The sequence below is a fragment of the Triticum dicoccoides genome, chromosome 3A, assembly GCF_002162155.2.
Source record: "Triticum dicoccoides isolate Atlit2015 ecotype Zavitan chromosome 3A, WEW_v2.0, whole genome shotgun sequence".
NCBI classification, from domain to species: Eukaryota; Viridiplantae; Streptophyta; class Magnoliopsida; order Poales; family Poaceae; genus Triticum; species Triticum dicoccoides.
The window spans coordinates 527106701-527178789 of NC_041384.1; the positions used below are offsets into that span (position 1 = coordinate 527106701).

Sequence of the window (72089 nt, forward strand, 5' to 3'; positions counted from 1 at the left end):
TCAATAATCTAGATTACACAGTAATGATTCTAACACCCTTGGAGCCTTGGTGTTGATCATGTTTTGCTCGTGGAAGAGGCTTAGTCAACGGGTCTGCAACATTCAGATCCATATGTATCTTGCAAATTTCTATGTCTCCCACCTGGACTAGATCCCGGATGGAATTGAAGCGTCTCTTGATGTGCTTGGTTCTCTTGTGAAATCTGGATTCCTTCACCAAGGCAATTGCACCAGTATTGCCAAAAAAGATTTTCATTGGACCCGATGCACAAGGTATGACACCTAGATCGGATATGAACTCCTTCATCCAGACTCCTTCATTTGCTGCTTCCGAAGTAGCTATGTACTCCGCTTCACACGTAGATCCCGCCACGACGCTTTGTTTAGAACTGCACCAACTGACAGCTCAACCATTCAATATAAACATGTATCCGGTTTGCGACTTAGAATCGTCTGGATCAGTGTCAAAGCTTGCATCAACGTAACCATTTATGATGAGCTCTTTGTCACCTCCATAAACGAGAAACATACCCTTAGTCCTTTTCAGGTATTTTAGGACGTTCTTGACCGCTGTCCAGTGATCCACTCCTAGATTACTTTGGTACCTCCCTGCTAGACTTATACTAAGGCACACATCAGGTCTGGTACATAGCATTGCATACATGATAGAGCCTATGGTTGAAGCATAGGGAAAATCTTTCATCTTCTCTCTATCTTCTGCATTGGTCGGGCATTGAGTCTTACTCAACTTCACACCTTGTAACACAGGCAAGAACCCTTTCTTTGCATGATCCATTTTGAACTTCTTCAAAACTTTGTCGAGGTATGTGCTTTGTGAAAGTCCAATTAAGCGTCTTGATCTATCTCTATAGATCTTGATGACCAATAGATAAGCAGCTTCACCGAGGTCTTTCATTGAAAAACTCTTATTCAAGTATCCCTTTATGCAATCCAGAAATTCTATATCATTTCCAATCAACAATATGTCATCCACATATAATATCAGAAATGCCACAGAGCTCCCACTCACTTTCTTGTAAATACAGGCTTCTCCAAAATTCTATATAAATCCAAATGCTTTGATCACACTATCAAAGCGTTTATTCCAACTCCAAGAGGCTTGCACCAGTCCATAAATGGATCGCTGGAGCTTGCATACTTTGTTAGCTCCCTTTGGATCGACAAAACCTTCTGGTTGCATCATATACAACTCTTATTCTAGAAATCCATTCAGGAATGCAGCTTTTACATCCATTTGCCAAATTTCATAATAATAAAATGCGGCAATTGCTAACATGATTCGGACAGACTTAAGCATCGCTACGGGTGAGAAGGTCTCATCGTAGTCAATCCCTTGAACTTGTCAAAAACCTTTCGCAACAAGTCGAGCTTTATAGACAGTAACATTACCGCCAGCGTCAGTCTTCTTCTTGAAGATCCATTTATTCTCAATGGCTTGCCGATCAACGGGCAAGTCAACCAAAGTCTACACTTTGTTCTCATACATGGATCCCATCTCAGATTTCACGGCTTCAAGCCATTTTGTGGAATCTGGGCTCGCCATCGCTTCTTCTGAAGGAAATATGCCCTAGAGGCCATAATAAAGTTATTATTTATTTCCTTATATCATGATAAATGTTTATTATTCATGCTAGAATTGTATTAACCGGAAACATAATACATGTGTGAATACATAGACAAACATAGTGTCACTAGTATGCCTCTACTTGACTAGCTCATTGATCGAAGATGGTTAAGTTTCCTAGCCATAGACATGAGTTGTCATTTGATTAACGGGATCACATCATTAGGAGAATGATGTGATTGACTTGACCCATTTCGTTAGCTTAGCACTTGATCGTTTAGTTTGATGCTATTGCTTTCTTCATGACTTATACATGTTCCTATGACTATGAGATTATGCAACTCCCGTTTACCGGAGGAACACTTTGTGTGCTACCAAACGTCACAACATAACTGGGTGATTATAAATGTGCTCTGCAAGTGTCTCCGAAGGTACTTGTTGGGTTGGCATATTTCGAGATTAGGATTTGTCACTCCGATTGTCGGAGAGGTATCTCTAGGCCATCTCGGTAATGCACATCACATAAGCCTTGCAAGCATTGCAACTAATAAGTTAGCTACGGGATGATGTATTACAAAACAAGTAAATAGACTTGCCGGTAATGAGATTGAACTAGGTATTGAGATACCGACGATCAAATCTCGGGCAAGTAACATACCGATGACAAAGGGAACAACGTATGTTGTTATGCGGTCTGACCGATAAAAGATCTTCGTAGAATATGTAGGAGCCAATATGAGCATCCAGGTTCCGCTATTGGTTATTGACCGGAGACGTGTCTCGGTCATGTCTACATTATTCTCGAACCCGTAGGGTCCGCATGCTTAACGTTACGATGACAGTTTCATTATGATTTTATATATTTTGATGTACTGAAGATTGTTCGGAGTCTCGGATATGATCACGGACATGAAGAGGAGTCTCGAAATGGTCGAGACATAAAGATCGATATATTGGACAGCTATATTCGGACACCAGAAGTGTTTCGGGTGATTTCGGAGAAAACCGGAGTGCCGGAAGGGTTACCGGGACCCCTCGGGGAAGTATTGGGCCTTAGTGGGCCTGAGGGGAGAGAGAGGGCAGCAGCCCAGGAGGTGGCGCGCCCCCTCCCATGGGGAGTCCGAATTGGACTAGGGGAGGGGGCGCGGCCCCTCTTTCCCTCTCCCTCTCCCTCTCTTTCCTTCCCCCTTCTCTCTTCCTAGTTGGACTAGGAAAGGGGAGTCCTACTCCTACTAGGAGGAGGACGCCCCCCTCCTTGGCGCGCCCCAAGGGCCGGCCGGCCTCTCCCCCTTGCTCCTTTATATACAGGGGCAGGGGGCACCTCTAGACACACAAGTTGATCTTCGTGATCGTTCTCTTAGCCGTGTGCAGTGCCCCCCTCCACCATAATCCTCGGTAATATTGTAGCGGTGCTTAGGCGAAGCCCTGCGACGGTAGAACATCAAGATCGTCACCACGCCGTCGTGCTAATGGAACTCTTCCCCGACACTTTGCTGGATCGGAGTCCAGGGATCATCATCGAGCTGAACGTGTGCTAGAACTCGGAGGTGCCGTAGTTTCGGTGCTTGATCGGTCGGGCGTGAAGACGTACGACTACATCAACCACGTTGTGCTAAGGCTTCCGCTTACGGTCTACGAGGGTACGTAGACAACACTATCCTCTCTCGTTGTTATGCATCACCATGATCTTGCGTGTGCGTAGGAAATTTTTTGAAATTACTACGTTCCCCAAGAGTGGTATCAGAGTCAGGTTTTATGCGTTGATGTTATGCACGAGTAGAACACAAGTGAGTTGTGGGCGATATAAGTCATACTGCTTACCAGCATGTCATACTTTGGTTCGGCGGTATTGTTGGATGAAGCGGCCCGGACCAACATTACGCGTACGCTTACGCGAGACTGGTTCTACCGACGTGCTTCGCACACAGGTGGCTGGCGGGTGTCAGTTTCTCCAACTTTAGTTGAACCGAGTGTGGCTACGCCCGGTCCTTGCGAAGGTTAAAACAGCACCAACTTGACAAACTATCGTTGTGGTTTTTGATGCGTAGGTAAGAACGGTTCTTGCTAAAGCCCGTAGCAGCCACGTAAAACTTGCAACAACAAAGTAGAGGACGTCTAACTTGTTTTTGCAGGGCATGTTGTGATGTCATATGGTCAAGACATGATGCTAAATTTTATTGTATGAGATGATCATGTTTTGTAGCCGAGTTATCGGCAACTGGCAGGAGCCATATGGTTGTCGCTTTATTGTATGCAATGTAATTGCGCTGTAATGCTTTACTTTATCACTAAACGGTAGCGATAGTCGTGGAAGCATAAGTTTTGGCGAGACGACAATGATGCTACGATGGTGATCAAGGTGTTGCGCCGGTGACGATGGTGATCATGATGGTGCTTCGAAGATGGAGATCACAAGCACAAGATGATGATGGCCATATCATATCACTTATATTGATTGCATGTGATGTTTATCTTTTATGCATCTTATCTTGCTTTGATTGACAGTAGCATTATAAGATGATCCCTCACTAAATTATCAAAGTATAAGTGTTCTCCCTGAGTATGCACCGTTGCGAAAGTTCTTCGTGCTGAGACACCACGTGATGATCAGGTGTGATAGGCTCTACGTTCAAATACAACGGCTGCAAAACAGTTGCACACGCAGAATACTCAGGTTTAACTTGACGAGCCTAGCATATAACAGATATGGCCTCGGAACACGGAGATCGAAAGGTCAAGCGTGAATCATATAGTAGATATGATCAACATATTGATGTTCACCATTGATACTACTCCATCTCACGTGATGATCGGACATGGTTTAGTTGATTTGGATCACGTGATCACTTAGAGGATTAGAGGGATATCTTTCTAAGTGGGAGTTCTTAAGTAATATGATTAATTGAACTTAAATTTATCATGAACTTAGTACCTAATAGTATCTTGCTTGTCTATGTTTGATTGTAGATAGATGGCTCGTGTTGTTGTTCCGTTGAATTTTAATGCGTTCCTTGAGAAAGCAAAGTTGAAAGATGATGGTAGCAATTACACGGACTGGGTCCGTAACTTGAGGATTATCCTCATTGCTGCACAGAAGAATTACGTCCTGGAAGCACCGCTAAGTGCCAAGCCTGCTGCAGGAGCAACACCAGATGTTATGAACGTCTGGCAGAGCAAAGCTGATGACTACTCGATAGTTCTGTGTGCCATGCTTTACGGCTTAGAACCGGGTCTTCAACGACATTTTGAACGTCATGGACCATATGAGATGTTCCGGGAGTTGAAGTTAATATTTCAAGCAAATGCCCGGATTGAGAGATATGAAGTCTCCAATAAGTTCTATGGCTGCAAGATGGAGGAGAATAGTTCTGTCAGTGAACATATACTCAAAATGTCTGGGTATCATAATCACTTGACTCAACTGGGGGTTAATCTTCCTGTTGATAGTGTCATTGACAGAGTTCTCCAATCACTGCCACCAAGCTACAAAAGCTTCGTGAAGAACTATAATATGCAAGGGATGAATAAGACTATTCCTGAGCTCTTCGCAATGCTAAAAGTCGCGGAGGTAGAAATCAAGAAGGAGCATCAAGTGTTGATGGTTAATAAGACCACCAGTTTCAAGAATAAAGGGCAAAGGAAAGAAGAAAGGGAACTTCAAGAAGAACAGCAAACAAGTTGCTGCTCAAGAGAAGAAACCCAAGTCTGGACCTAAGCCTGAAACTGAGTGCTTCTACTTCAAGTAGACTGGTCACTGGAAGCAGAACTGCCCCAAGTATTTGACGGATAAGAAGGATGGCAAAGTGAACAAAGGTATATGTGATATACATGTTATTGATGTGTACCTTACTAATGCTCGCAGTAGCACCTGGGTATTTGATACTGGTTCTGTTGCTAACATTTGCAACTCGAAACAGGGGCTATGGATCAAGCGAAGATTGGCTAAGGATGAGGTGACGATGCGCGTAGGAAATGGTTCCAAAGTCGATGTGATCGCGGTCGGCATGCTACCTCTACATCTACCTTCGGGATTAGTATTAGACCTAAATAATTGTTATTTGGTGCCAGCGTTGAGCATGAACATTATATCTGGATCTTGTTTGATGCGAGACGGTTATTCATTAATATCAGAGAATAATGATTGTTCTATTTATATGAGTAATATCTTTTATGGTCATGCACCCTTGAAGAGTGGTCTATTTTTGATGAATCTCGATAGTAGTGATACACATATTCATAATGTTGAAATCAAAAGATGCAGAGTTGATAATGATAGTGCAACTTATTTGTGGCACTGCCATTTAGGTCATATCAGTGTAAAGCGCATGAAGAAACTCCATACTGATGGACTTTTGGAACCACTTGATTATGAATCACTTGGTACTTGCGAACCGTGCCTCATGGGTAAGATGACTAAAACGCCATTCTCAGGTACTATGGAGAGAGCAACGGATTTGTTGGAAATCATACATACAGATGTATGTGGTCCAATGAATGTTGAGGCTCGTGGCGGATATCGTTATTTTCTCACCTTCACAGATGATTTAAGCAGATATGGGTATATCTACTTAATGAAACATAAGTCTGAAACATTTGAAAAGTTTAAAGAATTTCAGAGTGAAGTTGAAAATCATCGTAACAAGAAAATAAAGTTTCTACGATCTGATCGTGGAGGAGAATATTAGAGTTACGAGTTTGGTCTACATTTGAAACAATGCGGAATAGTTTCGCAACTCACGCCACCCGAAACACCACAGCGTAATGGTGTGTCCGAACGTCATAATCGTACTTTATTAGATATGGTGCGATCTATGATGTCTCTTACTGATTTACTGTTATCGTTTTAGGGTTATGCTTTAGAGACGGCTGCATTCACGTTAAATAGGACACCATAGAAATCCATTGAGATGACGCCTTATGAACTTTGGTTTGGCAAGAAACCAAAGTTGTTGTTTCTAAAAGTTTGGGGCTGCGATGCTTATGTGAAAAAGCTTCAACCTGATAAGCTCGAACCCAGATCAGAGAAATGTGTCTTCATAGGATACCCAAAGGAGACTGTTGGGTACACCTTCTATCACAGATCCGAAGGCAAGACTTTTGTTGCTAAATTCGTAGTTTTTCTAGAGAAGGAGTTTCTCTCGAAAGAAGTGAGTGGGAGAAAAGTAGAACTTGATGAGGTAACTATACCCGCTCCCTTATTGGAAAGTAGTACATCACAGAAACCGGTTTCTGTGACACTTACACCAATTAGTGAGGAAGCTAATGATAATGATTATGAAACTTCAGATCAAGTTACTACCGAACCTCGTAGATCAACCAGAGTAAGATCCGCACCAGAGTGGTACGGTAATCCTATTCTGGAAGTCATGCTACTAGATCATGCTGAACCTACGAACTATGAAGAAGCGATGGTGAGCCCAGATTCCGCAAAATGGCTAAAAGCCATGAAATCTGAGATGGGATCCATGTATGAGAACAAAGTATGGACTTTGGTTGACTTGCCCGTTGATCGGCAAGCAATTGAGAATAAATGGATCTCCAAGAAGAAGACTAACACTGACGGTAATGTTACTGTCTATAAAGCTCGACTTATTGCAAAAGGTTTTCGACAAGTTCAAGGGATTGACTACGATGAGACCTTCTCACCCGTAGCGATGCTTAAGTCTGTCTGAATCATGTTAGCAATTGCCGCATTTCATGATTATGAAATTTGGCAAATGAATGTCAAAACTGCATTCCTGAATGGATTTCTGGAAGAAGAGTTGTATATGATGCAACCAGAAGGTTTTGTCGATCCAAAGGGAGCTAACAAAGTGTCCAAGCTCCAGCGATCCATTTATGGACTGGTGCAAGCCTCTCGGAGTTGGAATAAACGCTTTGATAGTGTGATCAAAGCATTTGGTTTTATACAGACTTTTGGAGAAGCCTGTATTTACAAGAAAGTGAGTGGGAGCTCTGTAGCATTTCTGATATTATATGTGGATGACATATTACTGATTGGAAATAATATAGAATTTCTGGATAGCATAAAGGGATACTTGAATAAGAGTTTTTCAATGAAAGACCTTGGTGAAGCTGCTTACATATTGGGCATTAAGATCTATAGAGATAGATCAAGACGCTTAATTGGACTTTCACAAAGCACATACCTTGACAAGGTTTTGAAGAAGTTCAAAATGGATCAAGCAAAGAAAGTGTTCTTGCCTATGTTACAAGGTGTGAAGTTGAGTAAGACTCAATGTCCAACCACCGCAGAAGATAGAGAGAAAATGAAAGATGTTCCCTATGCTTCAGCCATAGGCTCTATCATGTATGCAATGCTGTGTACCAGACCTGATGTGTGCCTTGGTATAAGTCTAGCAGGGAGGTACCAAAGTAATCCAGGAGTGGATCACTGGACAGCGGTCAAGAACATCCTAAAATACCTGAAAAGGACTAAGGATATGTTTCTCGTATGGAGGTGACAAAGAGCTAATCATAAATGGTTACGTTGATGCAAGCTTTGACACTGATCCGAATGATTCTAAATCGCAAACCGGATACGTATTTTTACTAAACGGAGGAGCTGTCAATTGGTGCAGTTCAAAACAAAGCATCGTGGCGGGATCTACATGTGAAGCAGAGTACATAGCTGCTTTGGAAGCAGCAAATGAAGGAGTCTGGATGAAGGAGTTCATATCCGGTCTAGGTGTCATACCTAGTGCATCGGGTCCAATGAAAATCTTTTGTGACAATACAGGTGCAATAGCCTTGGCAAAGGAATCCAGATTTCACAAGAGAACCAAGCACATCGAGAGACACTTCAATTCCATTCGGGATTTAGTCCAAGTGGGAGACATAGAAATTTGCAAGATACATACGGATCTGAATGTTGTAGACCCGCTGACTAAGCCTCTTCCATGAGCAAAACATGATCAGCACCAAGGCTCCATGGGTGTTAGAATCATTACTGTGTAATCTAGATTATTGACTCTAGTGCAAGTGGGAGACTGAAGGAAATATGCCCTAGAGGCAATAATAAAGTTATTATTTATTTCCTTATATCGTGATAAATGTTTATTATTCATGCTAGAATTGTATTAACCGGAAACATAATACATGTGTGAATACATAGACAAACATAGTGTCACTAGTATGCCTCTACTTGACTAGCTCGTTGATCGAAGATGGTTAAGTTTCCTAGCCATAGACATGAGTTGTCATTTGATTAACGGGATCACATCATTAGGAGAATGATGTGATTTACTTGACCCATTTCGTTAGCTTAGCACTTGATCGTTTAGTTTGATGCTATTGCTTTCTTCATGACTTATACATGTTCCTATGACTATGAGATTATGCAACTCCCGTTTACCGGAGGAACACTTTGTGTGCTACCAAACATCACAACATAACTGGGTGATTATAAAGGTGCTCTACAGGTGTCTCCGAAGGTACTTATTGGGTTGGCATATTTCGAGATTAGGATTTGTCACTCCGATTGTCGGAGAGGTATCTCTAGGCCCTCTCGGTAATGCACATCACATAAGCCTTGCAAGCATTGCAACTAATAAGTTAGCTGCGGGATGATGTATTACGGAACGAGTAAAGAGACTTGCCGGTAACGAGATTGAACTAGGTATTGAGATACCGACGATCAAATCTCGGGCAAGTAACATACCGATGACAAAGGGAACAACGTATGTTGTTATGCGGTCTGACCGATAAAAGATCTTCGTAGAATATGTAGGAGGCAATATGAGCATCCAGGTTCCGCTATTGGTTATTGACTGGAGACGTGTCTCGGTCATGTCTACATTATTCTCGAACCCGTAGGGTCTGCACGCTTAACGTTACGATGACAGTTTCATTATGAGTTTATATATTTTGATGTACCGAAGATTGTTCGGAGTCTCGGATATGATCACGAACATGACGAGGAGTTTCGAAATGGTCGAGACATAAAGACCGATATATTGGACGGCTATATTCGGACACTGGAAGTGTTTCGGGTGATTTCGGAGAAAACCGGAGTGCCGGAAGGGTTATCGGAACCCCCCGGGGAATTATTGGGCCTTAGTGGGCCTGAGGGGAGAGAGAGGGCAGCAGCCCAGGAGGTGGCGCGCCCCCTCCCATGGGGAGTCCGAATTGGACTAGGGGAGGGGGGCGCGGCCCCTCTTTCCCTCTCCCTCTCCCTCTCTTTCATTCCCCCTTCTCTCTTCCTAGTTGGACTAGGAAAGGGGAGTCCTACTCCTACTAGGAGGACGACTCCCCCCTCCTTGGCGCGCCCCAAGGGCCGGCCGGCCTCTCCCCCTTGCTCCTTTATATACAGGGGAAGGGGGCACCTCTAGACACACAAGTTGATCTTCGTGATCATTCTCTTAGCCGTGTGCGGTGCCCCCCTCCACCATAATCCTCGATAATATTGTAGCGGTGCTTAGGCGAAGCCCTGCGATGGTAGAACATCAAGATCGTCACCACGTCGTCGTGCTGACGGAACTCTTCCCCGACACTTTGCTAGATCGGAGTCCGGGGATCGTCATCGAGCTGAACGTGTGCTAGAACTCGGAGGTGCCATAGTTTCGGTGCTTGATCGGTCGGGCCGTGAAGACGTACGACTACATCAACCGCGTTGTGCTAACGCTTCCGCTTCCAGTCTACGAGGGTACGTAGACAACACTCTCCCCTCTCGTTGCTATGCATCACCATGATCTTGCGTGTGCATAGGAAATTTTTTGAAATTACTACGTTCCCCAACATCTTCATAGTTCGTAGGTTCATCATGGTCTAGTAACATGACTTCCAGAACAGGATTACCGTACCACTCTGGTGCGGACCTTACTCTGGTTGATCTACGAGGTTCAGTAATAACTTGATCTGAAGTTTCATGATCATCATCATTAACTTCCTCACTAATTGGTGTAGGCGTCATAGAAACCGGTTTCTGTGATGAACTACTTTCCAATAAGGGAGCAGGTACAGTTACCTCATCAAGTTCTACTTTCCTCTCACTCACTTCTTTCGAGAGAAACTCCTTCTCTAGAAAGGATCCATTCTTAGCAACGAATGTCTTGCCTTCGGATCTGTGATAGAAGGTGTACCCAGCAGTCTCCTTTGGGTATCCTATGAAGACACATTTCTCCGATTTGGGTTCAAGCTTATTAGGTTGAAGCTTTTTCACATAAGCATCGTAGCCCCAAACTTTAAGAAATGACAACTTTGGTTTCTTGCCAAACCACAGTTCATAAGGCGTCGTCTCAACGGATTTTGATGGTGTCCTATTTAACGTGAATGCAACCGTCTCTAAGGCATAACCCCAAAACGATAGCGGTAAATCAGTAAGAGACATCATAGATCGCACCATATCTAGTAAAGTACGATTACGATGTTCGGACACACCATTACGCTGTGGTGTTCCGGGTGGCGTGAGTTGCAAAACTATTCCGCATTTTTTCAAATGTAGACCAAACTCGTAACTCAAAAATTCTCCTCCACGATCTAATCGTAGCAACTTTATTTTCTTGTTACGATGATTTTCAACTTCACTCTGAAATTCTTTGAACTTTTCAAATGTTTCAGACTTATGTTTCATTAAGTAGATATACCCATATCTACTCAAATCATCTGTGAAGGTGATAAAATAACGATATCCGCCACGAGCTTCAATATTCATTGGACCACATACATCTGTATGTATGATTTCCAACAAATCTGTTGCTCTCTCCATAGTTCCGGAGAACAGTGTTTTAGTCATCTTACCCATGAGGCACGGTTCGCAAGTACCAAGTGATTCATAATCAAGTGGTTCCAAAAGTCCATCAGTGTGGAGTTTCTTCATGCGCTTTACACCGATATGACCTAAATGGCAGTGCCACAAATAAGTTGCACTATCATTATCAACTCTGCATCTTTTGGCTTCAACATTATGAATATGTGTATCACTATTATCGAGATTCATCAAAATAGACCACTCTTCAATGGTGCATGATCATAAAAGATATTACTGATATAAATAGAACAACCATTATTCTCTAATTTAAATGAATAATCGTCTCGCATCAAACAAGATCCAGATATAATGTTCATGCTGAACGCTGGCACCAAATAACAATTATTTAGGTCTAATACTAATCCCGAAGGTAGATGTAGAGGTAGCGTGCCGATGGCGATCACATCGACTTTGAACCGTTTCCCACGCGCATCGTCACCTCGTCCTTGGCCAGTGTTCGCTTAATCTGTAGTCCCTATTTCGAGTTGCAAATATTAGCAACAGAACCAGTATCAAATACCCAGGTGCTACTGCGAGCTCTGGTAAGGTACACATCAATAACATGTATATCACATATACCTTTGTTCACCTTGCCATCCTTCTTATCCGCCAAATACTTGGGGCAGTTCCGCTTCCAGTGACCAGTCTGCTTGCAGTAGAAGCACTCAGTCTGAGGCTTAGGTCCAGACTTGGGTTTCTTCTCTTGAGCAGCAACTTGTTTGTTGTTCTTCTTGAAGTTCCCCTTCTTCTTCCCTTTGCCCATTTTCTTGAAACTGGTGGTCTTATTGACCATCAACACTTGATGCTCTTTCTTGATTTCTACCTCCGCAGCCTTTAGCATTGTGAATAGTTCGGGAATCGTCTTATCCATCCCTTGCATGTTATAGTTCATCACGAAGCTCTTGTAGCTTGGTGGCAGTGATGGAAGAACTCTGTCAATGACACTATCAACAGGAAGATTAACTCCCAGTTGAGTCAAGTGATTATGATACCCAGACATTTTGAGTATATGTTGACTGACAAAACTATTCTCCTCCATCTTGCAGCTATAGAACTTATTGGAGACTTCATATCTCTCAATCCGGGCATTTGCTTGAAATATTAACTTCAACTCCTGGAACATCTCATATGCTCCATGACGTTCAAAACGTCGTTGAAGTCCCGGTTCTAAGCCGTAAAGCATGGCACACTGAACTATCGAGTAGTCATCAACTTTACTCTGCCAAACATTCTTAACGTTGTCAGCAGCATCTGCAGCAGGCCAGGCACCCAGCGGTGCTTCCAGGACGTAATTCTTCTGTGTAGCAATGAGGACAATCCTCAAGTTACGGATCTAGACTGTGTAATTGCTACCATCATCTTTCAACTTTGCTTTCTCAAGGAACGCATTAAAATTCAATGGAACAACAGCACGGGCCATCTATCTAAAATTAACATAGACAAGCAAGATACTATCAGGTACTAAGTTCATGATAAATTTAAGTTCAATTAATCATCTTACTTAAGAACTCCCACTTAGATAGACATCCCTCTAATCCTCTGAGTGATCACGTGATCCATATCAACTAAACCATAACCGATCATCATGTGAAATGGAGTAGCTTTCAATGGTGAACATCACTATGTTGATCATATCTACTATATGATTCACGCTCGACCTTTCGGTCTCAGTGTTCTGAGGCCATATCTGCATATGCTAGGCTCGTCAAGTTTAACATGAGTATTCTGCGTGTGCAAAACTGGCTTGCACCCGTTGTAGATGGACGTAGAGCTTATCACACCCGATCATCACGTGGTGTCTGGGCACGACGAACTTTGGCAATGGTGCATACTCAGGGAGTACACTTTTATCTTGAAATTTAGTGAGAGATCATCTTATAATGCTACCGTTAATCAAAGCAAGATAAGATGCATAAAAGATAAACATCACATGTAATCAATATAAGTGATATGGTATGGTCATCACCATCTCATGCTTTGTGATCTCCATCTTCGAAGCACCGTCATGATCACCATCGTCACCGGCGTGACACCTTGATCTCCATCGTAGCATCGTTGTCGTCTCGCCAATCTTATGCTTCTACGACTATCGCTATCGCTTAGTGATAAAGTAAAGCATTACAGGGCGATTGCATTGCATACAATAAAGCAACAACCATATGGCTCCTGCCAGTTGCCGCTAACTCGGTTACAAAACATGATCATCTCGTACAATAAAATTTAGCATCATGTCTTGACCATATCACATCACAACATGCCCGGCCAAAACAAGTTAGACGTCCTCTACTTTGTTGTTGCAAGTTTTATGTGGCTCCTACTGGGCTTAGCAAGAACCGTTCTTACCTACGCATCAAAACCACAACGATAGTTCGTCAAGCTGGTGTTGTTTTAACCTTCGCAAGGACCGGGCGTAGCCACACTCGGTTCAACTAAAGTTGGAGAAACTGACACCCACCAGCCACCTGTGTGCAAAGCACGTCGGTAGAACCAGTCTCGCGTAAGCGTGTGCGTAATGTCGGTCCGGGCCGCTTCATCCAACAATACCGCCGAACCAAAGTATGACATGCTGGTAAGCAGTATGACTTATATCGCCCACAACTCACTTGTGTTCTACTCGTGCATATGACATCTACGCATAAAACCTGGCTCGGATGCCACTGTTGGGGAACGTAGTAATTTCAAAAAAATTCCTACGCACACGCAGGATCAAGGTGATGCATAGCAACGAGAGGGGAGAGTGTTGTCTACATACCCTTGTAGACCGTTCGCGAAAGCGTTATATCAACGCAATTGATGTAGTCGTACGTCTTCACGATCCGACCGATCCAAGTACCGAAAGCACGACACCTCCGAGTTCTACACACGTTCGGCTCGGTGACGTCTTCGCCTTCTTGATCCAGCAAGAGGGGCAAAGTGGTAGATGAGTTCTAGCAGCACGACGGCATGGTGACGGTGTTGATGAAGAACAATCTTCGTAGGGCTTCGCCTAAGCACTACGAAAACTATGATAGAGGATAAACTAGAGGGGACGGGGTTGCCGGCACACGGCTTGGTGTTTCTTGATGTGTCTTGGGTGCTAGCCCTACCCCTCTATTTATATGTTGAGCCTTGGGGTCGAAACTCGGAGTAAAAGCCTCCACAAAGTCGGTTTCACCCGAAAGGCAAGAGTCCTTCTCGGACTCCAGGGCCAGACGCTAGGGTTCCCAGCGTCTGGACCCAGACGCTAGGGACCCTGCCGTCTGGCCCCCGGACTCCGCAAAACTTCCTTTTGCGCTTTCCAAAAACCTTGTGGGCTTTCCCCTTTGGCCCAAATAAAGTGTTCTCGTACCCAAACATTTCGGGAAACATCCGGAACCCCTTCCAGTGAATTTCGGAACCCTTCCGGAGTCTAAACACTATTATCCCATATATCAATCTTTATCTCCGGACCATTCCGGAATTCCTCGTCATGTCCGTGATCTTATCCGGAACCCCGAACAACATTCGGTCACCAACATACATAACTCATAGTACTATATCGTCAACGAACGTTAAGCGTGCGGACCCTACGGGTTCGAGAACTATGTAGACATGACCGAGACACCTCTCTGGTCAATAACCAATAGCGGGACCTGGATTCCCATATTGGCTCCTACATATTCTACGAAGATCTTTATCGGTCAGACCGCATAACAACATACGGTGTTCCCTTTGTCATCGGTATGTTACTTGCCCGAGATTCGATCGTCGGTATCTCAATACCTAGTTCAATCTCGTTACCGACAAGTATCTTTACTCGTTCTGTAATACATCATCCCGCAACTAACTCATTAGTTGCAATGCTTGCAAGGCTTATAGTGATGTGCATTACCGAGTGGGCCCAGAGATACCTCTCCGACAATCGGAGTGACAAATCCTAATCTCGAAATACGCCAACCAATAAGTACCTTCGGAGACACCTGTAGAGCACCTTTATAATCACCCAGTTACATTGTGACGTTTGGTGGCACACAAAGTGTTCCTCTGGTAAACGGGAGTTGCATAATCTCATAGTCATAGGAACATGTATAAGTCATGAAGAAAGCAATAGCAACAAACTAAACGATCAAGTGCTAAGCTAACAGAATGGGTCAAGTCAATCACATCATTCTCCTAATGATGTGATCCCGTTAATCAAATGACAACTCATGTCTATGGTTAGGAAACTTAACCATCTTTGATCAACGATCTAGTCAAGTAGAGGCATACTAGTGACACTCTGTTTGTCTATGTATTCACACAAGTATTATGTTTCCGGTTAATACAATTCTATCATGAATAATAAACATTTATCATGATATAAGGAAATAAATAATAACTTTATTATTGCCTCTAGGGCATATTTCCTTCAACTATCATATTACTTTGCTACTAAATACTTTGTTGCAGATATTAAGTTATCCAGGTGTGGTTGAATTGACAACTCAGCTGCTAATACATGAGAATATTCTTTGGCTCCCTTTGTGTCGAATCAATAAATTTGGGTTGAATACTCTACCCTCGAAAACTGTTGCGATCCCCTATACTTGTGGGTTATCAACCGTCGCCAGTCAAAATGATTTACACTTGTCTCTTCACCTTTACCGCCTTTAAATATTGTGGTTCATCATAGTTAATTGCTGCCTAATCCTGTAATTACTGAACATATTGTACTGTCAATTTTATTTATGGATTCGTTGTTGAACCATTGTGCTAAGAATTTCAATTGCACGTTTCATATTTCAAAATTTCCAATTCAAATAATAAATTACAGGAAAAAATAAAAATATACAGGAGCTAATAAAATAATGTGCACATGGTTAGAAAGAAAACAACGTGTGCGATGTAAAAAGAGAACAGACGGTCATGGAACTTTGCAAACGGTTCTGGCAGTAAAAGTGCTTGTGATGGATAGCCCAATGCCACACGGTTTTGTACATCAAATCGTGTGTGATGTAGTTCATAAAAGCAAATAGTTAACTAAGGCAGAGTGTTGTGTGATAGTTACACCTTTCACACACGAGCGTATACATAAAACTATGTGAGATGTACATACGAACGGAAACTTTTTCCCTTGATTGACTGTGTGGGATGTACATAAGAACGGAAACGTATTCCTTGGATTGATTGTGTGTGATATACATATGAACGGAAATGTTTTTCTAGGATTCACCGTGTGGGATGTACATACGAAAGGAAATGATTAGGTTTCGATGCCTGGCCCGATCGCACACGAGTCCCAGGAGGGCCTATCCCCGACGATTTCTAGGTCGTGTGGGAAGGACCCCCCTATCGCCCACACTCACTTGGCAATGGTTCCAAATGCCGTCACGGAAAGGGGTTAAAAACCGTTTGTATAGCACCGACACGTACCAGTGATCACCCTTTCCTCTTCAAGGGAAAAACCAACGCAAGCTCAAGAAGTAGCAGTCATGGATCCCCAGGCCCCTATATTGAGTCGGCATGCATATTGTTGCCCGATTTACTTTGCAACAGCCATCAGAGAGCTCCTCATCTTGCTCCTAGAGGAATCGTCGCCGGCATTTGTCGACGTTGGTGAAAAACTTCTTCGGGTGCATAGGACATTAAGGGCAAACGCGCATGGGAAACACAGTGAGGACGCATCGTACAAGAACTTTCCTACCGGCGATGGACATGAGACGTCCCTTCCACCCTGCTAGCCTAGATCAAATTTTATCGAGGATGAATTGAAGGTGGACTATCCGAACCCTAGCTAAAGTAAGAGGGATCCCGAGATATCTAAGAGGGAAAGCAACGGTTGTGGCCCCAAAAACCTGCAAGACTTCGGGCATGTCGACTTCATCATAGTGAATTGGAGCCACCGAGGATTTACTAGGATTAACCCTAAGCCAAGTGGCATTTCTGAAGTCATAAGGAATTTGCAAGAGCGTGTCTACTTCCTGACGTCCAGGGTTTGCAAAAATCATTGCATCATTTCATACAAGCATGTCCTTAGCTTGTTTTCCATGCCTGGTAGTGGGGAAAGCATTCCCAGCTCTGCCGCATACTCCAGGAGGCGATGGAGGGGGTCGATGGCTATGATGAAGAACAAAGGGTATAGGGGATCCTCCACTCTAAGTCCACGTCGATGAGTGGTCTCAGGCCCGAGAAAGCCATTTAGGAGGAAAAACAACGAAGATGAGACGAGAAGCAACATGATCCAATATCTCCATCTAGGGCTAAAACCAAGCTTTGACAGTAGCTCTAAAAGGTACTCCTAGGAGATGTTGTCGAAGGCCTTAGCTATGTCTAACTTCAGAAGGAGTGTCAATGTTTTCTTCTGTAGTTTTGCACATATAAAAACTATCTTGGATGCATTTGGATTTTGGGAAAGTCGATTGAGCTGGGGAGTTGATCTGGTTTATGGCATAGGAAAGCCATATTGGTTGCACCTTAGTGATCAGTTTGGCTACAGAGTCCACTAGGACGATGGGGTGAAAGTCAACCATGGATGCCGCTCCATCCTTCTTTGGGAGCAGAGCAACGAGTGCCTTGTTCCGAGGTTCAAAATCTCCACTAGTAAGCCGATGAAATTGATCGAAAACATCCAGGATATCATGCTTTACCAATAGCCAACATACTCTAAATAAAATGCCACTAAAACCATCGGGCCGGGTGCCTTTTCAGTGGTGACATCTTGATTGCTTCCCAAATTTCTTCTTCGGTGAAGGGGTTGTCCAAACTCCATCCATGCACTGAAGGAAGCTGAAGTTCTTGCTAGTTTATCATACGCGTGCGATGAACCTTTGATCCTAGTAGGCTGTCAAAATGCTTATGGATGCATTTTCAGTGTGTGAAGTGGCCACTCCATCCTCTGTTGTAAGCGCCATGGTGAAATTCTTTCTCCATCGCAGAAACAGTGCGTCTAGCTACACAAGTACGGGCTCCGCCTTGACTTTGGGTGGGCCTGGGGTGTTGGAGTCCTACGTGCCTGGGGTTCGGACTCCTGCAAAGCCCCTGGCTTGCTTATGATTTGCGGTAAAACGGCGGTCCAGACTTCTTCATGGACTGACGGGAGACGGTGCTGGATCATCCGGGTAGCTGCGTCCGGACAGATACAGGCAGTTTTGGGATCGGTGTTGGAGGTGAATGCAGACTCCTATTAAAAAATGAGCAACTTTTCAATGATGAACATAGACGCATTACATCAGTTCTGTATTATCTTGTCATGCTAGAGCATGGTTGTATAATAATAGTTGACTGGATGGAATTTTCAGATTCAACAAAAAAGCAGCAGCTTTGAACTGATGTTTGTATAATAAAATAATAATTAATAGTTATTTATTGCCCTCTGGTTGATATCACTGTGTGCTCATATCAACATTAACCACAAATATGCTCTTCTGTTTTGCAGCAGCTGTCCATGTCAAGTGTCTTGATTGCCTTGCTATATGCTCTGTTGGTGGTGGTTTAGCTTCTTTGTGATGCAGGAAGCCTTGGCCTTGTACAATGCAAGGTGCTAAGAGAAATAAACCAGACTTTTCTTAAGCATTGGTGGTTATTTGTACATGATAGACGCTTAATTAGGCGTCTTTCCTTTAGAAATAGGCACCGATGCTTTAGAAAAATCTGGTTTATTTTTTAAAACATCCCCCTAAGCACCAACATTGTACAAGGCCTTACAATCTAGAGGTTACAGTTCAGAATTTTGATAGACGCGCTGATGGTTCAGGTTTGCAAATAGGTAAGAGTGGCCGAATGGTGATCTTGGAGAGACGGACAAGTTGGTCGGGAGAGGAAACAAGGAAAGAGTCAAATAAGATAATACTATTACCTCCGTCTCGGTGAATAAGTCATTTGCGTAGTTCTAGGTCATCGATTTGAGGAATTAAATATGTGTTATATGTCATGAAAAATATATCACTAGATTTCTACACGGATATAGTTTCTAAATATATATTTTTGTCACATATAATACATATTTAGATAGTTAAATTATCAACCTAGAACTACGCAACTTATACACCGAAACGGAGGTAATAGTGATTATTAGTTCATCTATGCGCCTATGGACATAAAATTATGAATTTTGAAGTTTTTGGGCCTGAAAGCTTGGATCAAATTAAGGTAATGTGTCATGTGGATGACTGCAAAGTCCTATAACCATGAACCTATACCTGGGCATATATCGGGCCGGGCTGAAAAAAGCCCGGTGCTGAAAACCTAGGCCCGAGCCCGGCCCAGCCTGACCGTCGGGCCTAATAAATCGGGCCCAAGCCCGGCCTGAGCCCGAAAAAGCCTGACAAGACCCGGTCAGTCCGGCCCGACTACAGCTGAAATCTGTTTTTTCGCAAGCCCAAGCCCAGCCTGATCTGCTCGTCGGGCTCAATTTTCAGGCCTGAGCCCAGCCCGATGGCATGCACAGGCCCAGCCCGGGATTTTCGGACCGGGTAGGGTAGGCCAATCCGGGCCAGGTATACATGGACCGAATCTGATATCCATAGTGCGTTGGTTTTGTAGCCTACGCCTAGCCCGTTCTGCAGTCTGAGCCTCCTTTGGTTTGTAGGAATTTCATAGGAATTCTAGAGGATAGGATTCTTATAAGATTTTTTTCCTTTAGAGCCCTTTGGTTCATAGGAATGGATTCCTATTCCTACATAGGATTGGTTCCTATCCTCCACATTTCATAGGAAAATAAAAATGAGCGTAGACTCGATGGAAAAATTCCTTTGGTGTGAACCAAATGACATCTCGTTTTCTATTCCTACTCATAGGATTTGAGTTACATGTCATCTCATTTCTTATAAATTTCTTATTTCTATGATGATCCTATCCTATGAACCAAAAGAGGCCTAGGAATCTATTTCTGAACTGGTTCGCCGTCGGCTCCAAGTTGAGTCATGTCAGCACAGAAGCAGGTTTATGATCTCTGGCATGGACAAGTGGTGCCTGTATAGTAGAGCGTGTCTGCCATGGACCTATCCGGAAAAGAAGGAATATACAGTGGTGGTTGTTTGTCAGTGGGTGATGTTCTATACGAACGTGCTTTTTTTTAATGAATTCATGTGAAATAAATCTTAAAAGTTGTGCTACTGGGCATGCCTTGAATCGAAAGTTCAAAACTACAGTAGTAGTATAAATCTTGTCTTCTCTTCTGCGTTGACAGTTTCAGGCTCTGCAGCCAACACAAATCATTTTCGAGTTTCAGTTTCTACGAGAGCCAGGATCCAGAGGAGGTTTGCCAGCCGATCAAGCGTACGAATAGGCCCTGCACTCCAGGGCCAAGTCCGGCCTCCACCACTGGTGGATCCCGTGCGCCGACTTGAAGTCCGGCGACGGGCCGCGGTTCACCGTCAGGACGGCCGAAGGGAACAGGTGCAGCGGCTCGCAGCCGCCCGGCTTGCCGATGCCCAGCAGCAGGTCCTTGACCGAGTGCCTCGTCGCCAGCCTCCCGACGGCGCCCGCGCCGATGTCCTCCATCTTCTTGCGGTGGTCGAAGTACCCCACGTACTCCGCGCTGATGGGGTCCGCCGGGTTCACCAGCACGTTCGGCACCCACCGCGCCAGGGCCGCGAAGGCTTTGTCGCTGCTGCCGCCGCCCTTGTGCAGGACGGTGGCCACGCCGGCCGTGACGAAGCTCTTGGCGATGCGGATGCCCTGCTTCACCTTCTTGTGCGGGATCCTCTCCACCGGCGCCGACAGGAACGGCGCGTTGAAGAGGAATGTGGTGAGGACGACGCCCGCCCGGGCCATGGTCTTTCCGGCGAGGGTTGAGATGGCGGACCCCAGCGAGTGGCCGGCCAGCCAGACGCGGCCGTGCCTCGCGACGTCGTGGATGGTCTGCATCGCGACGCGGAAGCGGGAGGTGTGCTCGATGCCGCTCCGGACGAGCAGGAGGTCGAGCTCGAGGTCCCTGGACGCGGAGGCCTTCTTGGTGACGGTCCCTCGGAAGGCGACGACGTAGTGCGGCGCGCTGGCGGCCGCCGCGGGGTCCATGAGGTGGTACGGCGGCTGGAACGCGTACACCGCGCCGAAGATGGAGGAGTCGGCGGCGTCCACGAGCGCCTGCCGCAGCTCGAAGTTGAAGAATTTCCACCACGCCGGCGCGCGGGCGTCGGGGCCCTGGCGGTTCCACTGCCGGTCGCGCTCCAGGACGTACACGCCTTGCACGAGGCTCGCCATGGCCGATCGCTGGTGGTGTGGGCAGTTCCTGACCGGAGCAAATCATCAAATGGCAAAGGTGATCAGATCAGCGGCATTTGCCAATGCAGGCTCCTCTGTTCTTCTGTTCCCGGAATCTTTTGCTCATAAACCATAGCAAAATCATGATGCCGTTATTATTCCTAGTTGATTTCAACGATGAAAATTGTCAACAACTTACCAATTCACGTATGTCAAATAGGTAGGTCCTGAAACCTCAAAGATGTCCTTCTGTGACGGCACTTTGCCCATCCTTGCCCCAATGGATCAGATTAGCCAGAAGGTTGCTCTGCACACGAAAATGAAATATGCATACTAAACGTGAGACAGCATCAATCTTACAAAGATATAACTGTCAGAGACTATTCAGGTTCCCAACCATGATACTCTTGGAATATAGACAGTGGACAAGTTCAGAGGAGAATATAAGCAAAGCATCCCAAGGTACATTTTCAGATTTATTCGGAACACAAAATGAAGCCACTCGATCCCATAAACCCACATTCCACAAGAACTCGTGATCAACACTGCACCCGTGATATGAGAGTGTGAATCATGAATCCAGAAAAGGGAGGCAGAAGATTACCAGATAAATTTCTTCTTCAATATCATATCATGCTCGGCGCGGCGGCATCCTCTCCCTCGTTGCCTTCTCTGGACTCTGAATGGGATTCATACTCTTATTTGGGCAACAAACCAGAGCATCTAACTGATTGGCAAAAAAATTATTCGGGCTGACCAAGTGCTGGAGAAGTTAAGAAATGGTGCTTGAAGAGGCGAAAGAGAAGACTTTGAGGTTAGGAGCACGAAATCTTCCCTCTTGTACAGCTGGGCGCACCACAAGTGGCTTAAATAACAAGACGCGCACCCCTTCCCGGATGCAGATTTGTGCAATATTACTTGATATGCATCTTCTTTCCATGATACACCAGCCGGGTAATGCTTGGATGCCAATTTTGGAGTGCCTCTTTAAATGCAGATTTGCACATTTCCTTCCCTGTGTACTACAACTAATGATTGGATGCAAGTTTGGATTGCTTCTTTAAATGCTTAATAAAAGAGGGGATCCGGCTTGCCTGCTCCCTCCCCATGCTTCCATCCGTGCTCCCACTTCATCCTACGGTTGTCCTTTTCCTTTTTTCCTTTCTAATCTAATCATCTCCCCCCTGATTTTAAGGGGGTGGGGTCGGGCCTTATTTTGTTCCAATCAAATCATGCCACGTATGCGGGAGCACGGATGGGCACACACGCGGGGAGCAGGCAAGTCTCATCCTAAAAGAGGGAGATAGATATGGTGCCGAAAAAGCCGATAATTGCTGACTTGGAAAATTGACAAATCAGAAAAAGGGTATGCATTCTCTTTACATTGTACTGGATGATGTCTCTTACTCAGCTCATTTTAAGAGCAACTCTAGCAGAGTCACCATATTACCAGCCTACATAACGCACAGTCGTCATAATGTGGTCTTCATATTTTCCCTGCAAGTAGGACCCATCTATCATTGGGTCATATGTTCTTTCTAGCCTACTTGCAATAATTTAGATCAAATAATGAGCATCATTCAACATATTATTACAAACCATTAAGCAACAAATAATCCGATCAAATAAATTGTTCAAGTAGAAATAAATAAATTTTAAAGCAATTTAAACGCACTATCTACCAGCAGCTACCAATGATGCTCAACAGCTAATGATGGGGGCTCGGTCTTCAATCCTCCGGCATGCCTCAAGAAATGCTTGAATGCAGCTCGTGTGCCTGCGAGGCTTGATGATTGTGCCAATATCTTCATAGTCAATGGAGCCTAGCATATCCCTCTCATCCTTTATGATCATGTTGTGTAGGATCACATGAGATGTCATGATATTTGCCAAGGCATCCTCGTTCTAGAAACGAGTAGGCCCCATGACAATTGAAAACATTGATTGCAGCACTCCAAATGCCCTCACAATGTCTTCCATTGAGCTTCTTGCGCCTTGGCGAAATGCTTATGTCTCCTGCTCTACGATTATAAATTACCTCCACAAATGCTGACTCTGATGGACAGATGTCGTCAGTTAGATAGTAGACTTGGTCATACTAATGGCAATTCATTGTGAAGTTGTGGAGTGGAGAAGTATCAATAGCTAGCCCTTGCAACCAGATGAGATCTGTAAGACATTGATGTCACTGTGAAATCCAGGCAACCCAATGTAGCATCGCCAGATCCACATAACTTCACAGGCAACACTTTCCAAAAATTATGGTTTGAACCTTGCAGTGCCCGATGGATTGGTCGTGCCAAGCTGCAAGGCAATTCTTTCACTTACAGTGCATGCATTCAACAGTCCCTAGCATCCTAGGTCAGCCTTTTCTTCATGCATAACTAGAATCTGAGTCGTGTCCTCGGCATTGGGTGCTCGTAGATATTTGTGATACATAAACCCGGACCACAGTTTCAGCAACACTTTCATGCACTTGATGATTATATTGTATCTTGGGCCACTCGAAGAGTGAATCACATGAATCTGTAGGAGAGCCATATGAAAACCCCAGAAGTCTCACGATCACTTTTTGAAAAGGGGAAAACCCAGGAGATCGACAACATCTGCTCGTTGTTGGAAGGCGTGCATGCCATCAGCAATTCGACGGAACAACCATTCGGTCATGTGGAAGCGTCACCGGAACACATGTGGTGGGAAGGTGGAAACCGACTCAAAGTAGTCGAGCATGAGTGGATCATGGCCAACAAATCTGTTCGGGCAAAATGTCGCATAATCAACATGTGATCCCGGGTGATTCCTCTTTGTTTCAGTTGATGTTATCCACTCGGCAACCAACAAATACCACATGGTCTTCTTCAACGTCCATGATTTCACTCTCGGACTCATAGCTTGAATTTAACGACGAATCATCGAGAAAACATTAGCTCCACCACCGGATCCATCTACACATAACGTGAATCCTATGTCATCTGCACGAATCTATGAATCTTGCTAAACTAAATTTATGAGGAAAGGGTGGGGAAATTTACCTCCGGGCAAGTCGTCGAGCACCTTGAGGTCACATGGCCGAAGGGGTGGCATGGTCGGGCGGCGGGAAGAAGGCGCGGGGTTGCGGCGAAACATGGGAGGTATGAGAATGGTTCAATGGAGGCGGCACGGGCCAAATCATGGCGGTCCAGTCTTTCGAGGTGGCATAAAGCGAAGGCAACACTGGGATGTGGTGGCAGCGCAAGGGAGCACGCATCTTGAAATTTTCGTGGCGCTAATATTTGGTTGGATGGAGGGCACACTGTATCGCCTCGCTCAACCTTAAATATGGAGGCTCGTGTGATGGATTTGGCGCGCCCTCCAAATATTATGACGGTCGAGGGTGGCATGGTGACTCTACCAGAGTGGCCTTTTTGGCCAAAATTGCCATAATGACCACTATTACACCAACTGAGTCGATATGGTAACTCTGCTAGATTGCTCGTACTAACTTTTAATCACATTGGTTTGTTATGTCTTATGTGTATACACTAACTGAAAGCATCTCCCAAAATACTTCCGCCCACCTCACTCGGGTGGCTCAGGTGAAACCCTAGCCATGTCATCCCCATCTCCTCCCTCATCTCTCTCCTTGTTTCCACTCGGCGAGGTTGACGGGCAAAGCCTGTGCAACGAGCGGTGGTGGTCGGCTTGTCTCCTAACTCGGAGGGGGGTGTCCTCGAGCGCGCCATGTCAGCTCTGCTAAGCGGTAACATGATGTATAGAGTCTGACACCTATCCGGTTCTGGAAGGTTGAAAGGAGAATTGTGACAAGCTTTGAATGGAAGCCCCGGTAAAGGGCGGCAGTAACTCTAACTGTCCTAATGTAGTGAAATCCTTTGTCACATAAGTAGTGACATGCACGAATGGTGTAACGATTGCCCCGCTGTCTCCGACATGGCCCTGGTGAAATTGAATTCTCCGTGAAGACACGAAGACCAACGGCTAGACGGTAAGACCCCGTACACCTTGATTATAGCTTCGACTCTAGCGAAAAAAGAGTATTGCGAGGCTCAGACTCCATGGTAGCGACTCCAGGCAGCTTTAGCGATGGACGCACTGTTGTGGCTGCAATGGAAGCACGGTGGCCGGTGGCAGCCAACTCGTGCATCCTTGCCTAAATATGGCCGCTAGAGGAGAACGTCCCTAGCCAAGGTGACGACTGACGACCCCCCATTGCAGATTGCAGTGGCGAGGATGAGTGCCGCCCTGCATATGGATCGATCTGGCTTGGAAACAGGGGCGTAGCTATGTACAGCTAGCCGGTGTCACTGGCACCGGGTACAATATGCACTTGCTTAATATAATCCATTGATTTAGTGTGTAGGTCATTAATTGTTTGACATGTAGGCATGTGTTCTTCCATGTGGACACTGGGTAATTTTTAGTCTGGATCCACCCCTGTTGGAAAGGGGGCATGCACTAGATTGTGAGCTCGATGGTTCTGCAATGGTTGTTGTGTGTCGTGTGCCCACCACGTAGGCAGATGGATTTCATGTGCATGGATGACTCGAGCTTCAATGTGAGCAGCCAGACCCACGACACAAGTTTGGCGGCTCCTTGACAGTCATGGCTGTGATAGGTAGGAAGACGTCCCACCCATCTGCTAGTGCCACTACCTTCTCTCGTCGTCACCGGTGGTGGTGGGACGCTCCTTCTCGAGGCGGTCGGCTAAGTGGCTCTGCGGGACATGTGCTTCTTTGGTGCATGGTTGTGATGCATGTTATGAGAGGCATGTGGCCTCTTCCAATGGACAATACGGTGGTTCTACATGGAGTACTGACTTGTGCAGCTTTCGGAAGGTCCGACTTCGGGGTGGTGTTTGGAACACCGCTTTTCATACGTATGGTGAAATCTCTTGTTATGTCCTTCATTGGTTGGACTAAGCAATGATGAACTCGCATCGTTACATCGTTGAACACACACGTAGTCTCCATGTTGCTCGAGGTCCAAATCCTTGATTGTTTGGTCTTGGCATTCATGATACAAATCATTGTCCTGGCTATCTTCGACCAGACGTGACAACAATAGTGTGTGGGTGTTATCTCTTCTTGAAGGTGTTCCTACGGAAGAAGTCGACTTAGTTGTAGGTGTTTTCTTCATATCTTATAATGGTTCTGTCATAGTTGTCTATGTCATGTACTCTGATTGTTGATGACTTTGACATTGTTACCTTGCATTAACTTCAATAAAATATGGATATGTGCATCTGATGATGTAGAGATCGGGAGGTTTATCCTTCCTTTTAGTAGAAAAAAAGATACACTAATTACTAGGGATAGCACTAAGAAATAACTCATTGTATAGTATGTTTTTATTGTCATCTCCGGATAAGAAGTTTGGCGTCTCCTTTATGTAAGTTTTGGAGTATTGAGTATGACACTTGCAATGTTTATGTTGCGGCCGGTCAAATGAAGAAGGAAAAGAAATTAAGTTTGTTGTTTTCAACAGGAATTGTTTTTAAAAAGAAACTAGAGTGAGTTAAGATATTCATCCGCAACTCCTTTGGCCGTCTCTTGCACGTCGTTTGGGCATTTGTGATATGTAGGCCGTGGGTGATGGAGAACACGTCTTGGCTCTCCCCATTTCCCCTCTCATCCTTGTCAATTTGTCATCTCTGTCCCTATTACTGTTTCCCTTTCCTTTCTTCTCCTTATTGAAACATATTCCTTACTGTAAAATCATGAGGATTTACAACTTTGAATGCTTTAAAGTTCAGTGGTACGTTATACAGTATGAACTATTAAGCTCCTAATTCCTTCCAAGGGGTTGGCCACATAAAAAAATCACGAATATGCAAAGCTTGCATATCTTTTATTGATAGAAAAGGTTGAAATAAGAACACAGGTACAACACATGACACAACCAAAGATGACGAAAACATGGTGCTCGAAGAAGAGAAACGTGGGATGCTTGACCCAAAACACAAGCTACAACACGGCGCCAAACTACCCGACCAAGAGAAACAACCCAAACCGAAATGATGCCCGAGTCTCGAAAACCATCACTGGGTACGCCATGAGCAACCAAGATGACGTCTTCATGAAGAGAAACGACACCATGACATCACCGTCGTTCGATCTGAGGAGTCAGACCTGGGGTTTCCCCCGTTGTTCGAAGAGGGGCATGAAGAAAGGGTGTGGCAATGCCTCCCAAAAGGACACGGCACCCTCAGGTGTCGCCACTGTCGCCACGGCCTATCTCTACTCTTTCTTATAAAAAAACCGAGTTAGTGATGATGGTGTGCCTGCCATCTTACAATATAGACCGTTCGATCTATATCTGACGGATAGAAAGCAAACTATGACAATTTTGCAAAAAGATACCCGCACCTCTCTCCATATTTGCAGATAAGCCCTTCCCTCGTTCATCCTTATCTCCCACAACCTCATTGTTGAGCAATTAAAAAAAGAAAACCTCTGAAACAATCTGGCATGATAGCCGCACGGGTTTTTGCACTCCTCCTCACCTTATCTCTTCTCTTTCTTGAGATATCATTAGTTTTTACACATGAGATTACTTCCGCATGGGTCAATCATAACATGTGTTTTATAAAAGAAATGCATCTTGACGTTCCGTGCAATGCATGGGCATCTTGCTAGTTTCCAAACAATTCTAAAACGACAGGATCCGAAGACGAGGAACATGTCAGCGAGATGGAACCGCAACATCCAGACGGGGAGGTACGCCCGCAGCCGAGGGGTTGGCAACGGACACCGCCGGGCGTGTGAGACAAAGGAGGGGCGAGGCAAGCAGGACTGGAGGCAATGGTTGACGGTCAGGGTTGAGGAGGCGACGACCGGGCGTAGAGGGCCCATACACGGGATGCGACGACAGCCGGCAACATCGAAGAGCCAAGATCCGGAGATACACAGTTCTGGACCGACGAGACCGAAGCCGTCAAGACGCCGGCGAGTTAAGAAAGCCGGAAAAGGGTGCAACTTTCATAGCACCCGGGCTGGAGCCGCAACCAGAAGGACGCTGGCAGGCCATGGACAATGGAGTACGCAGGTCTAGACCCTCCAGGACGGACGAGGATCCCCTGCCGTGGCCAAGCCTACCTTTGAGTCACTGACACACGGGTCCCACAAAGCATGGGGCCCACCTGTCAGTGACTCAAAGGCAGGGTATGGCAGGGATTGCAAAGTCAGAGGATCCACGTCCAGGACTGGAGCAGCACCGAGGACCCCCAAATCCGCGCGCCCAGAGCAGGGCCCACCTGCAGCACAAACAGGCGGAGCAGGGCCCACCTGCAGCACAAACAGGCGGAGCAGGGCCCACCTGCAGCACAAACAGGCAGAGCTGGCCAATGACATGCTAAACCCTTGTTTTCTTTGAGTAGTTCTTGACAGAAAAGTGCGATAGGTGTTAATTTGTAAAAAATATCGCATAGTCTGAATCCAACTGAAGTGTCTATGAGCACTTAAGTTGACAGAAACCATGGTTTCAGATTTCAGAGCACATAAGCGATCTGAACATAAGAAGACAAACATCTTAATTTCATATTTGAATAAACATTGCTTTTTCTACACTGTTACAATAATCACACAAAATTCGCTGTAGGCCTAGAAACTCCTTGAGCCTATCAAATCATAAAGGTATTTTTTTTTCTTTGTCCTTGATGGCTGAACATTATCTCTACTATATCACGAAGAGGCCACTGCAGCTGTTGCTGGAAGAGGAACATCCACTAACCTCTCAAGCATATCCAGTTGATCATAAGGTGCTATCTGCAAAGCATCAGATGCATATGCATTTTAGGTCTTACGTGTATACCATTTTTCAGAAATATGTTAGTGTCATCTAGATGTATCCCATAACTTTGCTGTACTCTTAAATTATCATAAACATTGACAGGAGATGAATCTAATTTCGTGTGTCATATACCTGACTAAATCCATCAGGCCAAGTTATAGAAACAGCATAGTTGCCCATCGGCCGTATCTCTTCAGGCTCGATGTCTTCAGGTACATCGCCGTACTGTACTTTCTGCTCTCCGGTCCATTCGTCCTGCAGAGAAGAACTACTTAGTATCTAAACTAATAAGCCATGAAATAGAGAGCTATGGAGACAGCCGGCGTGAAGGCTTCTGTACAGACCGTCTCTACATGGCAGACCTCCAGATCTACAATCTTGGGCGCTGTAGAGTAGCTGTACAGTTTTTCGGTTTTTGTTCCTCGTTTGGTTTTGTAGGGTTGTAGTTTTTGTTTAGTTCTCTTTTTATTTAGTTCCCTTTATTTGCTGGTTTGGCTCTAAGACTTGCGCCATCTCAGTGCCTTTTTCTAATACAAATTGTTACACATTTAGGAGTACATGAAAAGAAAACCATAAAATAGTTTTCTGAAATGAGAAGAGAAAAATGACGTGCATGACTTAGTTTCCCAAAAAGAGAACTGTATTAAGCTTTTGGTCTCTGTGAATGATGAACTGTAAATATATATCCAACGCATCATAAGGAAAGGGCATACACACCACACTTTGAGCAGATCGGTCATTCCGTCTGACTGTTGCTGGGTGCAAGAAGAACTCCTCATCTGAATCTGGTACTTTCACTCTGATTGCTCTAATTGATCTATCGTAGGACACTGCTGTTGAAACTGAAAATAAACAACAACAATTTTAACACAACATTAGCAAGAAGTATGTTTTATAGTGCAACACATGCAAACACAAGGTTGCACCAATACTTCTATATGCTTTCTTTTTCATGTCAAGTTAGTGCACATATGTTATATTCTGTTACTTCCGATTACCTTTAATAATTTAGATTATAGTTTGGAGCTTTTAATTTACCTTGTTGTCTGATTTTAGCACATTGTTGAACAACACATACTCCAAGATTCTGAAATATCTTGGAAACATCCCCTTGGGGATCAGCCACTACTTCCGGAATGCCAGTATCTCCAGAAGATGAAAGCTGTAAAATTACCAAACTATAATTTCCACTCATGTTTAGCCAAGTGCAAGCAGGATCTTTTTCTTTTTCGTTTTGGACTTACAGTTGGCCGTATAGGCAAATCAAAGAGGTTAGGTATTCCAAACTGCTGCACAACCTGAAAGAGTAATTGCATTGTCGAACAAACTCAATAGCTATCCAAGAGAAATGTGCTACAAATTATTAATTAATATGTATTTGTCTTGCCTGAGCCCCAGAACCTTTTCCAAATGGGTAATAGCGCTTTTCGTCAGCATCAAAGTAGCACATGTTCTCAACAACTGCAACACATGGAACCTTGGCAACAGAAGAGGTACAGAGACAAGTCAATGGAAGAATACTTATCAAATTAGACTATTCATGCATCATGTTGTGCAAGATTACACACCTTAAGCTTAGAGAACATCCGAACACCCTTAGCAACATCAATAAAAGCCAGCTTCTGAGGGGTAGTAACAATCACAGCTGCAGTCAACGGAGCTACCTGGTGTTTCGGGCGTGTTATACTTCGAGATGCTTTCAGTATGATCCTAATTCACTAGGATATATAATATGCATAGCGAAGTTGCTAGAGAAGCACCTGACAGAGTGTTAAGTGTATATCGCCTGTTCCGGGAGGCATATCAATGACAAGATAGTCAAGTTCGCCCCTTCATGCAATAAACAACAGTTTCAAGTTCTTTTTATTTAAAGGTAATTAAAAAAGCTGTTTGGTATATACGTAGTAGCTGGAAGTAATGGCTATTAAATATGTCATGTGTTTCCTCAAAAAAAATATTAATATGTCATGTGCATCTGATGCTTTAGACAGGAACTGTTGTCTTTGCATACCAGTCAGTCGTGGTCAGCAACTGATTAATGACTCCTGAAACCATTGGACCACGCATGATCGCTCTTCCTTGTCCAGCAAAGCCAAAAGACACCAATTTGACTCCCAAGTATTCAGTCGGAAGAATACTTTTGCTTTCTGGGTTCTAAAGGTAAGTCTGTTTACCATTATTAGTGCAAACACTAAATTCCATGTTAACATAAAGATCCAACCATCAGGCTTACCACCACTAGCAGCCGGTTCACTGGAGAAACCATATTTGGTAAGCTTGGACCAAAGACATCGGCATCGAAAATCCCAACCCTGGCCCCCATACCAGCTAAGGTATAAGCGAGATTTACTGCGACGGTAGATTTTCCAACTCCTCCCTGGAGACGTGAAAATGGTCACTAAAAGGAGTTTTTTAAGGTATCGTTCGATGTGTGCAGGAGTACCAAGTCTTGCCTTGCAACTTGAGACTGCTATGATGTTTGAAATTTTCTTCAGTCCTTCTGGGAGGTCCCCTGCATAAACTGGCTGTGCAGGTTGTGCAGACATTGTAACATTGACCTTCTTGACCCATGGAAGTGCTGCAACGACCTCATTTGCCTTTTCTTCAAACTGTACAGCACAAGTTCAGAGTTTTAGGCAAAGCCATTCCTTGGAAGGGATAATACAGATGCAATGTTATCAGACAAAAATCATATGAACGTCATTGCACAGCACTTTTAAATAGCAGATATACGGTTCAAGTGCAGATCTACCAATGCATAGCAATTGAAGCATAGCTGACATAAGTGGTCGTTAAGATGTTGGCGCTGACTTATGCCATGAAATGGTCAGACAGCGAATAATCAGATAACTGAACACGAGAACTGCCTCACCATGTCCTTGACTGGGCATGCAGGGGTTGTCAGCTCCACACGAAACGAGACCTGAAGACAGTGAAACTAATTGGTAAATCCCAGGCAATGCCGGCTAATCTCTGTCGCATCTCATTCGATCAAGAAGTGCCCTTTTACCTCCTCTAAGGTCTCGCTGATCTCCAAATCCTTGATGAACCCACACGAGACGATGTCCGTGCCGAAATCAGGATCGATAATCTGGGAGAGCGCGATGAGCACGTCCCTCTTGGCATCTTCCAGTGAAGCGACCACCGCACCTGCTGGGGGATTATACAGACACCAGAGCATACACACACAAGTTACACACACATATATATCTTCAGTTAGCAGGGCAGTAAGCCCAGCAACAGGCACAGGCCAGTGCATAAATTCAGAGTCGCCAGGAATTCTGCGACTGCTGCTGCTAATTCTACTATGGCTGCGATGGCGAAACATGCAAAAGCTCGGGAGGATTTGAAGTTACCGCCGGACGACGCGGCTCTCGCGCAAGGCCGGCGCCGGCCCACGCGCGGCGACAAGGGGGGGCGGGCATGCGACTGGATAGTGGCCGCCGCGGCAGGAGGAGCCTTCGCTGGCAGGGCACCTGCTGCATGTGGATGTATGCTTCATGAGAGCTGAGACATCATCCATCGATCCATTCACGGGGGACAAGGGCGGCCTCACCTCTTGGGGTTGGAGTCGGGGAGACGAGATGAGGAGCGGGCGGCACGACGAAGGAGGCCGGCGCGGTGTGGAGGGTCCGCATTGCCGCCATCTCCGCCGGCGAGGAAGTGTCGATGGGATGGATGATGAGGGCGGAACGGGGGAGGGAGTGGCCGTCTTTGGGCCGCTGGTTGTGTGGATTTGGTTTGCCTCGTGGCTTAAAGATCAGTAGCAGCGCAAGCAAGAGCTGCCCTCGTAGTGACACGGCCACTGATGAGTGGCTCCCACATGATACTCTCCCCGTCTACTGTTTGGGAGCACACGATGGTATTTTAGAGTGTCACGTGAGATAAATATTAGGGAAACACTAAAAATCTGACGTCTGATTTTTAGAGATTCAAGATGAATGATGTCCTATCTGTCGGATTGATCTGCATGAATCGCCGCGCAGATCCATCACCCACGTCAGATTCTGAACATGTTCGGTCCGTATCGGATCGTGATAAACATACAGCCCAGCCACTCCCCTTTCTTTTCACCATTGCCCTCAGTCGCCATTTCATTTCACAAATTGTGCAGTCGTTGTTCATTGTTGTTCTCCTCTCCTCGATGAGGCGCAAAGTTCGGTAGAGGAAAAGCGGTTGCCGAAGGAGGAGGGGGAGCAGCCGCCACCGGCCGCATTTGTGAGCGACGGTGTCTTCCCACTGCCTCTACTTCTCGCGACGACCTAGCATTATACCTTGAGAGAGAGAAAAAGAGAAAAAAGAAAGACATCAAAACAAGATGTATCAGAAAGGCATAAAATGAGAGAGAAGAAGCAACATCATTATTCATTTTAGAGTACACATGTAGAGTGCTTTAAAGTAGTATCACTTCATTGCATTTCATTGTCGAGAGTTCATGAGTCTTATTTACATACTAGTGGGGAACTTCATGTTATAGAACTTGACTTGTACATTTCAATGATGAGCCTCCTCAAATAAGCTCTAGGTCTTGATGAGTAAGTAAGTTGGATGCACATCCATTAAACCACAAGAGAGCTTTCATTCATACACTAGATGACCCATTGCGCCATTGCCGCAATGACCAACTGCAACCAGGAAGTTAAGCAAACTATGGGCAATACGTTCAATAAATGTTCATTTTATGAATTATCCTCACATATGAGAACACAAAGAAGAAATGGACAAGATAAATAGTGATAACCACCTCTGGATAATAGGAAGTGCCTGTTCATACTAGCCGCACTTAGACACGACCTTGGTATCGAAGAGGTCAGACATGAACACAGTTTTGGATGAGAGAAATCACTCTTGTGGGGTAGTTTGTTAAGGACCACTAGATGAACGCATGTTGAGCAAGCAACACCAAACTAGACGAACCAAGATCCATCACAACCACCTAACCAGCAACCTAAATGATCCATTTGCACCTAGCAAATGTGAACAATTTTAAGCATGTTTCTCGTTAATTGTGTGCAATTGATTATATTTGTATTTTCCTTGTATTTAGTAATGACAAACAGCAACGATCGTTGCTCATTTGCTTCTTGACCGGCCAAGGCACCCCAACAGTTGGGTCAGTAGAAAACCCGACCACACCCCCCATGACAAATGACTTGCATCGGGCACGGCAATGAGTATGGTCATACTGTGTTATTTCACTTCCATATTTTGCTGAGGTAACACGTTCAAGAGACTCATACGACCGCATGTTCTCATACCATGCATACCCAGCAAGGTTCCACATAGTTTTGCGAACCTTCCATTTTTTATTCCCTATTCTTACTTCCTACTATCTATTTTCTTCTTTTCCTTTTTATTTTTTTCCAATTTGCAATTTTATAATTTCATGAACATTTCTTGAATTCACAAATATAGTGGAATATCATGAACTTTTTAAATTTTAAATTTTATTTGAATTTATGAACATTATTTGATTTTACAAAACAAAATCAATGATTTTTTTGAATCACGCGATTTTTTTAAAAAAACATCCTGAGCATTTTTGGATTCATGATTTTGTTTAAAAACTATTGTGAACATTTTTGTGTGCATATTTATCAAATTTGTGAACATTTTTTTATTTCTTAAATTCATGAACATATTTGGACTCTGTGAACCTTTTGAAATACTTGAACGTTTTTTTTCGAATGCGTGAATGTCTTTTAAAATCACAAACATTATACAAATTCAAGAAGAATTTTGAATTTTGTGAACTTTCTTTTGAAAGCTTGAACATTTGTCCAAATTCATGAACATGTTTTAATTAGTGATTTATTTTTTTTAAAATCGATCATATTTTGAATTCATGTGAACATTTTTAAAAATTGCAACCATGTTTTGAATTAATATAATGTGAACATTTGTCCTTTTTAAAATTCATGAACATTATTTTAAATTTGTGAACGTATTTTGAATTGGCATTTTTTTCAAATTCATAAATCTCTTTCGGTTTTGCTAACTTTTAAAAATTCATAATCTTTTTATTAAAATAAAAACTGCTGAAATGAAAAAATGAAAAGAAAACATTCGCTCGCTTGCTTGCTGGGAGACTCACATGTAGCGATCAACTTTTTTCCCTTGGCGTTCGTAAGCAGATGGACCCGCCCACTTGAAGTTCACGTGGGCGAGCATTCGCCCATCCTGTTGCAACAACGCCCGGCACGTCCCCGACGCGGATGAGGATGGATATTCCTGTTTCGGCTTTCTAGTCTTGTTACCAACATTTGAGCCTTGTTCATCCTACGGAACAGGCACCCGGCGCTACGCCTCACTTTGCACACGCAAGCATTTGCCCAAGGATTTGCCTTGCGCACGATGCGGCAATAGGAGGCGTTTGGTGGGCGGCATCAAGCCCAACTAGTCTCTCGCAAGCCAAGTCGGAGATGTTTGGCTGCCTAGCTTGCACGAAAAAATTGACCTGCCCTAAACTTAGAGCACCTTGTTGGGAACGCAGTAATTTAAAAAAAAATCATACGCACACGCAAGCTCATGGTGATGCATAGCAACAAGAGAGGAGAGTATCGTCTACGTACCCTCATAGACCGTAAGCGGAAGCGTTATGACAACACGGTTGATGTAGTCGTACGTCTCCACGATCAACGGATCTAGCACCGAAGGTACGGCACCTCTGCGATCTGCACACGTTTAGCTCGGTGACGTCTCGCGAACTCACGATCCAGTAGAGCTTCGAGGAAGAGTTTCGTCAGCACGACGACATGATCACGGTGATGATGTTGCTATCGGAACAGGGCTTCGCTTAAGCTCCGCTACAATATTACCGAGATGGATTATGATGGAGGAGAGGCACCGCACACGACTAAAGATCAATGATCAACCGGTGTGTCTATGGGATGCCCCCCTCCCCCGTATATAAAGGAGTGGAGGAGGGGGAGGGGGTCGGCCTCTCTAGGCACACCCAAGGAAGTCCTACTCCCACCGGGAGTAGGATTCCCCCCTTCCCTTGTTTTGTTTTAGGAGAGAAGGAGGAGGAAGAAGGAAGGAAAGGGGGGTCGGCCCCCTTCCCAATTCGGATTGGGCTTGGGGGGCACCCCCCCTCCTTTGCTTCTTCTCCCTCTCTTCCACTAAGGCCCAATAAGGCCCATACACCTCCCGGGGGTTCTGGTAACCTCCCGGTGCTCCGGCATACTCCCGATTTCATCTGAAACCATTCCGATGTCCAAATATAGGCTTCCAATATATCGATTTTTACGTCTCGACCATTCCGAGACTACTCGTCATGTCCGTGATCAAATCCGGGACTCCGAACTATCTTCGGTACATCAAAACACATAAACTCGTAATACCGATCGTCGCCGAACGTTAAGCGTGCGGACCATACGGGTTCGAGAACTGTGTAAACATGACCGAGACATGTCTCCAGTCAATAACCAATAGCGGAACCTGGATGCTCATATTGGCTCCTACATATTCTACGAAGATCTTTATCGGTCAAACCGCATAACGGTATACGTTGTTCTCTTTGTCATCGGTATGTTACTTGCCCGAAATTCGATCGTCGGTATCTCAATACCTAGTTCAATCTCGTTACTGGCAAGTCTCTTAACTCGTTCCGTAATGCTACATCCCGTAACTAACTCATTAGCTACATTTCTTGCAAGGCTTATTGTGATGTACATTACCGAGAGGGCACAGAGATACCTCTCCGACAATCGGAGTGACAAATCCTAATCTTGATCCATGCCAACTCAACAAACACCATCGGAGACACCTATAGAGCACCTTTATAATCACCCAGTTAATTTGTGATGTTTGGTAGCACACAAAGTGTTCCTCCGGTATTCGGGAGTTGCATGATCTCATAGTCATAGGAACATGTATAGTTATGGAGAAAGCAATAGCAATAAACTAAACGATCATCGTGCTAAGCTAACGGATGGGTCAAGTCAATCACATCATTCTCTAATGATGTGATCCCGTTAATCAAATGACAACTCATGTCTATGGTTAGGAAACATAACCATCATTGATTCAACGAGCTAGTCAAGTAGAGGCAAACTAGTGACACTCTATTTGTTTATGTAATCACATATGTACTAAGTTTCCGGTTAATACAATTCTAGCATGAATAATAAACATTTATCATGATATAAGGAAATATAAATAACAACTTTATTATTGCCTCTAGGGCATATTTCCTTCAGTCTCCCACTTGCACTAGAGTCAATAATCTAGATTACATTGTAATGATTCTAACACCCATGGAGTCTTGGTGCTGATCATGCTTTGCTCGTGAGAGAGGCTTAGTCAACGGGTCTGCAACATTCAGATCCTTATGTATCTTGCAAATCTCTATGTCTCCCTCCTTGACTTGATCGCGGATGGAATTGAAGCGTCTCTTGATGTGCTTGGTTCTCTTGTGAAATCCGGATTCCTTTGCCAAGGCAATTACACCAGTATTGTCACAAAAGATTTTCATTGAACCCGATGCACTAGGTATGACACCTAGATCGGATATGAACTCCTTCATCCAAACTCCTTCATTTGCTGCTTCCGAAGCAACTATGTATTCCGCTTCACACGTAGATCCCGCCACGACGCTCTGCTTGGAACTGCACCAACTAACAGCTCCACCATTTAATAAAAACACGTATCCGGTTCGTGACTTAGATTCATCCGGATCAGTGTCAAAGCTTACATCGACGTAACCGTTTACGACGAGCTCTCTGTCACCTCGATATACGAGAAACATATCCTTAGTCCTTTTCAGGTATTTCAGGATGTTCTTGACCGCTATCTAGTGATCCACTCCTGGATTACTTTGGTACCTCCCTGCTAAACTTATAGCAAGGCACACATCAGGTCTGGTACACATCATTGCATACATGATAGAGCCTATGGCTGAAGCATAGGGAACACCTTTCATTTTCTCTCTATCTTCTGCAGTGGTCGGGCATTGAGTCTGACTCAACTTCACACCTTACAATATAAGCAAGAATCCTTTCTTTGCCTAATCCATTTTGAACTTCTTCAAAACTTTATCAAGGTATGTGCTTTGTGAAAGTCCAATCAGGTGTCTTGATCTATCTCTATAGATCTTGATGCCCAATATATAAGCAGCTTCACCGAGATCTTTCATTGAAAAAATCTTATTCAAGTATCTTTTTATGCTATTCAGAAATTCAGTCTCATTTCCGATCAATAATATGTCATCTACATATAATATCAAAAATGCTACGGAGCTCCCACTCACTTTCTTGTAAATGCATGCTTCTCCAAAAGTCTGTATAAAACCATATGCTTTGATCACACTATCAAAGCGTATATTCCAACTCCAAGAGGCTTGCACTAGTCCATAAATGGATCGCTGGAGCTTGCACACTTTGTTAGCACATTTTGGATCGACAAAACCTTCTGGTTACATCATATACAACTCTTCTTTTAGGTATCCATTAAGGAATGCAGTTTTGACATCCATTTGCCAAATTTCATAATCATAAAATGCGGCAATTGCTAACATGATTCAGACGGACTTAAGCATCGCTACGGGTGAGAAGGTCTCATCATAGTCAACTCCTTGAACTTGTCGAAAACCTTTCGCAACAAGTCGAGCTTTGTAGAAGTAACATTACCGTCAGCGTCAGTGTTCTTCTTGAAAATCCATTTAGTCTCTATGGCCTGCCGATCATCGAGCAAGTCAACCAAAGTCCATACTTTGTTCTCATACATGGATCCCATCTCAGATTTCATGGCCTCAAGCCATTTTGGGGAATCTGGGCTTATCGTTGCTTCCTCATAGTTCATAGGTTCGTCATGGTCAAGTAACATGACTTCCAGAACAAGATTACCGTACCACTCTGGTGCGGATCTTACTCTGGTTGACCTACGAGGTTCGGTAGTAAATTGATCAGAAGTTTCATGATCATCAGCATTAGCTTCCTCACTTACTGGTGTAGGAATCACTAGAACTGATTTTAGTGATGAACTACTTTCCAACAAGGGAGAAAGTACAATTACCTCGTCAAGTTCTACTTTCCTCCCACTCACTTCTTTCGAGAGAAACTCCTTCTCTAGAAAGGATCCATTCTTAGCAGTGAATATCTTGCCTTCGGATCTGTGATAGAAGGTGTACCCAACAGTCTCCTTTGGGTATCCTATGAAGACACATTTCTCTGATTTGGATTCGAGCTTATCAGGTTTAAGCTTTTTCACATAAGCATCGCAACCCCAAACTTTAAGAAACGACAACTTGGGTTTCTTGCCAAACCACAGTTCATAAGGTGTCATCTCGACGGATTTAGATGGTGCCATATTTAATGTGAATGCAGTTGTCTCTAAAGCGTAACCCCAAAATGATAGCGGTAAATCAGTGAGAGACATCATAGATCGCACCATATCTAGTAAAGTACGATTACGACGTTCGGACACACCATTACGTCGTGGTGTTCCAAGTGGCGTGAGTTCCAAAACTATTCCGCATTGTTTCAAATGAAGTCCAAACTCATAACTCAAATATTCGCCTCCATGATCAGATCGTAGAAACTTGATTTTCTTGTTACGATGATTTTCCACTTCACTCTAAAATTATTTGAACTTTTCAAATGTTTCAGACTTATGTTTCATTAAGTAGATATACCCATATCTGCTCAAATCATCTGTGAAGGTGAGAAAATAACGATATCCGCCGCGAGCTTCAATGTTCATTGGACCACATACATCAGTATGTATGATTTCCAATAACTCTGTTGCTCGCTCCATTGTTCCGGAGAATGGATTTTTATTCATCTTGCCCATGAGGCATGGTTCGCATGTACCAAGTGATTCATAATCAAGTGATTCTAGAAGTCCATCAGAATGGAGCTTCTTCACGCGCTTTACACCAATATGACCTAAACGGCAGTGCCACAAATAAGTTACACTATCATTATCAACTCTGCATCTTTTGGCCTCAATACTATGAACATGTGTATCACTACTATCAAGATTTAGTAAAAACAGACCACTCATCAATAAGGATGGCAATTTTATCCATGGACATGGATATCCATGGATATCCGACCCGAATGGATAGGGTTTGGATATGCTTTTGTGTCCATGGGCGGCGCCCAAACCCGACCCGATTGTTCGTAGATAGGGCATGGATATAATCTTGTACCCATGGATATACCCAAACCCGACCTGATAGTATGACTTAATGGGGGAAAATCTGCTATCCCTGCCCCACGGTCATATGTCCCACAACAATTTTACACTTTTTTTTATCTAAAACATGCATAAGAAATTACACAATCCCCATCGTAACTTTTTTTAGTTGACATTCAACCCCCTCTGTAACATATCCAACACACCTTCCCTTATTTTTACCTCCTTCTTAAATGCCTCGTCATTCTCATCTGTTAGAAAAATACTAAGTGATCTTAGGTTGTTAGTGGATGTTGATTTACCATAAGTGAAGCCTAGCCTACCACGAGGTGAAGAATGGAAGAGTTTATGTTAATATTGTGTTATGTCTTATTTATATGTATCGAGAGGACCCAATGGATATCCAATGGGTATGGATATCCATCGGATTTGGACACTGACAGAATTTTTCACCCATGGATTTTTTCATGGGTGGGCAAAGACTGTCTTCATGGACATGGATATGGATTTGAGATTGTTCAACCCGATCCAAACCCGACCCATTGCCATCCTTACTCATCAAGGGTGCATGACCATAAAAGATATTACTCATATAAATAGAACAACCATTATTCTCTAACTTAAATGAATAACCGTCTCGCATCAAACAAGATCCAGATATAATGTTCATGCTCAACGTTGGCACCAAATAACAATTATTTAGGTCTAAAACTAATCCCGAAGGTAGATCTAGAGGTAGCGTGCCGACGGCGATCACATCGACTTTGGAACCATTTCCCACGCGCATCGTCACCTCGTCCTTAACCAATCTTCGCTTAATCTGTCGCCCCTGTTTCGAGCTGCAAATGTTAGCAACTGAACCAGTATCAAATACCTAGGCACTACTTCGAGCATTAGTAAGGTACACATCAATAACATGTATATCAAATATACCTTTCACTTTGCCATCCTTCTTATCCGCCAAATACTTGGGGCAGTTCCGCTTCCAGTGACCAGTTCCTTTGTAGTAGAAGCACTTAGTCTCAGGCTTAGGTCCAGACTTGGGTTTCTTCACTTGAGCAGCAACTAGCTTGCTGTTCTTCTTGAAGTTCCCCTTCTTCCCTTTACCCTTTTTCTTGAAACTGGTGGTCTTGTTGACCATCAACACTTGATGCTCCTTCTTGATTTCTACCTCCGCAGCCTTTAGCATTGCGAAGAGCTCAGGAATCGTCTTATCCATCCCTTGCATATTATAGTTCATCACGAAGCTCTTGTAGCTTGGTGGCAGTGATTGAAGAATTCTGTCAATGACACTATCATAAGGAAGATTAACTCCCAGTTGAGTCAAGTGGTTGTGGTACCCAGACATTCTGAGTATATGTTCACTGACATAACTATTCTCCTCCATCTTGCAGTTGTAGAACTTATTGGAGACTTCATATCTCTCAATCCGGGCATTTGCTTGAAATATTAACTTCAACTCCTGAAACATCTCATATGCTCCATGACGTTCAAAACGTCATTGAAGTCCCGGTTCTTAGCCGTAAAGCATGGCACACTAAACTATCGAGTAGTCATCAGCTTTGCTCTGCCAGGTGTTCATAACATCTGGCGTTGCTCCTGGAGTGGTTTTTTCACCTAGCGGTGCTTTCAGGACATAATTCTTCTATGCTGCAATGAGGATAATCCTCAAGTTATGGACCTAGTCTGTGTAGTTGCTACCATCATCTTTCAACTTAGCTTTCTCTAGGAACGCATTAAAATTCAACGGAACAACAGCACGAGCCATCTATCTACAACAATATAGACATGCAAAATACTATCAGGTACTAAGTTCATGATAAATTAAAGTTCAATTAATCAAGTTACTTAAGAACTCCCACTTAGATAGACATCTCTCTAATCATCTAAGTGATCACGTGATCCATATCAACTAAACCATGTCCGATCATCACATGAGATGGAGTAGTTTTCAATGGTGAACATCACTATGTTGATCATATCTACTATATGATTCACGCTCGACCTTTCGGTCTCTAGTGTTCCGAGGCCATATCTGCATATGCTAGGCTCGTCAAGTTTAACCCAACTATTCTGCATGTGCAAAACTGGCTTGCACCCGTTGTATGTGAATGTAGAGCTTATCACACCCGATCATCACGTGGTGTCTCGGCACGACAAACTGTAGCAATGGTGCATACTCAGGGAGAACACTTATACCTTGAAATTTAGTGAGAGATCATCTTATAATGCTATCGCTGAACTAAGCAAAATAAGATGCATAAAGGATAAACATCACATGCAATCAATATAAGTGATATGATATGGCCATCATCATCTTGTGCCTTTGATCTGTTGGGGAACGCAGTAATTTCAAAAAAAATCCTACGCACATGCAAGATCATGGTGATGCATAGCAACGAGAGGTGAGAGTATCGTCTACGTACCCTCGTAGACCGTAAGCGGAAGTGTTATGACAACGCGGTTGACGTAGTCGTACGTCTTCACGATCGACCGATCTAGCACCGAAGGTACGACACCTCCTTGATCTGCACACGTTCAACTCGGTGACGTCCCGAGAACTCACGATCCAATAGATCTTCGAGGGAGAGTTTCGTCAGCACGATGGCGTGATGACGGTGATGAGAATGCTACCGAAACAGGGCTTTGCCTAAGCACCGCTACGATATAACCGAGGTGGATTATGGTGGAGGGGGGCACCGCACACGGCTAAAAGATCAATGATCAAAGTGTGTGTCCATGGGGTGCCCCCCTCCCCGTATATAAAGGAGTGGAGGAGGGGGAGGGCCGGCCCTCTCTATGGCGCTCCCTGGGGGAGTCTTACTCCCTTCGGGAGTAGGATTCCCCCTTTCCTAGTAGAAGTAGGAGCCCTTCCAAGTAGGAGTAGGAGAGGAAGGAAGGAGGAGAGAGGGAGGAAGGAAAGGGGGGCCGGCCCCCTCCCAATTCGGATTGGGCTTGGGGGGCGCGCCTCCCTCTTTTCCCTTCCCTCTTCTCTATTCCACTAAGGCCCAATAAGGCCCATATACTCCCCGGGGGTTCCGGTAACCTCCCCGTACTCCGAAAAAATGCCCGAATCACTCGGAACCATTCTGATGTCCAAATATAGGCTTCCAATATATTGATCTTTATGTCTCGGCCATTTTGAGACTCCTCGTCATGTCCGTGATCAAATCCGGTACTCCGAACTACCTTCGGTACATCAAAACACATAAACTCGTAATACCGATCGTCACTGAACGTTAAGCATGCGGACCCTACGGGTTCGAGAACTATGTAGACATGACTGAGACTCATCTCTGGTCAATAAACAATAGCGAAACTTGGATGCTCATATTGGTTCCTACGTATTCTACGAAGATCTTTATCGGTCAAACCGCATAACGGTATACGTTCTTCCCTTTGCCATCTATATGTTACTTGTCCGAGATTCGATCGTCGGTATCTCAATACCTACTTCAATCACATCATTCTCTAATGATGTGATCTCGTTAATCAAATGACAACTCATGTCTATGGTTAGGAAACATAACCATCATTGATTCACCGAGCTAGTCAAGTAGAGGCAAACTAGTGATACTTTGTTTGTCTATGTATCCACACATGTACTAAGTTTAATTTCGGTTAATACAATTCTAGCATGAATAATAAACATTTACCATGATATAAGGAAATATAAATAACAACTTTATTATTGCCTCTAGGGCATATTTCCTTCAGTCTCCCACTTGCACTAGAGTCAATAATCTAGATTACATTGTAATGATTCTAACACCCATGGAGTCTTGGCGCCGATCATGTTTTGCTCGTGAGAGAGGCTTAGTCAACGGGTCTGCAACATTCAGATTCATATGTATTTTGCAAATCTCTATATCTCCCTCCTTGACTTGATCGCGGATGGAATTGAAGCGTCTCTTGATGTGCTTGGTGATAACCCACAAGTATAGGGGATCAATTGTAGACTCTTTCAATAAGTAAGAATGTCGAACCCAACGAGGAGCTAAAGGCAGAACAAATATTCCCTCAAGTTCTATCGACCACCGATACAACTCTACGCACGCTTGACGTTCGCTTTACCTAGAACAAGTATGAAACTAGAAGTAATTTGTAGGTGTTGTTGGATAGGTTTGCAAGATAATAATGATTATGTAAATAAAAAGTAGGAGCTGTGTAGATAAAGAAATAACTAAGTTAGTTTTAGTAGAGAGCTTTTTGTTACAAGAAAGTTATTTGTCCCTAGGCAATCGATAACTAGACCGGTAATCATTATTGCGATTTTATATGAGGGAGAGGCATAAGCTAACATACTTTCTCTACTTGGATCATATGCACTTATGATTGGAACTCTAGCAAGCATCCGCAACTACTAAAGATCATTAAGGTAAAACCCAACCATAGCATTAAAGTATCAAGTCCTCTTTATCCCATACGCAAACAACCTATTTACTCGGGTCTGTGCTTCCGCCACTCACGCCACCCACCATAAGCAAATCATGAACATATTGCAAACCCTACAACGGGAATCCCTCACGCTTGCGCGACACAGAGAGCACCATAGGACAACACCTATAATAAAACATGCAACTCAAACCAATCACGATCATCAAATAACCCATAGGACAAAACGGATCTACTCAAACATCATAGGATAGCCATACATCATTGGGAAATAATATATAGCGTTGAGCACCATGTTTAAGTAGAGATTACAGCGGGTAAGAGAGAGGTTACACCGCTGCATAGAGGGGGGAAGAGTTGGTGATGATGGCAGTGAAGTTGTTGGTGAAGATTGCGGTGATGATGATGGCCCCCGGTGGCACTCCGGCACCACCGGAAGCAAGGGGGAGAGAGCTCCCCTCCTTCTTCTTCTTCCTTGACCTCCTCCCTAGATGGGAGAAGGGTTTCCCCTCTGGTCCTTGGTCTCCATGGCATGGGAGGGGCGAGAGCCCCTCCGATATTGGATTGTCTCTCTGTCTCTCTCTGTTTCTGCGTTTCCAGATTCTTCCCTTTCACCGTTTCTTATATTCCCGGAGATCCGTAAATCTGATTGGGCTGAAATTTTAACACGATCTCTATCCAGATATTAGCTTTCTTGCGGCAAAAGAAGGGCATCAACCGCCTTACAGGGTGGCCGCGAGGGTCAGGGGCGTGCCCAGGGGGTGGGGCGCGCCCCCTGCCTCGTGCCTCCCTCGGGCACCGTCTCACGTGGATTTTTCTTCCCAAAAATAATATATATTCAAAAAAAATCTCTGTCAGTTTTTATCCCGTTTGGACTCCGTTTGATATGGATATTTTGTGAAACAAAAAACATGCAACAAACAGGAACTGGCACTGGGCACTGGATCAATATGTTAGTCCCAAAAATAGTATAAAAAGTTGCCGAAAGTATATGAAAGTTGTAGAATATTGGAATGGAACAATAAAAAATTATAGATACGACAGAGACGTATCACTTGGTTCTCTTGTGAAATCTGGATTCCTTTGCCAAGGCAATTGCTCCAGTATTGTCACAAAAGATTTTCATTGGACCCGATGCACTAGGTATGACACCTAGATCGGATATGAACTCCTTCATCCAGACTCCTTCAGTTGCTGCTTCTGAAGCAGCTATGTATTCCGCTTCACACATCTGCTTGGAACTGCACCAACTTAAAGCTCCTCCATTTAATAAAAACACGTATCCGGTCTGTGACTTAGAGTCAGCCGGATCAGTGTCAAAGCTTGCATCGACGTAACCGTTTACGATGAGCTCTTTGTCACCTCCATATACGAGAAACATGTCCTTAGTCCTTTTCAGGTATTTTAGGATGTTCTTGACCGCAGTCCAGTGATCCACTCCTGGATTACTTTGGTACCTCCATGCTAAACTTATAGCAAGGCACACATCAGGTCTGGTACACAACATTGCATACATGATAGAGCCTATGACTGAAGCATAGGGAACACCTTTCATTTTCTCTCTATCTTATGCAGTGGTCGGGCATTGAGTCTGACTCAACTTTGCACCTTGTAATACAAGCAAGAACCTGCTCTTTGCCTGATCCATTTTGAACTTCTTGAAAACTTTATCAAGGTATGTGCTTTGTGAAAGTCCAATCAAGCGTCCTGATCTATCTCTATAGATCTTGATGCCCAATATATAAGTAGCTTCACTGAGGTCTTTCATTGAGAAATTCTTATTCAAGTATCCTTTTATGCTATTAAGAAATTTAGTATCATTTCCGATTAACAATATGTCATCTACATATAATATCAGAAATGCTACGAAGCTCCCACTCACTTTCTTGTAAATACATGCTTCTCCAAAAATCTGTATAAAACCATATGCTTTGATCACACTATCAAAGCGTATATTCCAACTCTGAGAGGCTTGCACCAGTCCACAAATGGATCGCTAGAGCTTGCACACTTTGTTAGCACCTTTCGGATCGACAAAACCTTCTGGTTGCATCATATACAACTCTTCTTTAAGATATCCATTAAGGAATGCAGTTTTGACATCCATTTGCCAAATTTCATAATCATAAAATGCGGCAATTGCTAACATAATTCGGACGGACTTAAGCATCGCTACGGGTGTGAAGGTCTCATCGTAATCAACTCCTTGAACTTGTCGAAAACCTTTTGCAACAAGTCGAGATTTGTAGACAGTAACATTACCGTCAGCGCCAGTCTTCTTCTTGAAGATCCATTTATTCTCTATGGCCTGCCGATCGTCGGGAAAGTCAACCAAAGTCCATAATTTGTTCTCATACATGGATCCCATCTCAGATTTCATGGCTTCAAGACATTTTGCGGAATCTGGGCTCATCATTGATAACCCACAAGTATAGGGGATCAATTGTAGCCTCTTTCCATAAGTAAGAGTGTCGAACCCAATGAGCTAAAGGTATAACAAATATTCCCTCAAGTTCTATCGACCATCGATACAACTCTACGCACGCTTAATGTTTGCTTTACCTAGAACAAGTATGAAACTAGAAGTACTTTGTAGGTGTTTTTGGATAGGTTTGCAAGAATATAAAGAGTGCACAAATAAAATCTAGGGGCTGTTTAGGTAAAGAAGCAATAAAGTTAGTATAGAGAGTGTGGAAAAGTGATGGTAGGAGTTGCGAAATTGTCCCTAAGCAATTGACTACTTTACTAGACCGATAGCAAGTTTTATGTGGGAGAGGCCACCGCTAGCATGTCATCCCTGACTTGGAATTCTATGCACTTATGATTAGAACTATTAGCAAGCATCCGCAACTACTAACGTTCATTAAGGTAAAACCCAACCATAGCATTAAGATGTATTGGTCCCCCTTCAATCTCGTATGCATCAACTTCTATGCTAGGTTGAAGCTTCTATCACTCTTGCCCTCCAATACATAGTCCTATCAACATACAACTAACCCTATGGTGTGATCCACGCGCGCGCTCATATGATGGGCACCAAAGGACAGCAACATAACCACAAGCAAATTAAATCAATCATAGCAATTCATCAACCACCGATAGGACAATGAAAATCTACTTAGACATCATAGGATGGCAACACATCATTGGATAATAATATGAAGCATAAAGCACCATGTTCAAGTAGAGGGTACATCGGGTTGCGGGAGAGTGGACGCTGCAGATAGAGGGGGCAAGGTGATGGAGATGTTGATGGAGATGGCATAGGTGTTGGTGAAGATCGCGGTGATGATGATGGCCCCGGCAGCGTTCCGGCGCCACCGGAAGAGAGGGGGATAGAGCCCCCCTCCTTCTTCTTCTTCCTTGACCTTCTCCCTAGATGGGAGAAGAGTTTCCCCTCTGGTCCATGGCCTCCATGGCATGGGAGGGGCGAGAGCCCCTCCGAGATTGGATCTGTCTCTCTGTCTCTCTCTGTTTCTGCGTTCTGGGATTCTGCCCTTTGACCGTTTCTTATATATCTGGAGATCCGTAACTCCGATTGGATTGAAACCTTCACCCTGGTTTTTTCTCTCAAAAAATTAGCTTTCTTGTGGTCAAAGAAAAGCAGTAACCGCCTTACGGGGGGCCCACAAGGGTCAGGCGCGCCCCCTGCCTCGTGGCCCCCTCGGGCACCGTCTCGCATTGATTTTCTTCCCATATCTCACAAATATTCCAAAAATATTCTCCATCTGTTTTTATTCCATTTGGACTCCGTTTGATATGGATTTTCTGCGAAACAAAAACATGCAACAAATAGGAACTGGCACTGGATCAATATGTTAGTCCCAAATATAGTATAAAAAGTTGCCAAAAGTATATGAAAGTTGTAGAATATTGGCATGGAACAATCAAAAATTATAGATACGACGGAGACGTATCAGCATCCCCAAGCTTAATTCCTGCTCGTCTTCGAGTAGGTAAGTGATAAAAAAGATAATTTTTGATGTGGAATTCTACCTAGCATAATCTTGATCATGTAATCTAATCATGGCATGAATATTAAGACACAAGTGATTCAAAGCAATAGTCTATCATTTGACATTAAGACAATAATACTTCAAGCATACTAACCAAGCAATTATGTCTTATCAAAATAACATAGCCAAAGAAAGCTCATCCCTACAAAATCATATAGTGTGGCTATGCTCCATCTTCACCACACAAAGCATTCAAATCATGCACACCCCCGATGATAAGCCGAGCAATTGGTTCATACTTTTTAGTGCGCTTCAGCCTTTTCAACCCTCACGCAATACAGGAGCGCAAGCCATGGACATAGCACTATGGGTGGAATAGAATATGATGATGGAGGTTTGTGTGAAGAAGACAAAAAAGGAGAAAGTCTCACATCGACGCAGATAATCAACGGGCTATGGAGATGCCCATCAATTGATGTCAATGTGAGGAGTAGGGATTGCCATGCAACGGATGCACTAAGAGCTATAAGTGTATGAATCTCAAACTGAAACTAAGTGGGTGTGCATCCAACTTGCTTGCTCATGAAGACCTCGGGCATTTGAGGAAGCCCATCATCGGAATATACAAGCCAAGTTCTATAATGAAAATTCCCACTAGTATATGAAAGTGATAACTCAAGAGACTCTCTATATGAAGAACATGGTGCTACTCTGAAGCACAAGTGTGGTAAAAGGGTAGTAGCATTGCCCCTTCTCTCTTTTCTCTCTCTTTTTTTGGGGGAGCCTTCTCTTTTTTAGCCTTTCTCTTTTTTTTCGTCCGGAGTCTCATCCCGACTTGTGGGGGAATCATAGTCTCCATCATCCATTCCTCACTAGGGCAATGCTCCAATAATGATGATCATCACACTTTTATTTACTTACAACTCAACATTACAATTCGATATCTAGAACAAAGATATGACTCTATATGAATGCCTCCGGCGGTGTACCGGGATGTGCAATGATCTAGTGTAGCAATGACATCAAAAAACGGACAAGCAATGAAAACATCATGCTAGCTATCTTACGATCATGAAAGCAATATGACAATGATGCTTAAGTCATGTATATGAAGATGATGGAAGTTGCATGGCAATATATCTCGGAATGGCTATGGAAATGCCATGATAGGTAGGTATGGTGGCTGTTTTGAGGAAGATATAAGGAGGCTTATGTGTGATAGAGCGTATCATATCACGGGGTTTGGATGCACCGGCGAAGTTTGCACCAACTATCGAGGTGAGAAAGGGCAATGCACGGTACCGAAGAGGCTAGCAATGATGGAAGGGTGAGAGCGCGTATAATCCATGGACTCACATTAGTCATAAAGAACTCATATACTTATTGCAAAAGTTTATTAGCCCTCGAAGAAAAGTACTACTACGCATGCCCCTAGGGGGATAGATTGGTAGGAAAATACCATCGCTCGTCCCCGACCGCCACTCATAAGGAAGACAATCAATAAATACCTCATGCTCCAACTTCGTTACATAACGGTTCACCATACGTGCATGCTACGGGACTTGCAAACCTCAACACAAGTATTTCTCAATTTCACAATTACTCAACTAGCACAACTCTAATATCACCACCTTTATATCGCAAAACTATTGCAAGGAATCAAACATATCATATTCAGTGATCTACAAGTTTTATGTAGGATTTTATGAGTAACCATGTGAATGACCAATTCCTGTCAACTATCTAAATAGATATAAGTGAAGCAAGAGAGTTTAATTCTTTCTACAAAAGAAATGCCCACTCTCTAAAAAATATAAGTGAAGCAAAAGAGCATTCTAAAAATGGCGGTTTTCTATGTGAAGAGAAACAGGCAATCCAAACTTCAAATGATATAAGCGAAGCACATGAAGCATTCTATAAAGCCATACTCAAAAGATTTAAGTGAAGTGCATAGAGAATTCTACAAATCAACCAAGGACTATCTCATACCAGCATGGTGCATAAAAGAAAAATGAAAACTAAATGCAAAAGACGCTCCAAGATTTACACATATCATGTGACGAATAAAAATATAGCTCCAAGTGAAATTACCGATGATCGTTAGAAGAAAGAGGGGATGCCTTCCGGGGCATACCCAAGCTTGGTTGCTTGGGAGTCCTTGAATATTTCCTTGGGGTGCCTCGGGCATCCCCAAGATCAGGCTATTGCCACTCCTTATTCCTTCATCCATCGTGATCTCTCCAAAAACTTGAAAACTTCAATCACACAAAACTCAACAGAAAACTCGGTAAGATCCGTTAGTATAATGAAGCAAATCACTACTCTAAGTACTGTTGAGAACCAATTCATATTTTGTTTTTGCATTGTAGCTATTATAATATAACTTTTCCATGGCTTAATCCACTGATATAAATCGATAGTTTCACCAAAACAAGCAAACTATGCATCAAAACAGAATATGTCTTAAACAGGCAGTCTGTAGTAATCTGAACATTCACCATACTTCTGGTACTCCAAAAATTCTAACAAAATTAGAAAAAAATGAACAATTTGTATAGAAAGACATTGCAAAAAGTTTCATAACAGTTTGACGTTCCAGCAAAAAATGTAAAATCTCGCACTACAGCCAAAGTTTCTGTCCTGCACCGTACAAACCAACAAGTAATCTAAAACATCCTAAAGGCAAACCTTGGCACATTATTTAATACAATGGAATTGTGTAATGGGATAATTATTTTTGTTGAAAAGTTTCTGTAATAAAGATTCACAAAGTTTTCGTGAGCATGAACAAAGTTCAAGGAGCTCCCCCACTTCAACAATGCTTGTCTCTCTCACTTTCACTTTCCTTTTTGAAAAAGTTTTGGGTTCCCCTATTTATTTATTTTTGTTTTCAAACTATATAAAATAGCACACAGAAATAAATGACTCTCTAAAACTTCCGGGTTGTCTCCCTGGCAGCGCTTTCTTTAAAGCCATTAAGCTAGGCATATAGTGCTCAAGTAATGGATCCACCCGGATCCCAAGGTATATCAAAGACAATTTTGATTAACAATGATTTGTAATGTAGTAGTGAGCACAAAGTAACATATATCATGTAATGACGAAGTCTAACTCTCTTACTATGCATCCGCATGTCATAAAAGAACAATTCATGCACACAAAGTAAAGGCCAATGCATAGTATAAACAGTTTCTTGCAATTTTTTCGTGTTGGAAACATAAAGAGGCAGAGATGTAGTTCCTCTCTCATAATAGTTGCAAGTAGGAGCAGCAAGCACATGCATATTATATCTATCAAAATCATCATGTGTAATAGTAAAACACAACCCATCAATATAATCCTTAATAAGGATAAAGTTCTCCGATATAGTGTAGTCGGGAGAATTCAAAAGATAATAGGACTATCATGCGTGGGTGCAATAGCAACATGTTTAACATAAGGAACTATAGCAAGTTCATCTCTATAAGCATAATTCATATTGGCATCTTGGCACAAGCATAGAAAGCATCATCAAAAAGGGATATTTCAAGAGAATCAACGGGATCATAACAATCATCATAGCATTCATACTTCGATAAGCACGAAGAGAAATTAAACAATGTATGAGTTGAAGAGTTACTCTCATTAGAAGGTGGGCACGGGTGATCAATCTGCTCTTCCTCCTTTTGTTCTTCGCTCTCCTCCTCATCTTTTTCATCCAATGAGCTCACACTTTCATCAATTTCTTCTTCCATAGACTCCTGCAAAATATTAGACTCTTCTTGGACAGCGGAGACTCTCTCAATAAAATCATCAATTTCAGAATTGAATTCATAATTCTCATAGCAATATTTAAGGATAGCTAAATTTTCAGGTCTATAAACGGAATCATCAAAATTTTCGCACTCTTTAAACAAAGATTCAATTTCATAAGCACCCATAAAAGCAAAAAATTCTTCTATTTGTTCCACATCATAGTAATCATATATACCATTAGCATAAGAAGCCAAGGTTTTATCATCATTAAATTTTCATGAAAAGGGAAGGTGTGGAGCATTCATCCTAAAGAAACAAGTATAATCATATCTCAAGCATAGTTCCCGAGCATACCAATGCAACATATGAATTTGATCCCATAATAGTTTCCCTTTTTGAGTCAAGCGATAATACATAAAGTATTCACGTTGATCTAACGTGTCTCCCATTACATAATTGAATGTGGTTTTCTCAGGATTATCAACGTAGTACATAATATTTTTCACATAACCAGCATCGAGGGTTTTAGGAGGTTCCCCATCTCCATGAGTAGCAGGTACACCTAATTTTTTTGGTATTTCATGTTCCATACCCATAACTAAAGATAGAGAACAACTAAGAACAACAAATAAAAATTACTTAGTGATAAAGCAAACAAGCACACATGAGAATATTCACCCCACGATATGGCTCCCTGGCAACGGCGCCAGAAAAAGGGTCTTGATAACCCACAAGTATAGGGGATCAACTGTAGCCTCTTTCAATAAGTAAGAGTGTCGAACCCAACGAGGAACTAAAGGTATAACAAATATTACCTCAAGTTCTATCGACCACCGATACAACTCTACGCACACTTAACATTTGCTTTACCTAGAACAAGTATGAAACTAGAAGTACTTTGTAGGTGTTTTTGGATAGGTTTGCAAGAATATAAAGAGCACGTAAATAAAAAGTAGGGGCTGCTTAGGTAAAGAAGCAATAAAGTTAGTATAGCGAGCGTGGAAAAGTGGTGGTAGGAGTTGCGAAATTGTCCCTAAGCAATTGACTACTTTACTAGACCGATAGCAAGTTTTATGTGGGAGAGGCCACTGCTAGCATGTCATCCCTGACTTGGAATTCTATGCACTTATGATTGGAACTATTAGCAAGCATCCGCAACTACTAACGTTCATTAAGGTAAAACCCAACCATAGCATTAAGATATATCAGTCCCCCTTCAATCCCGTATGCATCAATTTCTATGCTAGGTTGAAGCTTCTGTCACTCTTGCCCTCCAATACATAGTCCTATCAACATACAACTAACCCTATGGTGTGATCCACGCGCGCGCTCATATGATGGTCACCAAAGGATAGCAACATAACCACAAGCAAATTAAATCAATCATAGCAATTCATCAACCACCGATAGGACAACGAAAATCTACTCAGACATCATAGGATGGCAACACATCACTGGATAATAATATGAAGCATAAAGCACCATCTTCAAGTAGAGGGTATAGCGGGTTGCGGGAGAGTGGACCTCTATAGATAGAGGGGGAAGGTGATGGAGATGTTGGTGGAGATGGCGTAGGTGTTGGTGAAGATCGCGGTGATGATGATGGCCTCGGCAGTGTTCTGACGCCACCGGAAGAGAGGGGGAGATAGCCCCCCTCCTTCTTCTTCTTCCCTGACCTTCTCCCTAGATGGGAGAAGGGTTTCCCCTCTAGTCCATGGCCTCCATGGCATGGGAGGGGCGAGAGCCCCTCCGATATTGGATTTGTCTCTCTGTCTCTCTCTGTTTCTGTGTTCTGGGATTCTGCCCTTTCACCATTTCTTATAATATATCCGGAGATCCGTAACTTCGATTGGATTGAAACCTTCGCCCTGATTTTTCTCTCTGAAAATTAGCTTTCTTGCGGCCAAAGAATAGCAGTAACCGCCGAGGGTCATGGGCGCGCCCAGGGGGGCGCCCCCTGCCTCGTGGCCCCCTCGGGCACCGTCTCGCGTTGATTTTCTTCCCTATCTCACAAATATTCCAAAAATATTCTCCGTCCGTTTTTATTCCGTTTGGACTCCGTTTGATATGGATTTTCTGCGAAACAAAAAACATGCAACAAACAGGAACAGGCACTGGGCACCGGATCAATATGTTAGTCCCAAAAATAGTATAAAAAGTTGCCAAAAGTATATGAAAGTTGTAGAATATTGGCAAGGAACAATCAAAAATTATAGATACGACGGAGACGTATCAATCATCGCTTCCTCATAGTTCGTAGGTTCGTCATGGTCAAGTAACATGACTTCTAGAACAGGATTATTGTACCACTCTGGTGCGGATCTTACTCTGGTTGACCTACGAGTTTTGGTAGTAACTTGATCAGAAGTTTCAAGATCATCATCATTAGCTTCCTCACTTACTAGTGTAGGAATCACTGGAACTGATTTCAGTGATGAACTACTTTCTAATAAGGGAGAAGGTACAATTACCTCGTCAAGTTCTACTTTCCTCCCACTCACTTCTTTCGAGAGAAACTCCTTCTCTAGAAAGGATCCATTCTTAGCAACAAATATCTTACCTTCGGATCTGTGATAGAAGGTGTACCCAACAGTCTCCTTTGGGTATCCTATGAAGACACATTTCTCTGATTTGGGTTCGAGCTTATCAGGTTGAAGCTTTTTCACATAAGCATCGCAGCCCCAAACTTTAAGAAACGACAACTTGAGTTTCTTGCCAAACCACAGTTCATAAGGTGTCATCTCAATGGATTTAGATGGTGCCCTATTTAACGTGAATACAGCTATCTCTAAAGCGTAACCCCAAAACAATAGAGGTAAATCAGTGAGAGACATCATAGATCGCACCATATCTAGTAAAGTACGATTACGACGTTCGGACACACCATTACACCATGGTGTTACAGGTGGCGTGAGTTGCGAAACTATTCTGCATTGTTTCAAATGAAGTCCAAACTCATAACTCAAATATTCGCCTCCACGATCAGATTGCATAAACTTGATTTTCTTGTTACAGTGATTTTCCACTTCACTCTAAAATTCTTTGAACTTTTCAAATGTTTCAGACTTATGTTTCATCAAGTAGATATACCCATATCTGCTCAAATCATCTGCAAAGGTGAGAAAATAACGATATCCGCCACGAGCTTCAATGGTCATTGGACTACATACATTAGTATGTATGATTTCCAATAACTCTGTTGCTCGCTCCATTGTTCCGGAAAACGGAGTTTTAGTCATCTTGCCCATGAGGCATGATTCGCAAGTACCAAGTGATTCATAATCAAGTGATTCCAAAAGTCCATCAGAATGGATTTTCTTCATGCGCTTTACACCAATATGACCTAAACGGCAGTGCCACAAATAAGTTGCACTATCATTATCAACTCTGCATCTTTTGGCTTCAATACTATGAACATGTGTATCACTACTGTCAAGATTTAGTAAGAATAGACCACTCATCAGGGGTGCATGACCATAAAAGATATTACTCATATAAATAGAACAACCATTATTCTCCGATTTAAATGAATATCCGTCTCGCATCAAACAGGATCCAGATATAATGTTCATGCTCAACGTTGGCACCAAATAACAATTATTTAGGTCTAAAACTAATCCCGAAGGTAGATATAGAGGTAGCGTGCCGACGGCGATCACATTGACTTTGGAACCATTTCCCACGCGCATCGTCACCTCATCCTTATCCAATCTTCGCTTAATCCGTAGCCCCTATTTCGAGTTGCAAATGTTAGCAAATGAACCAGTATCAAATACCCAGGCACTACTGTGAGCATTAGTAAGGTACACATCAATAACATGTATATTAACTATAACTTTCACTTTGCCATCCTTCTTCTCCGCCAAATACTTGGGGAAGTTCCACTTCCAGTGACCAGTTCCTTTGTAGTAGAAGCACTCAGTCTCAAGCTTAGGTCTAGACTTGGGTTTCTTCACTTGAGCAGCAACTGGCTTGCTGTTCTTCTTGAAGTTCCCCTTCTTCCCTTTACCCTTTTTCTTGAAACTGGTGGTCTTGTTGACCATCAACACTTGATGCTCCTTCTTGATTTCTACCTCCGCAGCCTTTAGCATTGCGAAGAGCTTGGGAATCGTCTTATCCATCCCTTGCATATTATAGTTCATCACAAACCTCTTGTAGCTTGGTGGCAGTGATTGAAGAACTCTGTCAATGACACTATCATCAGGAAGATTAACTCCTAGTTGAGTCAAGTGGTTGTGGTACCCAGACATTCTGAGTATATGTTCACTGACAGAACTATTCTCCTCCATCTTGCAGCTGTAGAACTTATTGGAGACTTCATATCTCTCAATCCGGGAATTTGCTTGAAATATTAACTTCAACTCCTGGAACATCTCATATGCTCTGTGACGTTCAAAACATCGTTGAAGTCTCGGTTCTAAGCCGTAAAGCATGGCACACTGAACTATCGAGTAGTCATCAGCTTTGCTCTGCCAAGTGTTCATAACATCTGGCGTTGCTCCTGGAGCGGGTTTGTCACCTAGTGGTGCTTCCAGGAATAACTCTTATGTGCAGCAATGAGGATAATCCTCAAGTTACGGACCCAGTCCGTGTAATTGCTACCATCATCTTTCAACTTAGCTTTCTCTAGGAACGCATTAAAATTCAATGGAATAACAGCACGGGCCATCTATCTACAACAATATAGACATGCAAAATACTATCAGGTACTAAGTTCATGAGAAATTAAAGTTCAATTAATCAAATTACTTAAGAACTCCCACTTAGATATACATCTCTCTAATCATCTAAGTGATCACGTGATCCATATCAACTAAACCATGTCTGATCATCACGTGAGATGGAGTAGTTTTCAACGGTGAACATCACTATGTTGATCATATCTACTATATGATTCACGCTCAACCTTTAGGTATCCAATGTTCCGAGGCCATATCTGCATATGCTATGATCGTCAAGTTTAACCCGAGTATTCTGCGTGTGCAAAACTAGCTTGCACCCGTTGTATGTGAACGTAGAGCTTATCACACCCGATCATCACGTGGTATCTCGGCACGACGAACTATAGCAATGGTACATACTCAGGGAGAACACTTATACCTTGAAATTTAGTGAGAGATCATCTTATAATGCTACCGATGAACTAAGAAAAATAAGATGCATAAAGGATAAACGTCACATGCAATCAATATAAGTGATATGACATGGTCATCATCATCTTGTGCCTGTGATCTCCATCTCCAAAGCACTGTCATGATCACCATCGTCACCGGCTTGACACCTTGATCTCCATCGAAGCATCGTTGTCGTCACGCCAACTATTGCCTCCACGACTATCGCTACCGCTTAGTGATAAAGTAAAGCAATAACATGGCGATTGAATTTCATACAATAAAGCGACAACCATATGGCTCCTGCCAGTTGCCGATAACTATGTTACAAAACATGATCATCTCACACAATAAAATTTAGCATCATGTCTTGACCATATCACATCACAACATGCCCTGCAAAAACAAGTTAGACGTCCTCTACTTTGTTGTTGCAAATTTTACATGGCTGCTACGGGCTCAGCATGAACCGTTCTTACCTACGCATCAAAAACCACAATGCGGTATAGTGATTGCTTTTTGATCTTCAGAAAGAACCATGTTCATTGAATCCGATTCAACAAAAGCTGGAGAAACAGACGCCCATTAGCCACCTGTGTGCGAAGCACATCGGTAGAACCAGTCTCGCGTAAGCATACGCGTAATGTCGGTCTGGGCCGCTTCATCCAACAATGTCGCTGAATCAAGAATCAACTAGTGACGGCAAGCAATAAGTATATACCCACGCCCACTGAGGGAGTCTTGGACTAGGGGGTCCTCGGACAGCCGGACTATATACTTTGGCCGGACTATTGGACTATGAAGATACAAGATTGAAGACTTCGTCCCGCGTCCGGGTGGGACTCTCCTTTGCGTGGAAGGCAAGCTTGGCAATTCAGATATGTAGATCTCCTTCCTTGTAACCGACTCTGTGTAACCCTAGCCCCCTCCGGTGTCTATATAAACAGGAGGGTTTAGTCCGTAGGACAAGGACAATGATAATCATAGGCTAGCTTCTAGGGTTTAGCCTCTACGATCTCGTGGTAGATCAACTCTTGTAATACTCATATCATCAAGATCAATCAAGTAGGAAGTAGGGTATTACCTCCATCGAGAGGGCCCAAACCTGGGTAAACATTGTGTCCCCTGCCTCCTGTTACCATCCGTCTTAGACGCACAGTTCGGGACCCCCACCCGAGATCCGCCGGTTTTGACACCGACATTGGTGCTTTCATTGAGAGTTCCACTGTGTCGTCACCATAAGGTTTGATGGCTCCTTCGATCATCGGCAACGATGCGATCCAGGGTGAGGTTTTTCTCCCCGGACAGATATTCGTATTCGGCGGCTTCGTACTGCGGGCCAACTAGCTTGGCCATCTAGAGCAGATCGAGAGCTATGCCATGGCCATCAGGTCAGGTTTGGAAGCTTGAACCATACTGCCTACATCCACGGAGACTTGATCTTCGACGGATTCGAGCCCATGTCAGGTGCACCGCACAGTCGCGACGAGCACGACTTAACTCTGTCGCCGGACAGTGTTCGAGAGATCACACCTGTGGCTACTCCGGCCTTCAATCCGAAGCAGATCGTGCCGTCCGAGGACGGGTGGATGGACCCCGCCACGGAGGCCGCACACCTAGCGGCGATAGAGCCGAATACTGACTTCATCCCCTATGAGACCTGTGTTGCCGGACCCTTGGATTAGTCCCCGGCCACATGCTCCGAACCGCCTGCGTCCGTGCCTATCGAATCTGATTGTGCACCGATCATGGAGTTTACCTCTGCGGATATCTTTCAACACTCGCCCTTGGGGGACATGCTAAATTCATTGAGGTCTCTCTCCTTGTCAAGAGACCCTTGGCCGAACTATGTCTGACTTGAGTGGGAAGCGGACGACGAAGAAATTCATTCCTCACCCATCACCCACTTAATAGCCACTGTCGACGACTTAACCGACATGCTTGATTTCGGCTCCGGAGACATCGATGGTTTGGACGACGATGCAGGAGAAGAACAGGAACCACTGCCCACAAGGCGCTGGACAGCCACCTCATCATATGATATATACATGGTGGACACCCACAAAGAAAGCGATGGCAATAAGGCAACGGAGGATAATCCCCTCGAGAAGCAATCTAAGCACCGGCGTCATCGGCGCCGCTCTAAGCCCCGCCATAGCAAAAGCAGCGATACCAGCACAAGAGACAATAACACTGCAGATAGTGCCGAAGACGAAGACAATCCCCTCCAGCCAGGCTTCGAGTGGGAGGATGGGCAAGCTAGCCCTAAGGAACAGGCGGCAGACGGAGAATCAGAGGATGACAATTACATGCTCCTCTCCGATGACGAGGTGAGCCTCGACGATGAAAAATTTATCGCGCCTGAGGATCTCGTCGAGTAGGAGCGCTTCAAGCGCCAGCTTATAGCCACAGCAAAAAGCCTGAAGAAAAAGCAACAACAGCTTCAAGCTGATCAAGATCAGCTAGCGAATAGATGGAGCGAGGTGCTGGCAGCCGAGGAATACGAACTCGAGCGCCCAACCAAAAGTTACCCAAAGCGCAGGTTGCTACCCCAACTCGAGGAGGAAGCATTAAAGCCTACACTACCAGCGTATGATGCGGCTGACTGGCCACCTCGTGGCCGAGACAAAGCAGCATATCAACCCGAAGTCCAGCCCGCACCCCGTCGCCAATCAAACTAAAATACCAAGGCCCGGGGTAACACGCAGGACCTGCGAGAAGTATTGGAAAACAAATCAGGACATAAAATATCGGTCTACGGATCATGGGGGCATGCCCCAACGCATGACAACAACCATCACCCCGAATATACTAAAAGCAAATCCGGCCGGGCCGAACACAGCAGACAAGACTCGTATGAACTACGTCATGATATAACCCGGCACAGAGGCGCCGCACACCCCCTATGCTTCACTGATGAAATAATGGATAATGAATTCCCAGAAGGGTTTAAACCCATGGACATTGAATCATATGATGGCACTACAGACCCCGCGGTATGGATAGAGGATTTCTTCCTCCACATTCACATGGCCCGCGGGGATGATCTACACGCCATCAAGTATCTCCCGCTAAAACACAAGGGGTCGGCTCGGCATTGGCTGAATAGCTTGCCGGCAAACTCCATCGAAAGCTGGGAGAACCTGGCAGATGCATTCCTGGACAACTTCCAGGGCACTTATATGCGGCCACCGAATGCTGACGATTTAAGTCACATAACACAGCAGCCCGAAGAGTCAGCCAGGAAATTCTGGAGTCGGTTCCTAATTAAAAAGAACCAAATTGTCGACTGTCCGGATGCCGAAGCCCTAGCGGCCTTTAAACACGACATCCGTGACGAGTGGCTCGCCCGACATCTCGGCCAAGAGAAGCCAAAATCCATGGCAGCCCTCACGACACTCATGACCCGCTTTTGCGCGGGCGAAGATAGCTGGTTGGCCCGTAGCAACAACACAACAAGCAACCCTGGCACATCAGAAGCCAGAGATAGCAATGGCAAACCCCGACGCAACAAACACAAGTGCCGCAAAAATGGTGGAAACGCCGAAGATACGGCAGTCAATGCCGGATTTAGGGGCTCTAAGTACAGTCAGCGGAATGGGCCACTCAAAAATGACAATTCGGGTCCGTCCAGTTTGGACCGCATACTCGACCTCCCATGCCAAATTCATGGCACCCTAGGAACACCAGCCAATCATACCAACAGAGAATGCTGGGTCTTCAAACAAGCCGGCAGGTCAGGTGCCAAAAACAAAGATAAGGGGTCTCAAAGCGACGATGGCGACGAGGAGCCCAGATCACCGAGTACGGGAGGAAAAAAGAAATTTCCCCCGCAAATCCAAACGGTGAACGTGGTAAACGGCACCCACACTCCCAACCCGGACCAGGCGCACACCCTTAGGGATGTCGACTTAACGGAACCAGTCGTCCCACAATATAAACTAGGGCCGATCACCTTCAACTGCATGGATCATCCGGTTAACACCAATCAGGGCAATCTAGCCGCACTTGTCCTCGACCCAATAATTGACGGGTTCCACCTCACACGAGTCCTTATGGACGGAGGTAGCAGCCTAAACCTGCTTTACCAGGACACAGTGCGCAAGATGGGCATCGATCATTCGGTGATCAAGCCCACTAAAACCACCTTCAGCAATAGTATACCACGTGTGGAGGCCAGCTGTACAGGCTCCATCGCCCTTGAGGTAGTCTTTGGATCACCAGAAAATTACCATGCCGAAGAGTTAATCTTCGACATCGTCCCCTTTCGCAGTGATTATCAGGCACTGCTCGAACAAACCGCGTTCGTTCGATTCAACGCAGTACCACATTACGCCTACCGTAAGCTCAAGATGCCCGGTCCGCGCGACGTCATCACGGTTAATGGCAAGGCCGAACTTTCCCTCGGCACCAAGGAGTATACCGCTGCTTTAACAGCAGAAGCTACAAGTGGCACCTTCCAACCGAACCTCGAGTCGACGACCCGACTCCCGGACACCGCCAAAGGACTTCGAACTATTTCGCGGCAGGATAGCCCGGCTCGTCCAGAGCTCAATTAAACACTCCGGCGAAAGCCAGGGCAGGCCACATACCGCTGCTCAACCGCTATGCGGCACACAAGCATTTCTTACATTTTGTTTGCAAGTTAAACTTTGCGCAGACCAGGACTAGCGATATGGAAGCAGCTCGAACGCGCAAGGGAATCCTTAGATATTCCCCCCGATGACCATCCGACTATACTCCGGATCCGCACACAGCTTCTTCCCCCTGGTCTCAGCAGGCATAGTCATATTTCTTTTTTATCACATTACCTGTACTCACACGCATCGACGTACTATTCAAATACAACATGTGGATTTATATAACGCTTATCTGCTGTTATTTCTTATTAAAATTCTTTTGTCAAGTGGCATCCGTACACCGCGATATGCTTTAAATATGCCAGGGGCTTCGTTTTACCCATAATACGGCAATAAAGTCCGAACACGTTCATGGAAGTTTGGCATCCCGAACTTATAGCATTATATGCATCAGCTCCGAATCATGTCTTGGGTCAAATGTTGGGTTTTCCCGGCTCCCATGTTTTGCTGCCTTACGTTCCGCTATATCGGCTAAGGCGGCACAGGGAGAACTACTGCGATTGTGTCCCGGTTCTTCCGAACAAGCACCTCAGTAGAGAAAGCCGAAAACTGACTGTCATGATACGGCGAGAGCTGGTCAGCTATTCGATAGGTTGTAAGATCTTTAAGGATTTCTCCCGCATAATGCCATAACCAATGCAGTGTGCGATGGACCGGCTTTTCTTCCGATCAGGTGCTTATATAGCCCCTCATGCGGTCGTCCGAACACCAGGGGCTGCGCCTACCTTCCTTTTATAAAGCTCCTATGGCTAAGTGAGAGTGATAAAGCCCTATAGTCTGATTGCCTGGTTCGTTGTGCTGAACACCTCCTTCGAAGGACCAAAAACTGGGATAAAGAATGATCAGGTTTATCCCGAACACCCTGTACTTCCTACGTGGGGGCAGAAGCCGACGGCTGGCCAACTCTCAAGATTAATATATAAAACGGCCGCGCAGGAGGATAAACTTTTATATAACAGGCAATAAATAATAGAAATGACCTTGTTCAAACACTACAAAGGACAACATGATTGTATTCATGGAAATATAATGTCCTTGGTGCATTGCTCCGCCGCAAGGCAGGATCCTTTTAGGACACTTTCATAATATAATTCGGGCTTACGGTGCTCCTTCCCCTCTGGCGGTCCCTCGGTCATCAGGTTTTCAGCATCCATCTTCCCCCAGTGCACCTTTGCACGGGCGAAGGCCATTCGCGCACCCTCTATACAGACCGACCGCTTGATGATATCAAGTCGAGGGCAGGCACTCACAAGCCGCTTCACGAACCCGAAGTAGCTGCCTGGAATCGGCTCGGTGGGCCATAGCCGGATAATCAAATCCTTCATGGCTAGTTCGGCCGCCCTATGCAGTTCGATCAGCTGTTTCAGTTGGTCGGCAAAAGGCACCGGATAATTCGGTGCCAGATACTGCGACCAGAAGAATTTATCCGCAGTGTTCCCTTCTTCGGCTCAGTAGAATTGGGCAGCATCCGATATGCTGCGGGGCAGTTCCGCAAATACCCCTGGAGAAATCTGAACTCAAAATTGGAAACATGATTTTCTCCTCAAAATACTTGCTTTACATGGAAAAAAGCCTTACCCGCCACGAGCGTCCTCGCCTCTTGGATCTCCTACAGGGCGCCTTGGGTTTCCCCCTGGGCATCGCGTGCGGCCTGATGAGCCGTGACGAGTTTGGATTCTTTCTCCGTTAAACTCTCTCCAAGGTCTCGCATTTCTTCACGGACTCTTGAAGCTCCTGCTCAGCTTCAATAACCCTGGCCTCGTGCTTCTCATGAAGAGCCTACTCTGCGGCTGCCTTTTCCTCGGCCTCGGCAATAGCCTTCCCCAGAGCCTCGACTTCGGTCATCGCCCCTGGCACAAATAATGGAACATATTCTATCATAGTGGAAATTTGTTCGCACTGAACACGAACAAGGCTTGCGCATACCTTGTTTATCTTCCAACTGCCTTTTCAACTGGCCAAGTTCTTCTTTGGCCCGCTCCAGACTTTGATTCAGTCTGGAGACCTCCGCAGTATGAGAGGTAGCAGCCGCTATAGGCGCCTGCTTATAAAAGAAGAGAGATAGATGTCATCAAGTGAGTCTTCCTGCGAACATAAAATTGATCCTCTGTCCGGTCCTTTCTTGCACCGAATAGTGAATTAGGGGCTACTATCTATACTATGACACTCTTCGAAACCTCATAAAACATACCTCAAAGCCTTTTATAAGGCTGATACAGGCTTCATTCAGTCCACTCCCAGCAGACTGAATCTCCTTAATCACCGCACCCATCAGGGCACGGTGCTCATCGATGATGGAGGCACTCTTCAGCGCCGCCAACAAAACATCCGGCACCTCTGGATGGACAGAGATTGCCGGTGGAACAGGCATGCCCCTCCAGCCAAGGGAGGCCGCCTCCTTGATTCTGGAGCCGCATTGGTCTCCGGAATTGCATCCGGCTGGGAGCCGAATTCAAGATGGCTCCCGTCGTCGACCCCCATGTGAATCTTTTCCCCCATGTCTCCGGCCCTGGAAGTTTGACCTCCAGACGCCGTTTTCATGATCTCTTCCCCCCTCCTTGGCCAGGGTCCTTCTGGGACGAAGCCTTAGTGTTATTCACATATTTGGAGGAAGGGGCCTTCGGGGGCATCCTGCTCTCCAAGCATACGAGCTCAGCAAATCCTCGGATGAGGATCGTTCGGTGTGGGACCTCGCCGGACTACAAAAAATATAGCTTAGGTTAAAATATTATGCCATGATGAGTTTGGACGCATAAACGTGTTTCGATTTTATACTCACGAGTTCACCAGGGGCTGGGCCCTGGGATCCCACGCCGGGCTGCTGTCGGCGGCGACAGGGGACTCTTCCGGAAGAGGAGCTTTTCCCCTTTTAGGCGACTCGGCCTCCAAGTGTATGGAGGCCACCCTCTTATTTCTTCCCCCCACTAGGGATTCGTCTTCATCCTCGTCGTCGTCCTCTTCGGAGGCAGAACGGACGTTGGAGCCTTCGGATATTGTGTCCGAAGTGCCGTTGCGACGAAGGCCGCCCCGGGTCTTTTTTGCCTCCTTCTCGGCCTTCTTCTTCGGCGCCTTGTACGGCACTGGGACCAGCATCTTCGTCAGAAGTGGGCCGGCCGGTTCTTCAGGCAACGGGGCCGGACAGTGGATCCGCCTCGCCTTCTTCGTCCAGCCCTAGGGGAGTCGAGGAAAACACATTAAGAATTTCCCTTGGGTTATGCGGATAAAACGCGTAAAAACTTATTGAGCTTGCAGGGCGGGACAGTTGGTATCCGCGGTCCTCGGCCGAGTCCGGCCATGATTTGCCGGACTTGAAAAGCACCTTCCAGATGTCTTCGTGCGAGGAGCCAAAGAGCTCTCGCAGGGTCTGGTGCTTGGCCGGATCGAATTCCCATAGATTGCAAGTCCGGTGCTGACAAGGCAGGATCCGGCGAACTAACATCACCTAGACTACATTGACAAGTTCGATGTTCTTGTCTTCCATATCTTTAACGCGCGTCTGGAGCACAGACAGCTCATCGGACGAAGACCAGTTCAGGCCCTTCTTGAGCCAGGACGTAAGCCATAGAGGGGCTCCAGATCGGAACTCTGGAGCAGCGGCCCATTCCGTGCCGTGCGACTCAGTGATGTAAAACCACTGTTGTTGCCACTCTTTGATGGAATCATTAAAAGTACATGTTGGCCATGTGACGTTGGGCATCTTGCTCACCATAGCGCCCCCGCACTCGACGTGCTCACCGTTCATCACCTTGGGCTTCACATTAAAGATCTTCAGCCACAAGCCGAAGTGTGGCGAGATACGGAGAAAAGCCTCGCACACAACGATGAATGTCGAGATGTTGAGGAAGGAATTGGGGGATAGATCATGAAAATCGATCCCGTAATAATACATGATGCCGCGAACTAACGGGTGGAGGGGAAACCCTAGCCCGCGGACAAAATGAGGGAGGAATACAACCCTCTCTTGGGGTTCCGGAGTAGGAACGATCTGTCCCGCAATCGGGAGATGGTGGCCGATTTTTTTGGCCAGATACCCGGCCTCCCGAAGCTTTTTGATATGCTTCTCCTGGACGGTAGAGGCCATCCACTTGCCTCCTGCTCCAGATCCAGACATTTCCGGAAGGCCTTTGTGGGCGGAGAAGATGAACGCTCGGGCACTAGAGCTCGGGCGAAGGGGAATGGATCGGGAAGAAGAAAGTGTGGGTCCGAAAGGGAGTCCTTATCCCCTTATAAAGGCAGCAGGGATTCTGCGCCTACCCACTTGCCTATAAACTCCGAATAATATACTCTCTATGGTGGTATGTGGAATTTGTTTTGCAGAGGTGAACATGATCCTTGTGTTCAAAATCTTCTATGGAGTATTCGGAGAAGGAACCCGCCTTGCAATGCCGAAGACAATCTGCGCGCCGGACTCATCGTCATTGAAGCCTGGTTCAGGGGCTACTGAGGGAGTCCTGGACTAGGGGGTCCTCGGACAACCGGACTATATACTTTGGCTGGACTGTTGGACTATGAAGATACAAGATTGAAGACTTCGTCCTTTGTCCGGGTGGGACTCTCCTTTGCGTGGAAGGCAAGCTTGGCAATTCAGATATGTAGATCTCCTCCCTTGTAACCGACTCTGTGTAACCCTAGCCCCCTCCGGTGTCTATATAAACCGGAGGGTTTAGTCCATAGGACAAGGACAATGATAATCATAGGCTAGCTTCTAGGGTTTAGCCTCTACGATCTCGTGGTAGATCAACTCTTGTAATACTCATATCATCAAGATCAATCAAGCAGGAAGTAGGGTATTACCTCCATCGAGAGGGCCCGAACCTGGGTAAACATTGTGTCCCCTACCTCCTATTACCATTCGTCTTAGACGCACAGTTCGGGACCCCCTACCCGAGAATCGCCGGTTTTGACACCGACACCCACAACTCCTTTGTGTTCTACTCGTGCATATAACATCTACGCATAAACCTGGCTCAGATGCCACTGTTGGGGAACGCAGTAATTTTAAAAAAAATTCCTACGCACACACAAGATCATGGTGATGCATAGCAATGAGAGGTGAGAGTATCATCTACGTACCCTCGTAGACCGTAAGCGGAAGTGTTATGACAACGCGGTTGACCTAGTCGTACGTCTTCACGATCGACCGATCTAGCACCGAAGGTACGACACCTTCGAGATCTGCACACGTTCAGCTTGGTGATGTCCTGCGAACTCACGATCCAGTAGAGCTTCGAGGGAGAGTTTCATCAGCACGATGGCGTGATGACGGTGATGATGATGCTACCAGAACAGGGCTTCGCCTAACCACCGCTACAATATAACCAAGGTGGATTATGGTGGAGGGGGGGCACCGCACACGGCTAAAAGATCAATGATCAACTTGTGTGTCCATGGGGTGCCCCCCTCCCCGTATATAAAGGAGTGGAGGAGGGGGAGGGCCGGCCCTCTCTATGGCGTGCCCTGGGGGAGTCCTACTCCCTCCGGGAGTAGGATTCCCCCTTTCCTAGTAGAAGTAGGATCCCTTCCAAGTAGGAGTAGGAGAGGAAGGAAGGAGGAGAGAGGGAGGAAGGAAAGGGGGGCCGGCCCCCCTCCCAATTCGGATTGGGCTTGGGGGGCGCGCCTCCCTCTTTTGCCTTCCCTCTCCTCTATTCCACTAAGGCCCATATACTCCCCGGGGGGTTCCGGTAACATCCTGGTACTCCGGAAAAATGCCTGAACCACTCGGAACCATTCTGATGTCCAAATATAGGCTTCCAATATATCAATATTTATGTCTCGACCATTTCGAGACTCCTCGTTATGTCCGTGATCAAATCCGGGACTCTGAACTACCTTCGGTACATCAAAACACATAAACTCTTAATATCGATCGTCACCGAACATTAAGCGTGCGGACCCTACGGGTTTGAGAACTATGTAGACATGACTGAGACTCATCTCCGGTCAATAACCAATAGCGGAACCTGGATGCTCATATTGGTTCCTACATATTCTATGAAGATCTTTATCGGTCAAACCGCATAACGGTATACGTTGTTCCCTTTGTCATCGGTATGTTACTTGTCCGAGATTCAGTCGTCAGTATCTCAATACCTAGTTCAATCTCGTTACCGGCAAGTCTCTTTACTCGTTCCGTAATGCAACATCCCGTAACTAACTCATTAGTCACGTTGCTTGCAAGGCTTATAGTGATGTGCATTACTGAGAGGGCCCAGAGATACCTCTCCGACAATCGGAGTGACAAATCCTAATCTCGATCCATGCCAACTCAACAAACACCATCGGAGACACCTGTAGAGCACCTTTATAATCACCCAGTTATGTTGTGATGTTTGGTAGCACACAAAGTGTTCCTCCGGTATTCGGGAGTTGCATGATCTCATAGTCATAGGAACATGTATAGTTATGGAGAAAGCAAAAGCAACAAACTAAACGATCATCGTGCTAAGCTAACGGATGGGTCAAGTCAATCACATCATTCTCTAATGATGTGATCCCATTAATCAAATGACAACTCATGTCTATGGTTAGGAAACATAACCATCATTGATTCAACGAGCTAGTCAAGTAAAGGCAAACTAGTGACACTCTGTTTGTCTATGTATTCACACATGTACTAAGTTTCCGATTAATACAATTCTAGCATGAATAATAAACATTTATCATGATATAAGGAAATATAAATAACAACTTTATTATTGCCTCTAGGGCATATTTCCTTCATGATCTCAATCTCCAAAGCACCGTCATGATCACCATCGTCACCAGCTTGACACCTTGATCTCCGTCGAAGCATCGTTGTCGCCTCACCAACTATTGCCTCTACGACTATCGCTACCGCTTAGTGATAAAGTAAAGCAATTACATGGCGATTGCATTTCATACAATAAAGCCACAACCATGTGGCTCCTGCTAGTTGCCGATAACTGTGTTACAAAACATGATCATCTCATACAATAAAATTTAGCATCATGTCTTGACCATATCACATCACAACATGCCCTGAAAAAACAAGTTAGACATCCTCTACTTTGTTGTTGCAAGTTTTAAGTGGCTGCTACGGGTTGAACAAGGACCGTTCTTACCTACGCATCAAAAACCACAACGCGGTATAGTGATTGCTTTTTGATCTTCAGAAAGAACCATGTTCATTGAATCCGATTCAACTAAAGCTGGAGAAACAGACACCCACTAGCCACCTGTGTGCGAAGCACATCGGTAGAACCAGTCTCGCGTAAGCGTATGCGTAATGTCGGTCTGGGCCGCTTCATCCAACAATTCCACTGAATCAAGAATCAACTAGTGGCGGCAAGCAATATGTATATACCCACGCCCACAACTCCTTTGTGTTCTACTCGTGCATATAACATATACGCATAGACCTGGCTCGGATGCCACTGTTGCGGAATGCAGTAATTTTAAAAAAAATCCCTACCCACACGCAAGATCATGGTGATGCATAGTAACGAGAGGGGAGAGTATCGTCTACGTAACCTCGTAGACCATAAGCGGAAGTGTTATGACAACACGGTTGATGTAGTCGTACGTCTTCACGATCGACCGATCTAGCACCGAAGGTACGGCACCTCCGCGATCTGCACAAGTTCAGCTCGGTGACATCCCACGAACTCACGATCCAGTAGAGCTTTGAGGGAAAGTTTCGTCAACACGACGGTGTGATGACGGTGATGATGTTGCTATCGGAACAGGGCTTCGCCTAAGCACCGCTACGATATTACCGAGGTGGATTATGGTGGAGGGGGGCACCTCACATGGCTGAAGATCAATGATCAACTTGTGTGTCTATGGGGTGCCCCCTCCCCCGTATATAAAGGAGTGGAGGAGGGGTGCTACGTCTTGAGCTTGCGTTGGTTTTCCCCGAAGAGGAAGGGATGATGCAGCAGAGTAGCGTAAGTATTTCCCTCAGTTTTTGAGAACCAAGGTATCAATCCAGTAGGAGGCCACACTCAAGTCCCTCGTACCTGCACAAAACGATAGCTACTCACAACCAATGCGATTAGGGGTTGTCAATCCCTTCACAGTCACTTACGAGAGTGAGATCTGATAGATATAATATTTTTGGTATAAAGATGCAAAGTAAAAAGTAAAAGCAAAGTAAAAAGCAAAGCGAGATTAAAGTGATGGAGATTGATATGATGAGAATAGACCCGGGGGCCATAGGTTTCACTAGTGGCTTCTCTCAAGAGCATAAGTATTCTATGGTGGGTGAACAAATTATTGTTGAGCAATTGACAGAATTGAGCATAGTTATGAGAATATCTAGGCATGATCATGTATATAGGCATCACGTCCGTGACAAGTTGATTGAAACGATTCTGCATCTACTACTATTACTCCACTCATCGCCCGCTATCCAGCAGGCATCTAGTGTATTAAGTTAAAAACAGAGTAACGCCTTAAGCAAGATGACATGATGTAGAGAGATAAATTCATGCAATATGAAATAAACCCCATCTTGTTATCCTCGATGGCAATGATACAATACGTGCCTTGTTGCCCCTTCTGTCACTGGGTAAGGACACCGCAAGATCAAACCCAAAGTTAAGCACTTCTCCCATGGCAAGAACTACCAATCTAGTTGGCCAAACCAAACGGATAATTCGAAAAGACTTGCAAAGATAACCAATCATACATAAAAGAATTCAGAGAAGATTCAAATATTATTCATAGATAGACTTGATCATAAACCCACAATTCATCGGTCTCAACAAACACACTGCAAAAAGAAGATTACATCGAATAGATCTCCACAAGAGAGGGGGAGAACTTTGTATTGAGATTCAAAGAGAGAGAAGAAGCCATCTAGCTACTAACTATGGACCCGAAGGTCTGAGGTAAACTACTCACACTTCATCGGAGGGGCTAGGATGATGTAGAAGTCCTCCGTGATGACGGCCCTCTTTCGGCGGAGCTCCGGAACAGGCCCCAAGATGGGATCTCGTGGATACAGAAAGTCGCGGCGGTGGAATTAGGTTTTTGGCTCCTGTTCTGATCGTTTGGGGGTATGTAGGTATGTATAGGAGGAAGGAGTATGTCGGTGGAGCACCGAGGGGCCCACGAGGCAGGGGGCGCACCCTAGGGGGGGCCCACCCTCATGACCTCCTCTTTGACTTGTTGGAGTAGGGTCCAAGTCTCCTGGATGACGTTCGGTGAGAAAATCACCTTCTGAAGATTAGGGTCCAAGTCTCCTGGATCACGTTCGGTGAGAAAATCACGTTCCCGAAGATTTTATTCCGTTTGGACTCCGTTTGATATTCTGTTTGTCCGAAACACTAAAATAGGCAAAAAAACAGCAATTCTGGGCTGGGCCTCTGGTTAATAGGTTAGTCCCAAAAATAATATAAAAGTGGAAAATAAATCCCAATATAGTCCAAAACAGTAGATAATATAGCATGGAGCAATCAAAAATTATAGATACGTTGGAGACGTATCATGCATCCCCAAGCTTAATTCCTGCTCGTCCTCGAGTAGGTAAATGATAAAAAGAGATTTTTTTATGCGGAGTGCTACTTGGCATAATTTCAATGCAAATCTTCTTAATTGTGGTATGAATATTCAGATTAGAAAGAATCAAGACAAAAGTTTATATTGACATAAAAATAATAATACTTCAAGCATACTAACAAAGCAATTATGTCTTCTCAAAATAACATGGCCAAAGAAAGTTATCCCTACAAAATCATATAGTCTGGCTATGCTCCATCTTCACCACACAAAGTATTTAAATCATGCACAACCCCGATGACAAGCCAAGCAATTGTTTCATACTCTAACTTTTTCAAAACTTTTTCAATCTTCACGCAATACATGAGCGTGAGCCATGGATATAGCACTATA

At 44.5% G+C, this 72089-nt stretch overlaps 2 protein-coding genes across 5 annotated transcripts; both read right to left on the bottom strand.

Annotated features, from left to right (window-relative positions):
- Positions 1-20374: 20374 nt before the first annotated feature.
- Positions 20375-22330, bottom strand: LOC119271992 (GDSL esterase/lipase At4g10955-like). Its single transcript, XM_037553604.1, has 3 exons — positions 22078-22330; positions 21673-21780; positions 20375-21501 (listed from the first exon to the last, which is right to left on the bottom strand). The coding sequence occupies exons 2-3, from the start codon at positions 21741-21743 to the stop codon at positions 20541-20543; spliced, it is 1032 nt and encodes a 343-aa protein (XP_037409501.1). The 5' UTR covers positions 21744-21780; positions 22078-22330; the 3' UTR covers positions 20375-20540.
- Positions 22331-28975: 6645 nt separating this feature from the next.
- Positions 28976-32988, bottom strand: LOC119268988 (fe-S cluster assembly factor HCF101, chloroplastic-like). Of its 4 annotated transcripts, none has more exons than XM_037550719.1 (15): positions 32815-32988; positions 32615-32734; positions 32269-32408; positions 32131-32181; positions 31712-31867; positions 31492-31635; positions 31270-31412; positions 31019-31088; positions 30827-30922; positions 30646-30735; positions 30503-30556; positions 30297-30420; positions 29976-30100; positions 29391-29513; positions 28976-29233 (listed from the first exon to the last, which is right to left on the bottom strand). In XM_037550719.1, the coding sequence occupies exons 1-15, from the start codon at positions 32903-32905 to the stop codon at positions 29150-29152; spliced, it is 1611 nt and encodes a 536-aa protein (XP_037406616.1). In that variant the 5' UTR covers positions 32906-32988; the 3' UTR covers positions 28976-29149. The 4 variants fall into 4 exon arrangements, with proteins under 4 accessions (XP_037406616.1, XP_037406615.1, XP_037406614.1 ...); XM_037550718.1 differs by having other exon boundaries at positions 32269-32411; XM_037550717.1 differs by having other exon boundaries at positions 32615-32737.
- Positions 32989-72089: the final 39101 nt, after the last annotated feature.

Excerpts from the sequence above, each read along its gene's own strand:
- LOC119268988 (XM_037550716.1), bottom strand. The coding sequence starts at position 32,905 with ATGGCGGCAATGCGGACCCTCCACACCGCGCCGGCCTCCTTCGTCGTG. Across the intron at positions 32,412-32,614 it reads GAGAGCCGCGTCGTCCGGCG|CAGGTGCGGTGGTCGCTTCA; the intron begins GTAACTTCAAAT and ends ATAATCCCCCAG. Across the intron at positions 29,234-29,390 it reads GGCCTGATGGATTTAGTCAG|ATAGCACCTTATGATCAACT; the intron begins GTATATGACACA and ends GATGCTTTGCAG.
- LOC119271992 (XM_037553604.1), bottom strand. The coding sequence starts at position 21,743 with ATGGGCAAAGTGCCGTCACAGAAGGACATCTTTGAGGTTTCAGGACCT. Across the intron at positions 21,502-21,672 it reads TATTTGACATACGTGAATTG|GAACTGCCCACACCACCAGC; the intron begins GTAAGTTGTTGA and ends TGCTCCGGTCAG.